Source organism: Thermobia domestica, chromosome 15, assembly GCF_964235325.1.
Source record: "Thermobia domestica chromosome 15, izTheDome1.hap1.1, whole genome shotgun sequence".
Lineage (NCBI taxonomy): Eukaryota > Metazoa > Arthropoda > Insecta > Zygentoma > Lepismatidae > Thermobia > Thermobia domestica.
Genome location: NC_137468.1, coordinates 50990889 through 51062977, shown reverse-complemented (window position 1 = coordinate 51062977; position 72089 = coordinate 50990889). Strand labels below are relative to the sequence as shown.

Sequence of the window (72089 nt, the reverse complement as noted above, 5' to 3'; positions counted from 1 at the left end):
AAGTTAGGCAGGTATGGTGATCAAATTAAAAAAAAATACATTTTAACTATTGGCAATTTTTAAACATTAACGGCAATTATCTTGTTGTCTATAGTTTTATGTGGATTGTGTGCTCAGTAGTTCGTGTTACATCCTGTTGTTTTATGCACTTAAATCTCCATCACGTGCCGGTGCTCTGCTATCAGTTGTAGATCAGAATAATCTCTGAAATACTCATAGAATAATGTAACAATAGGGGATGGAAATGTTGCAGAACACGGTACTTAACAACGAAATTATGATTGAATTTTAAATAAAATTCACATGTTTCTAATTTTGAAAATGACTAGTTGGGGAAAAGGTGAGAGAGAGAAATAGGTTATGATTAAACGATAAAGGATGAGCACTAACCTGATAGATCTAATAAAGCTGGCGTCGTGCTAGTCATCTGGAATAATGAATGTTTTCCCCTGGAAGAGCCTGGATAAGCTGGAGACAGTCAACACTTGGATCTCTATCCTGTTGATCTGCAAGGGTATGGTACAGAATGGTACTCTTGACTTAAGGAGCTGGTTATTCTCCAACGGTGCGATCCGCATCTCTCATCGATCCTGCACCTATCCTAATCGTGTGTCGAATACCCCTTGTTGTTGTGTTCCTCGTAGTTTTGTCCAGCTCAAGAATGATGACCTAAGAGTCCAATGAATCGGGAAGTATCAGGCTGTGCTTGAAGGTGTGCGGAAAGGAAAGAAGGAAGCTAGTCGAGTTTATTGACAAAAATGTGTTTACAACAGTTTCTAAAAATGTACAGTTCTAATCAAAGTTTCCTTTCAATGAGCTTTCAAAAGTTCATGTTTCTTTTGTTAATAATGTAATTTAATGAAATAATCGAATTCGGTGAATTAAATTAGAGTTTATACAATTATCTCATCGTCACTTCATATCAAATACACAGTTACTTCACGCTACTTAAGAACACGATTAGTAAGTATAGAGTCTTAAATATGAATTCGGTGTTTTGAAATTCAATACAATTCGTGGTTATTAGTATTATAAAGGAAAACTCTAATTAAATAACCCAAGTAAAATTCACTCGCTTTTACTTAAACAATTCAATGCGAAACTCGTATTTACGTCATGCAATTTCAGATCAACTTTAATTAAGGCATCCGTTCCCTCCTCCTATTTCAATACAAAACCAGGAAACGGAAATATCTTATGGTGAGAGAATAATAACAGTAGAAATAAAGATATTATTACTTTTTAATGAGAAAATTTTCAGGGAGCAAAGTAATGTACAGGAAGATCCAGAAGAAAAAGCAGGAAAATGAAAAGCGGAACTAGGTTGAAAAAGTGACGTATTCTACAGAAACTAGAGCTAATCAGTCTTAAGTGGCTATTGCTAGAGGAAGTGCGATCGGTGCTGAGAATTTGGAAGACAAATCGCTTGTTAGTCACTATATAGAATCTGAATTCCAAAGGGTTATTAATGACTCTCAATCATGTCTATCTCACAAGACATTACTCTTACCAAAGAATCCGAATTTGAGATAAGATGTCTCAGAAGGAGACGAACCTTAAAGGACCTATCCTTATTAAGGTTCGTCTTGACCTCCATTGAGGATAGAGAGCCTGAGCTCGAGTAATCCCCGGATAAAATATGACCATCTTTGCTTCCGTCTTTCTGTTTTTTCTTTTTCTACTCGAATGCGCAATTGTTACATGATGAAAAAATTTTATTTTTTCTTCCAAGAAGATTGGAACTCTTGTAGCCTCAAGTTTCTTTGAAGCATTTTGTAAAATTTGTTTTGTTCATTAAACTACGTGGAATGACAGAAGTCCTTTACCCTGCACATGTCTTCATCTTATTGCTTGTCCTGGCTTTTTCCCCTTACTTGCTACTTTTACACAATACATATCTTGTCATATATTAGCTATACTTTGTTGAGTCAATATTTTGATATTGACTAACAAGTCCGATTATGTTTTCTACAGAGTGAACTGATTTATATCCGCAAAAATAAATATTATTTTATTGTAGAATTCTTTTTCTACTTTATCAGCTATATTGGTGAATTTATTTTGGGTGATATCACCTAATGTGAGGTCCGTTGGGGGTAACGCTTGTGGTACTGAACTTTGGAGGTGTATGTCCAAAACCTTCTAGAACTTTTGATTTACGTCATGACAACGTGATTGTGGGTGTTCGCTAACATTTGAAGTTTGTTACATTTTATGGAGAACAGAAGATAGGGGGTTAGGTTTTTTATAACCAACATTTGAATAAAACCGTGAACCCCGAGTTTGTCAAGGAGGTGTGCATAAGATCTTGACGGACCTCATTACTTGAAGGTATTGTAATCAGTTGACATATTGAAGGGACAACACATAGCAAACCATTACATTTTACAGACCAAAGATTTTATTGTACCTATCCAAATTCTGCTGCATCTTTTTAAAACATGTATTTTGTGTATTTCGTTTATAATTACAATTTTAGCTCTGTTAAAGCAACATCCCGAATTGAGTATTCATGTGTTTCATGAAAGGATTGTACAATTTTATTATTCATGTTTCCAGCTTTAGATAAAGGTAGTGGTGTAGACAACATTCCCGATATGTTGGCCAACAATTTTCTTATATTTTCTATGCTGCCTTCAGCGCTTTGGCGACACTATTTATATTGGCGGAACACAAGCACAGCAGAAGAGCTAGGAATACCTTAATTAGTACGTGCTTTAGTTATCCACAATAATTGTGGACATATGTGATATTACCATTAACATCTTAATAATTCAGGTTGTAATCACAACCTTTATACTTGGCAATTCATTCTTCGTAAAACAAAATATAACTACCAAGTATCTGAAGCAGCTTGTGTTGGATTGAATGAAAAGATGAACATGTATCAGAATTTCGTAATGTGCCTTTTAATTATTATTATGAAGAGGAAACAAATGTTATTTTTGTTGTTTTGTATAAAAATTGCAAAAGACGAATATCTTTAGTTACATCAAGTCATGAGTACTCAAATGGGGCGTGAAAGTTTGTACTTCCAACCTCGTCCCAAATCCTTGTGTTGAGAATGTAATGTATGAACAATAAATTTACTATTTTCTTGTCCCGAAAATTCTTGCTTTCATATCTCGCTTGAAGAACACACATGCGCCCTTTCAGAAGATATGTATACATTAAGATCATTGTAAATGAGCAAAGAAATTAAGACATAATTTTAAATTTGGCAATGATTTGGAAACTTGAGATAAAAGAGGGAACGACCAATAAGCAGGAAAGAGTCAAAAGTTCACAAGGCATAACATAGTTTTCGTTTCAAAGTAAAACAACACTAAAGACAGAAAAATATTAAGTCATCCACTATTCGTTGTCTTGTCCAAATGTAAATTGCTTCTTATCATAACTTATGAGATTTGTTGCAAATTAATCAGGATGTTACAAATTTCCTAGAGTTTATTAGTCTTTTATATATTTCACCTCATATAATATCTTCTCGTGTCTCGACTCGACGGGTTCTCTCTCCACTCGTCTCGAATTTCAGAACTCCACTCGTCGACAAAAAGAAAGAGGAATATTTTTCGTGTCTAGACCGGACAGTCTTAAATCTCGCCTGGTCTTTTTTCTAGCACATCCCTAGTATGATCGGCCCAAACTTATTCTTTTTGTACGATATTATGCGATTGAATCACACAACGCATATGCCGGAGCTCTTCGAACGAGAGGATGTTCAACAAATGAACTGGTCTGTCTTTTCCTCGACTTGAATATTTCGAGCACATGTTGGATGCTACAGCTAAATGTCTTGAAACACGTCCAGTTGCAAGACCATTCTACAGTTGTCAACCATTCTCGCCAAATGGAGTAATGGAATTCAATACCACAATACGTTACCGATTTTGTGACCAACATGGAAGACGTTACAGAGCACACATCGCTGTCAGTAGTTATCATACAGCCTTCACTCTTTCTGTAAGTACCATTTCACTCTTTCTTTAATGTCAGGGAAGAACATTATGAGTCACAGTGACTTCAGTGTAAATTATTGTTTTGTATAAACGTGTCATTTCTTCTAAATATGTGTTTCTTTCTGTTGCTATATGTTAAACTTAGACCCTACTTTCTATGTATGGTTTAAGATTAAATAATCTATCAGTGGCACATGGTGCAATCAGCGTAGTAGTGCAACTGTATACTTTTTTAACAATAAAAATATTTGTAAATATTAAAATAGAATTAGAGTGAAAATAAACCTTTGATTTTCACTGCAATATAGCATTGATTTGCCACAAAAATCATTTAAAAAAACTCAATGAAAGAGTTAAGTTTAAACTTCCAGTTGCAAGGAGCGTTGCTTCTGAACAGTAATATTAAAACTATCACATACAGATTCCAGTTTTAACATAAGGGAGCGAATTTATACCTGCATCACAATTATCTTCTCGTATTGTCTACAGTTACTGCAGCGACATCTGTAACCTTTAGTTAGAATTCTTCCACTTATTGAGGCTTGACTCAGCTGGCAGAGTGGTTGAATTCGGTAGCTTGGAGAGAGCAAACTGAATCCTAAAACATGATGTTGATATTGCACCTGCTGCTAATCCAGATCACGAAACGGTACTGCAATTTATGCCACTTGGAAGCATGCCCTCCAACTACGTGGGTGCTCCTGGTCTCCGGTAACCACATAAATGAACTTGTGGGTCCGCTCACCCACAATAGTTTTAGTTTGGGCCCAGGTTTGAACCATTTTCAATTGCCTTCAAGTCAGCTGTTAGGCCTACCGATTGGCCTAAGGCAGCCCCAACTTATCCTTATAGTACCAGTATATTTTACTTTATCACAACACAGCCCTTTATGACAGTGTTCACAAAAGATTTTAACTAAAAAACCAATCAACTATCGAGACTTCCCTGAAAACATATAGGCTAACACTTCCTGCCATTGATATATACTCACATAAATTATCGAAAATCAGCGCCGTTGCTTGGAAGTGTCACAGCATACGAAGCTTACTTTCGTACTCAAATTTTTCACACGACTATATATACATTAAAGATAAAAATAAAACTGTTATTCTATTGATGAAGAACCTTGCTTCTTTTTCCAAGCAAGATCAAACATGATGCTCCTGCACACTACTATTTGAAAATAGAATAGCCTTGTCTAGGACTTTTAATTGTGTATCTCTTTCACACAATCAAAGACTCCACTACTGTTTGAAACTAAATTGTGTTTGGAAATAAAAAGGAAGTTAAATGTATTCATTGTAACAATATTCAAATATTTGGATTGATATATTGCTTGAATTTTTAGTAGGAGTATGATCAATCGTTTTCCTTCATTACACGACTAACCTAAAGTACACATACGCGTAGTACATGCTTCGGGGGTATATGCTGTTTACTCTTATGTACCCCCACATACGTACATACATCCAAGAACAGAACTTTAGTCTTTTTTTTCGTTTTGACATTGAATTTGATCACTAGATGACTCATGAAGAAGCAGTATAATCTGTGGAAATGTTTAGGTAATTCGTTGGAATGTAATGGGAAAAAAGTCATAAATAATTTTATAAGACCGTGTTTTTCAAATGAGGATTTGAACTTAAGATGAAGTTTAAAACATGTTTAAGTGTCTAAAGTGGTTTAATGTATTCTGGCAAAGTAGAAAGGTATATGGAGCAGTTACATTAATACTGGTTCGAAAATATGACTAAACCTGCCAAGTGCCAACCGTTGCGCGTAAATTTACAGAAGGGAGGAAAGAAAGTTATTTTTTCAAACGAATGTTGTTGTAATAAAATGATAAATACATTATTGATATCACGGAATGCTAACCAAAGTCATCTTCTAAATAATATTGCTGACGATTCGAGTCTACATCTTTGGACAGTGTGTACGTTACAAGAGTGATGAGGGGGGTTCCCCGTTTCTAACACTGGATGAATGCTACAGCCAAAGGGCATTTCCCCCTCACTCCCTTGTCATTTGCACACTATGCACAGATATAGACACGAAGCGTCAAGAACAGTTTCACACAACGATTGTGATAACCATAATATAAGTTGTGGTATCAATGCATTTACAGAATTGGTTACATTTTGTTACTAGTCAAGATGGAAAATTAGCAGTTCAACTGATTTGAACGTTTTTATTATTTCATGCATTATAAACAATTAGTGATCTAATATTTTACTTGAGTTACAAATGGCTAAACAAAAAACAAAAAAAATACAGTTGATTCGAGCGGGAATCTAACCCAGGATCCTTTGCACTAAGTCGTAGATAATGTCACTCTGCCACACCCTCACTTGATAACTTTAGGTCGAATTATCCTAAATTAGCTTCCCTTAACAGATAAATTGATAAACGATCGACCTTATTGCGTACCAGCATTTGTAAAAAGTTTCGGAACTAAAACGCAACACACAACGTCCAAATAATCAAATATAATTGCCATGTTTATTGTCGTAAACTAAAATGTAAAAGTAACGTAGTGGTCGCCATGGTTGCAAATTGGGAATTGCAACAAAACAGTTAAGCAAAATCTTAGCTCAACGTTGGCATAGTTAGGAATTAAAAAAGCAAAGTTCGAAAATTAGTTGGCACAACACAGTTTAAACTGAATGCTGGCCACCCAAAGCTTGGCCGTCATTCATCTTAAAGTTTCGACCTTTCACTACTGACAGTAACTTTATTTGTTTTGTAAGGGTTCAGCTGGTTAGTAAATGCTCAGTAAACGTTCAATCATAACGTAGAATCAACATTAGTATATGACTATCGTAACTTCTTCCATTGTTAGGTCAACTTTTTTGCTAGGGTTACGATAGAACAAAATAGAATATTAGCCCCATAAGCTAACAAGGAACATTGAAAGTATAGAATTGTTAACATTTAGTAATTCCATGTTCTTGGTTGAGTTGTGATTATGCTTAGGATTGGGAATTACATTTTTGGGCATTATTTATATGTACAGCCTTGTTAGTCTGTTATATTAGGAAAGACGTCCCTCGTCGATCACACTACACCGGGAAATGAGAATTTCAGATAAGAAGGGGGATCGAAGCAATCACCTGGTATTTTTATATTGGATATCATCACGGTACTTGCTCTTAGTAATAAGGATAACCTATGGATAATCACTTTTACATTATATCCCATCCAAAATGTAAATGAGATTACACTTACAAAACCCAAACTTGGCGTTCTAAATAACCTAGGCTGAACACGTTACAAAAGTTCCTATACGTACCAAAACATGAATTAAATTGATACTTGTATATTGAAAATAGGAGATTTGGCTCTAAACAAGAACACAAATAACATTTTCACTTAAACCCATTCTCTTCGAAATTTGATTGCAACTTTTCTATAAAATGTAGATATTTATTGCAACACCATAATACATAAAATCATTCAATCTAGAGATACACCATTATTAGTTAAAATTTCATTTGAAAATTTAGGGAGGGCGGTTCCCTTAGACCCCCTTGATACGGGCCTTGTGTGACGCTGAAAGTAGCCCCTGATTACCCTCACATTGAGTAGGCTGTGTCTTCAGACGGTATGCGGCTTACGGCTTAAGGCTTACGGGTGACATATTTAGCTCCCCTTCTTGCCGTTCTCTATATTTCAGATTAATAAAGACTATAGTGTACAAAAGCTCGGTCAAAATATATTTATTTGATTTATTAGAACAAAATGGGCAGCAGCACCATTTATGCCTCTGTCCTCTTTCAACCATCTTAGAAAACAAACTATAAGGCTCAACTCACTTCTATGTAACGTTCCTCTTTGAGCGTTACATTTTCTCAAAGAGATTATTTGTAGAGATAGTTAATCAGCTCTTAGTTAGTGTTATTTTTCTTTTATATTTTCTCAATTCTTGACCCTCATGAAGGATTCAAGATGGTCGACAATTGGACTAGTATGTGTAATCGAAATATGCTACTTTTCTTTGTACTTCTATGGCCTGCGCCGAGCGGATGTCTCTCAGTCTCGGTAGATAACGCTGACGTTTCGTTTGAAATTTTGTGTTTCGTTTAAATTGAGATATTTGTTATATATGGACGTACATATATAAATATTAACTTACGCAATTTTTATTTCCATTCAGTTATATATAATTTATTATTAAAATTGTCGCTTTAGTTTTACGCTCTGTTGCGTAGAAAGGAGCGACCAATCAGACAGCGAGCGGGATCTATAACTCGTTCTCCTTTGTCTTAGCTCTTTGTACTGAAAAATATGGTGGTGAGGAAGGAAGAGTAGTGTTTCGTCCTGTCTTTTAAACATGGAATTACTGCATACTATGCAGCAAAGTGATTGTTCTCTATCACAAATTCTTCGATGGGAGATGCCATAATAGGACAGTGATAAGAAAGCCAGTGTAACGTGTGATGAATTATAACAATTCACCTGCAAACATTCAGCTTGTGCTTAATCCGGGTACGATTGGGACTGGTTTGCTACTTATTAACAGTTCGTTGTGTCGTAGATGCAAACATGACAGTTACACCGAGAACTATCTCTTGGATTAAGTTTTGATCTGGTCTGCCGCCTCTTCCTTGGAGGTAGCGACTCCTCGTCTTCCTTTCCCTGATTGGAACTTGGTCCTTTATTTTGCCGACTGAGTCCACCTGCTAGTGTGGGACCCAAGCATATCACTTAGTGGAATCTCCATCCGTGGTCGTTGTTGTGGGCATAGGTGCTCCAACAACTTATACAGTAAAATTGTGTCTATCTGGTGAACGTTGATGAAGTGTTCCTAGTTGCTGTTAATTAAGAAGAAGGTCGCCATTTGGTCAACCTGTACCTGTGGCTAGAATTGTGATTACTACGTGTCGAGCTGCCTGAGAGGTCACTGGAGACTGGTCACCGCTCGAAGATGCTGCCCGAAGATGAGTTCTTTGAACTGGCTTGTGGTGCCGGTATTGACTACCAGTAAGCGTCAAAAGGTTGGGTGAGCTTTGGTCACCGTTTCAGGTAACTCTGTTTTCATTATTTCTATCTCGATGTATGGAAGGAGCAACGCTGTTCCAGGAATTGTAAAGGAACTTATTTACAACTTATATAATTCGTTTAAGTGTTGTTTCCGTTTATAATATACAGTGTAATATTATCTCTGTCGTGTGTCTATTCTATTGTCTCGAGTCGTTCTATAAAGTAAAGACAATATATGATTTATTAATCATTGTTACTCAGTGAATTCACATAATATACGTATATCGATTCTACAATGTCCATGATGTTGTTTCAAGTAAATTTTGTCCGTAACATGTTTGAGTACACAGAGGTGAGTCTCTATCCAGTAAGTCGAATCATACGCCGACGGGGTAGTCTGATGTCAACACCATTTCTCTCTTGCTTTAAATGGAATCATTTCCCGAGTTGCGTAGATATATAATGTATCACTCGCTACCATCTAGCTTATGTTCGTCCAGTAATGGGCACTCCGTATTGTCTATTTTATAAGTACTATGTTTGGTGAAGTTAAAGCTTGATTAGCGACAGCTAGCTCATGTCTATCCAGTAGTGGGCACTCCGTATTGGTTATTACAATAATCTAAGTATTAACTCGCCACGCAAGGGAAAATCTATGTAAATCCTCGAGTTCTCTTCATGTCTTATCTCTAGTTATAAAGCTACTTACTAGTTTATTTGGACGCGTCGAAGACGGGGGGCATAGCGATACCACTCACACTTAGAGGTGATGGTGTCAGGGGTAGAATCTAATTTATTGGTTGGTTTTTACTTCCTATAATGTTTCTGCAGTATGTATTATTATTACCGCCGCTGTTTAGTTGTAAGCTATGTTGCGGGAAAGCTCCTCTTAAGAGTTGGTTGCGGAAGAGTAGTGGAAACGTTATGATTTGAGGGAGGAAGGTTATTCCACACAGCCACACATGCTTACTCCCTCTGTTGTGAGATGTTTTGTAAACAGTAATGTAATTTGTAATCTCCCTTCACTCGCTGTGACGTAGCCTACTAAAGATTGTGTCTCAATATTTGGTCGAGGAATGTAAACTACTTCTCCACTGTCATTAAGGATAATGTTTAAACATTGTTGTTACTCATCTTTTACTTGTGTTGGCGCGAGAAGTTCTCTCGAATCTTTAAAGACTGAATAGATATGATTTTATTTTTTTCTGACAATTGAAATTAGCTGCCCATGATCGCTTATGTCGATGACATTTTCAATATTATACGCTGTTTGCAAGAGAGTTAAGTAAACCTGATTTGCAAGGTATATGGTGTTGTTCTGAAATGACTTTTTTTCTTTTCTTTCTTTCCCTCCTTCTCATGGTACCGACAATGCCATTAGTGTGCAAGAGTCTGGAGTTAAATAACTTTGTGCTCACTGGTCCATAATTGTAGCTTAAGAAAGGAATTATATCGGCGAACCATTTTTTGTTTTCTTTCCTTTCCCTTTAACGTTAGCTACGAATAAATGTGTAAGTAATTGGTGCAACTTGTACAACATAACGGTGGTTTTCCAGTCACGAGGTTCTAAGGTCGTTACGAGTTTAACTACCCAGCTAGAGAATCGAACTCGTATTCTTAAGTTGGTTTACGCAGCCAGGATCTAACTTCATGTCTCAAGTTGGCAACCCAGTTCAGGATTTTAAGGTAACGTAAAATTAATGACGTTTTAAGTTTAGCGATCCAGTCACTGGTACGTTTCAAGTTGGCGAACTCAGCGGTAGGATTATTTTATTGTGTAAAATGTCACACTATTTGGTTGTTGTCGTGTTTATGTGGGAAGAAATGAGTGATACAGACTGTCGCGTTGGTTTTGAAGAGATATACTGGATGGAGCTCACATATGTTTATGTTCATTAGACTTATTAATAAGTAAGTAAGATGTCGGCTGAGTCGAGGAATCTTCCTCCTAATGGAGATGATATCATTTGCGTTTGTTCTAGCGAGCCTCTTTCCGCCGCGGAACAAATTGGTTCTAATAAGAAATGTGCTATATATTGTGACAGGTGTCACGAATGGTCACATTTTGTTTGTGTCAAATTAAAGGATACTTCTAGTGTTTTCGAAGCTGTTAGCTCATATTCTTTCGTTTGGGTTTGTCCTAAATGTGACGCACATACTTCTCCTGAAGTGTCGGAGCGTGAGAATGAATCACCTCCCAAACATTTTTCTTCGCCCAAGTCCCCGCAAGGTAGCGAAAAAGGGACAGTGCAGGCGAATGCACTCGCTGAAATGTTCGCTCTTGTATTGAGCAAAATAGAAAAAAGTAATGCCAATAATAACAGTTAAATAGAAAGCGTTGAGCAGAGGGTTAAAGAAAGTAATGATAAAATAGAAGAAAGTAATGCTGATATCAATAATAAAATAAAGGAAAGTAACAAAGCTAACAATGCTAGATTCAAGAGTACATTGTTGAAAATGTACACAATTTTTCCACTATTATGCAGAAGATTGATGAAAGAATAGGTAGTGTAGAAAACCTTTGTAGTTCTGTAACTGTTAACCGAAAGGATTTGCAAGTGCAGGTAGACAATATTAAATTAGAAGTTGATCGTAATAAGTCATGTATTGAATCCGTGGAATCTCGTGTTGATTCTATAGAAAATGAGGCTGAATCTCATCATAAAGCATTAAAGGTTGTTTTTGATAGAATTAAAAAACTTGAAAATGAAAATGATGAAGTTAAGATTGAACTAGAAGGGTGTAATAATAGTCAATCTAAACTTTTCGCAGAAGTGTTAACTTTAACTAACAAAGTAGATAAATTACAGAAACCGAAAGTTTTGTCTGTTGAGTGTGGGAGCCCGAGAAAGGAAGGCATCCCTTGTAAACGCCCTTGCACTAGTCTAAACACTCTGGTATCGTTTTCTGAGTCAAGGGATAATTTGCCTGTTAATACTATTGTTAGTACGTCTGCTGAATGCAATGTGTTTGTTACTAGTTCTGTTAGTCATTCAAGTAAACCTGTGTTTGTGCAATCAGAACCTGATATTAGATATGAGTGGCCAGCTAGCCCTAGTGAAACTAAACTGGTTGCCAGTGCTTTAAATACTTTTTCAAATGTCAATTTTTCTGTTTATTATAATAGTAATGTAAGTAATAGTACTCGCACTACTGACACTGTCACATGGTCGGTGTCGAGAGGGACTAGTTCTCATGTTGGTAATAGTCCACCGGTGTTTAATACTAGCCATTTAAAGCCTAGTGTTGATCCTAGTGTTTTTCACACTACTATTGTACCGAATAGTCAAGTACCGCGTAACAGTGTTGCCACCTTCAGTGGTATAACACCAGGTTCATTGCATTTTGCGATTAAGCAGAAAGATTTACAATCTTTTCTTTCGTATTCTGGGGATATTAAACCTTGAGCCCCAAGAAAGTTATTGAGGGATCTTGAGAAATGTTTAAGTATGTATTCACTTACTGATGGAGACCGATTATGGGTCGTAGAACATTGTATGGTTCGAGCCGCGTTTGCTTGGTATAGCTCAGTAGCACCTGAAATCAAAACTTATCAAGACTTTGTGCGTCTTTTTAAGAATCAGTATTGTTCGCCTCAGATAGAGCGTGCACAGAAGAAGTCGTTGCAATCTTTGCGTTATGATAAGACAAAATTCGCTTCATTGTTAGACTACGTTTGGTTTGTAGTTGAAAGTTACTACAATATATGTGAAGCCCCGAGTACTTCGGAACTTGTGGAATTAATTTTGAATTGTTTACCGCCTAGGGATATGCGTTTGTTGTCTATTCAGCAATATAATAGGGTCGATGAATTAACGAGTAAAGTAGCTTTATTATCTGGGATTGAGGATACTTCCATGCATGAAGTTAGGCCTCCGACAAAGAAAGTATTCGCTAAGCAGGCTAAAATTATTAATCGTAATTGAGAACATGTTGACAGTAGCTGTCAAACTGAATTTTTAAGCTATGCTCAGAGTGAAGGTAGGAATAATAATAACAATAACAGTAATGGTAATAATTATTAGTATAATAGTAATCGATATCGAGGGAATGGTAGAAATCGTTATCGTGGAAGGAATCGAGGACGTAACGGAATATATCAAGACAATGAAAGGAGACGAGATGAGACATCTTCCAATCCAAGGGAAGATCAACCTTCATCTACTTCGGAAAACTAAGGTTGCAGTCTTTTCCGAATACGGGGGGAAACGACTGCTATATTTCTCCGTTCCCCCAGATAATGATTCTGAAACTAATGTCAAAACTTATAATGTCTTTATCGAGTCATTATCTGGAGACGTAAACAATAATGAGAGTAATAATGCTATATCATTTAACGTAAACTTTGTAGTTCAAGAGGATGAAGAAAAAGAAAAGCCTGACTACTATTTTTCTTCTTCCCCTGTTGTTAAAGGGAACATTGGAGGTGTTACAGTTAACTTGTACTATTGATTGTGGGATTGAGTTATGCCTTTTGGATTGGAATATTTGGAAACAGTTAAAACTTAAATTTTCATCTGCTAAATTGCGACCATATACTGGTTTGTCATTGGGTGCCTTTGCCGGTACAGAGAAGTTTTCAGTTCAGAGTGTCCAGATATTTACCTTAAATATTCAGGGTCATGTATTTTATATTCCGTTGTTTGTTATAAAATATCTTCGAACTGATCTCATTTTGGGTTGTCCATTTTTAGACAAATTTAAAGCTGTCGTTGACAGAGAGAGGAAAGAAATCATATTGTGTGATAATGCCGGTAGTCTTGTCGTGATTTTGACTGATCAACCTAGTATTCTTATGGTAGCTTTGTCTTCGAACAAGGTTGAGATCGGGAGCACCGAATGGCCATCCGATAAGTAGGAATTACTTCCTTCTGAACTTTTGTGTTCTGATGTTAATATTTTAAAGGTTCCTCCTCCAGTAAGAAATTCAGCTGTCCTATCTGTGTCTGATGTGCATACAGTTCCTGAATCCAATCTTTCAGAAGCTGAAATTCAGGACTACATCTCATCTCGAGAAGATTTAGATAACAATGTCAAGCAACGTCTATATGATTTGTTATTCCGATATAGTAATATTTTCTGCGAGTATCCCCGTAGGACACGAACGTCTTTGTACAAGATAGAATTAACCGACGAAGAACCTGTCGTAGGACCGTATTATTCTGTGCCAAAATTCATGGAGAGGGAATTTGAGGCAGAATTACAGAAATGGATCAAATTAGGCATAGCCCGTGAACAGACCTCACCTTACCGGAACCCCATGCATTGTGTTCGCAAGGCGTACGGTGGTGTCAGGCCTGTAATTGATTTTCGCCTACTGAACTTCCGCGTTCGGGCCCCTAAGGCTCAAGTGGAACCAATAGGTGATATATTGAACCGTGTAGCGAAAGCGCAATATTTTTCAAAATTCGACTGTTCGTCAGGATATTATTGCGTAGGTCTCCATCCTTCGTCATATCCCTGTACAAGTTTCGTTTATAAAGGACGCCAGTACGTGACGATTGTCTTACCTCAAGGAATCAAGAGTGCGCCCGCCATTTTTCAGAGCTTAATGCATAGTTACTTCGATCAAAGTAATAAAGACTTCGTCACTTTGTTTCTGGATGATATCTTAATCTCTAGCACTTCTCTAGACGAACACTTCGCCCATCTGGAGCATGTGTTCGAAATTTTTGAGCGTGGAAATTTTTCCCTTAATTTCCGGAAGTGTTGCTTCCTTCTGACGGAAGTGAACTTCCTGGGACATGTTATTAGTGGTCAGACTGTTAAAGTTGACCCACGTCATAATGAATCAATTCGTTGTTATCCTATCCCAAAAACCAAGAAGAAAATGCGTCAATTTCTAGGATTATTGGGATGGCGACAACGGTTTATTCCCAATTATTCGACTCTTACTTCTCCGTTGTACGATGTCATTAAGAAGGATGTTAAGTACAAACTCACTCCCAATGTTTTGGATCTCTTTTATAAATTGCGGGAAATTGTCAGTAATCCACCTACGTTGGGACAACCTGATTTCAATTTGCCGTTCCACATCCATTCGGATGCTTGTTCAGAGAATTTGGCTGGTTTTCTGACACAGTACCCTGACGGGTCTCATCATTCAAATGTCATTGCTTACGCTAGTCGTAGAGTTAAACCTCACGAACTTTCATTGTCTTCTTTTCAGTTGGAATTGCTCTCTGTTTTGTTTCTGTGTGAACGTTTTTCGCAATATATCCTCGGGAGAACTACGTATATTCATACAGATAATGCTGCCGTTACTCATTCTTTTTCTATGAAGAACTTAGATACAAGGACGACTCGTATGCTTCTCAAATTACAAAGGTTTAACCTTGTCTTCGAACATTGTCCTGGGAGTTTGAACTTCGTAGCGGATACATTGAGTAGGAATCCACCGGAAGTGCCTTCTAAGTTAGAAGAGTATCATGTCAATTTCTTATCTGTTCAAGACTTGTCCCTTTTCAACATGGAGAAAGTCAGGGGAAAGCAACAGTACGATGATTTTTGTATTAAGTTAAGGTCTTAAGTGGATAGTTCTCCAGAACATGTCACTTGTTATCAAGGTTTGTTATATTTCAAGCATAGGAATTCGAACCAATGGCTTTTGGTTTTTCCTCAAGAATTAGTATAGGAAATAATCGAAATAGTCCATTCGCGTGGTCATTTTGGACATAGGAAATGTACGTCTCTATGTCGTTCTTTATTTTACTGGAAGAAACAAAGGTTGTCAGTTCGACAGTCTATCAGAGATTGTCTTGATTGTGCTGAGACGAAGTTCGCCAATCAAGTAATACTTAAAGAAGAAATTCATATAGAAGCTAGTCGACCTCACGACCGTCTAGCGGTCGACCTCGTTGGGAAACTCCCAGTTAGTAATGGTTATTATTATATTATGTCTATTATCGATATTTATTCTAGGTTTGTTTGTTTCTTTCCTTTGAAGACTGCTCATGTCAAAGTTATAATTTCAGTGTTGGAAAATAATTATTTTTATTTGTTTCCCTATCCTAATGCTATTATCTCAGACAAAGGAGCACAGTTTGTCTCGCGTCCCTGGCAGGACTATTGTAAGGAGCATAATATGAAATCAATATTAACGTCCAATTATTCTCCTTCTTTGAATCGCTTGGCGGAGAGGAGCCGTAAAGAATTCAACCGAATTATTCGTTTAGAGTGTCATAGTAATCATTCTAAGTGGAGTACTGACTTAAGCGATGTCAGGAACTTCTTTATTATTCGTTATGTAGTAGTATTGATTGTACGCCTGCAGAGATATTTTTATCTTATTCTGCTATTAAAGCATTTAAAAAGAATTTTCGTTGGCCTGATGTTCTGGAAAGGACGCTTACCCAAGATCGTTATATTACGTTGTATCCTAAAGTTACTAATAAAACTAAGAAAATTTTGAAACGAACAGGAAAGGAGGTTAAGTTAGAAGAAGGAGACCTAGCAATGGTTAGACTTCACCATCTTTCCTCTTCAGTTAAAGGAGAATTTGCTAAATATATGAAATGTTTCTCGGGCCCTTTCTTGGCTAGAAATATTCTGAAAAACTCAGCGATTTTGCATACCCTCACTGGAGGAAGTGTGGGAACGCAAAATTTTCATAATTTGAAGAAATTCAACTGCTCCAAACAGCGGAGACATGAACTTCTTCGGAATTACCCACATAAATAATTCATATCTTTAAATAGTGATATATATGGGGTGTTCAAAAATAACTTATCTTTTTGATCATTTATTTTTCCTGTCCCCTGGGTGGATGTAACGTTCCTCTTTGAGCGTTACATTTTCTCAAAGAGATTATTTGTAGAGATAGTTAATCAGCTATTAGTTAGTGTTATTTTTCTTTTATATTTTCTCAATTCTCGACCCTCATGAAGGATTCAAGATGGTCGACAATTGGACTAGTATGTGTAATCGAAATATGCTACTTTTCTTTGTACGTCTATGGCCGATGTCTCTCAGTCTCGGTAGATAACGCTGACTGCTTGAAATAATTTGAAATTTTGTGTTTCGTTTAAATTGAGTAATTTGTTATGAACGTACATATATAAACATTAACTTACGTAATTTTTATTTCCATTCAATTATATATAATTTACTATTAAAATTGTCGTTTTAGTTTTACGCTCTGTTGCGTAGAAAGGAGCGACCAATCAGAGAGCGAGCGGGATCTATAAGCGCGTTCTCCTTTGTCTTAGCTCTTTGTACTGAAAAATATGGTGGTGAGGAAGGAGGAGTAGTGTTTCGTCCTGTCTTTTAAACATGGAATGACTGTATATTATGCAGCAAAGTGATTGTTCTCTATCACAAATTCTTCGATGGGAGATGCCATAATAGGACAGTGATAAGAAAGTCAGTGTAACGTGTGATAAATTATAACAATTCACCTGCAAACATTGCTCCGGATACTTTTGAGATTGGTTTGCTACTTGTTAACAGTTCGTTGTGACGTAGGTGGAAACATGACAGTTACACCGAGAACTATCTCTTGGATTAACTTTTGATCTGGTCTGTTGCCTCTTCCTTGGAAGTAGCGACTCCTCGTCTTCCTTTCCCTGATTGAGACTTGGTCCTTTATTTTGCCTATTGACTCCACCTGCTCTTGTGGAACCTAAGCATATCACTTAGTGCAATCTTCATCCGTGGTCGTTGTTGTGGGCATAGGTGCTCCAACAACTTATATGGTGAAATTGTGTCTATGTGGTGAACGTTGATGAAGTGTTCCTAGTTGCTGTTGACTAAGAAGAAGGTCGCCATTTAGTCAACTTGTGTCTGTGGCTAAAATTGTGATTACTACGTGTCGAGCTGCCTGAGAGGTCACTGGAGACTGGTCACCGCTCGAAGATGCTGCCCGAAGATGAGTTCTTTGAACTGGCTTGTGGTGCCGGTATTGACTACCAGTAAGCGTCAAAAGGTTGGGTGAGCTTTGGTCACCGTTTCAGGTAACTCTGTTTTCATTATTTCTATCTCGATGTATGGAAGGAGCAACGCTGTTCCAGGAATTGTAAAGGAACTTATTTACAACTTATATAATTCGTTTAAGTGTTGTTTCCGTTTATTATATCCAGTGCAATATTATCTCTGTCGTGTGTCTATTCTATTGTCTCGAGTCGTTCTATAAAGTAAAGACAATATATGATTTATTAATCATTGTTACTCAGTGAATTCACATAATATACGTATATCGATTCTACAATGTCCATAATGTTGTTTCAAGTAAATTTTGTCCGTAACATATTTGAGTAGACAAAAGTGAGTCTCTATCCAGTAAGTTGAATCATAGTCTGATGTCAACACCATTTCTCTCTTGCTTTAAATGGAATCATTTCCCGAGTTGCGTAGATATATAATGTATCACTCGCTACCATCTAGCTTATGTTCGTCCAGTAATGGGCACTCCGTATTGTCTATTTTATAAGTACTATGTTTGGTGAAGTTAAAGCTTGATTAGCGACAGCTAGCTCATGTCTGTCCAGTAGTTGGCACTCCGTATTGGTTATTACAGTATATAATTCATAATCTAAGTACTAAGTCGCCACGCAAGGAAAAATCTATGTACGTCCTCTAGTTCTCTTCATGTCTTATCTCTAGTTATAAAGCTACTTACTAGTTTAGTTGGACGCGTCGGAGACGGTGGGCATAGCGATAGCACTCACACCTAGACGTGATGGTGTCAGGGGTAAAATCTAATTTATTGCTTGGTCTTGTACTTCCTATAATGTTTCTACAGTATGTATTATTATTACCGTCGCTGTTTAGTTGTAAGCTATGTTGAGGGAAAGCTCCCTCTTAACAGTTGGTTGCGGAAGAGTAGTGGAAACGTTATGGTTTGAGGGAGGAAGGTTATTCGACACAGCCACACATGCTTACTCTCTCTGTGGTGAGATGTTTTGTAAACAGTAATGTAATTCCTAATCTCCCTTCACTCGCTGTGACGTAGCCTACTAAAGATTGTGTCTCAATATTTGGTCGATGAATGTAAATAACTTCTCCACTGTCATTAAGGATAATGTTTATACATTGTTATTACTCATCTTTTAGTTGTGTTGGCACGAGAAGTTCTCCCGAATCTTTAAACACTGAATACATATGATTTTATTTTTTTCTCAGAAATCAGTTTAGCTGTCCATGATCGCTTATGTCGATGCCATTTTCAATATTATAAGCTGTTTGCAAGAGAGTTAAATAAACCTGATTTGCAAGGTATGTGGTGTTGTTCTGAAATGATTTGTTTTTTTCTTTTCTTTCTTTCCCTCCTTCTCATGGTACCGACAATGCCATTAGTGTGCAAGAGTCTGGAGTTAAATATCGTTGTGCTCACTGGTCCATAATTGTAGCTTAAGAAAGGAATTATATCGGCGACCCATTTCTTTTTCTATTCTTTCCTTTCCCCTTAACGTTAGCTACGAATAAAGGTGTAAGTAATTGGCGCAACTTGTACAACATAACGGTGGTTTTCCAGCCACGAGATTCTAAGGTCGTTACGAGTTTAACTACCCAGCTACAGAATCGAACTCGTACTCTTAAGTTGGTTTTCGCAGCCAGGATCTAACTTCATGTCTCAAGTTGGCACCCCAGTTCAGGATTTTAAGGTAACATAAAATTAATGACGTTTTAAGTTTAGCGATCCAGTTACTGGTACGTTTCATCTATTCCATTAGAAATCATTCTACATTTAGATATTCAAAAATGACTGACATCCTCACATTGTATCTGTGTTGACATGTCACTTCTCTGGGGATGGATCATAGAGGGTACTTAAGATTGAAAGCTGCTTTTTCAAACTCAAATAGAATCAGTTAACCAGCGGCTGCCGATTACTATTTGATACTAAACTGTATTGATCACTAATATGGATTCTGTGTGACTTATTGTTCCCGTGAAATCGCTCCAAAAATCTCCCGAAATAGGAGCGTTTTGGGCCAATACCTTGGGGACAGTAAGAGCGAGTCAAAACTTCCATCACTTTATCAGATAGTTTTTATATCAATAGTTTTTTGTATCAATTTAAAACAAATATCAATTAAAAGGCACACACAGAATAAAGAATTCAGTAACAAACCTTTTAAGTTCGTTGATCAAGAAGGAATCAAATTAAACATTTGCCGTAAGTGCAGAAATACTAATATTAGCAAATCAGATTACATTCAATTGAATTAAACAACCCATTAAACTTTCTTTCTCATTTATAAAGACATATAAACTTTATTATAATACAAGTTTTAATTTCTCTTCGGAAAACTGCAAAGAATACTACTTTTTATCAAGACTAAACATGTTGTCGAAGATTTTTTAGTTTGGAAAACATAATGGTGTAATATTCTAGGGCTATTATTCAAATATTTGTTTGCAAGATATGAACGAGTGCCTGAGCAATTTTAGGGAAAATCGTGTGAAAACGAGCCCATGCCTAGCTTAAACCAATATTTGTGGACGTTTTCATGAGAAGCACCTTAAACCACATAAGATTTGTTAATGAAATATTTGTTTTGAAAAACCAAGCCTTAACAAATTACCAGAAAAGTGTTTTTGAGTCTTTCAGGAAAAACTCAAAAGAAGCTCAACTCCTTTTGGAAATGTTCACAAGTGAAGTGTCCAAATGGATGAATCGAGTTGTGGGATGAGACACAATGCCCTTGATACAGGATGTAAAAAATTGTATATGTGCAAAATTAGAGCGGCTGAACGCCGAAAGAAACGTAGGGGAAAGGGGTCAAAGTTGATGGGAGAAGGACTATGCGTTGTTAAGAAATACATCAAATAAACTGTTGATTCTTAAAAGTAGTGAAAGATAGGCAATGCTAACGGTGATAATTTAACATATTGGGAAACAAATGATGGACAGAGTAGATCACGAATCTCCTCAGTCATATTGAAATCCAACATTTTGAAATATGTGATTCTTTTTTTAAATGGAACTGTAGTCACGTGATATATCAATTAGGGCCGACATGGTTTCCAAAATGTCATTTCTTAATTTTAGTGATTATTATCTTTACTCTTATGCTAGATTTAAAATCAACTTTACAGTTTTTACGAAAATATAGGAGACTGATATTCGTATTTTCAAAGTTTGGATTATCATGAAAAAACGTATATTAAACATGTCTACAAGCCCAGAAAACTAACACTTTATCACAATCACCATATTTTTTCTTTGCTGCTCTACTTTAATTACTGCACAATATCTTCCTACATCAGTATAGCATAAGCAATCGATACTGTCATTTGATCGGGATGGTGTTGGCAGACAAAGGTTAAGATACTAATGCCAATTTAAGCTTAAATATGAAATTAGGATGCTGCTTCAGAAGGAAATACGTTGCATTTACTCAAATATAATATAATATATTATAATATATACTCAATTATCCCATTTGTGCCCATTGTCGACATTTGTTGACGTGACGTTTTGGGACCCCTAGAGCTGAAATGAAAATCGGGGTAAACGAGACAACTTTTTTTCTAGTGTTGGCTGGTATCACTGTATACGATAAGGACAGCGACATCCCGCGTCGTGTCACGTGGTGTGCATTGTGTATGGAGATTTTGAAGCGAGCAGAGGATACAATGTCTCTCTCTAACAAGTAAGTATATTACTGTATATTATTACATCACTTTTCTTTAGTAGCTCCGTAATTTTATTCTCAGAACATGTCGTGTTAATAATGTTTATTAAATTTCCTGTTATTCATTGCAGAACATTGTATTATCTTGACATTGATTTTGGTGTCGACATTTGTCGACAGGGGTCACAGAAGGGCCCATGAACTCCACACTGCCGGGTATTCACTTTCCCTCTCTCGTGAATGGACAATAATATTGTTTTCACGTCGGAAGCGTAAACTTTAGATTAAAATATGCCATTTGCCGACTTATGTTTCCAACTGGGAGGGGGAAGGCAAACCAAGTATTTTACCGTCACTTTCTGGCAGAAAACAATGTATTTCTATTCTCTTATATGTAAGAAACACTATAGTTTAACTTTTCTTTCATCAACATTGTGTCCCCGTGGATGAATGGTCACGCTCGTCGCCTTGTAATCCCACGTTAAACTGTAGGTCTCGTCCTTTGGACGTTATCATCATCATCATCATTCCATGGAAGGCAATGTCAAACCACCATGGGTTCACCTTGCCCAGGGACCTTCGGGTCAAAGACCTGCCTTCAGGCAAAACACCCATCATCATCATCATCAATATAGCACTATATACAGAATCCGTTGTATCTAGATATCCTTGAGTTGCAATAAATAAAGAAATATATAAATAAATAAATAATAATAAGAAGAACGAAATTTCTTACTTGAATCGATGCCGTGCAACAATTCGTATATTTTCAATATTCACTGAAACAGAGATATATATAATTGTTGTTATTTATAATTCAACGCTAGCAATAATAATAATAATAATAATAATAATAATAATAATAATAATAATAATAATAATAATAATAATATCTTTTCATCTCATTTCAGTTTGACGGTGGAGGAGATAGCTTCCATTCTAGAAGAGTATGAGCAGACTGAAGACTTCCTGGAGGATAAAGTGTTCATCGAGCCACCAGAAAACGGAATGGTGAGTGATGGAGACAGTGATGATGATGATCCCTCAGGTGATCTTAACAAGTTATCAGGAAATCAGCTTCGAGCGGGAGCAGAGCTGGTGTTTAGGAAAGTAACAGAAGAGGGAATGGTGCAGGATAGATGTGATGATGGTGAAACCTGGGCTCAATAGCTATGTGATTCTGATTCTCAATCAGAGGGTCAAAATTTGTGTTCCGTGAGTGTCTCTGATACAGAAAAACAACCAAGTGTTCATGAAATTCAAAACTCATTTCACGCCAAGAAGAAAAGGAACATTTCTGCAGAAATGCGTGATTGGAAGAAATGTGATATTCCAAACAGTTCTCAAAAGGAATTTCAACGCCCAACATTTCTAGAAAGAGATTTTACACCTGTAGACTTGTTTCAGATATTTTTGACGATGATGTTATAAAATTCATCGTTGACTGTACTTGCAATACGCCAAAGAAAAGGGGGAACATGTCTTTCAATTTGTCGGGTGATGAACTCCGTTTGTTTATTGCTATCACTTTTTTATCGGGTTAAAACATTCTTCCCCAAACCAGAATGTACTGGGAAATATCTGACTACGTCCACAATGTTGCTGTGGCGAAAGCTATGTCAAGAAACCGGTTTGAGGAAATTTTGAGGAATATGTACTTTTGCTACAATTCGTAAATAGATGCAAATAACAGATTTGGTAAGATAAGACCAGTGTGGTGTATATTAAATGGTGTGTATGGCGTAACTACTAGCCTGGGGATCCATACCTTTCCGTGGACGAATCCATGGTTTCATATTTCGGGCGGCATGGTGCTAAACAGCACATACATGGTAAGCCGATATCATTCGGTTACAAAGTGTGGGCACTAGCTACCAGAGTTGGCTACCTCATGCAGGGATTACCTTACCAAGGTGCATTAACGGGTAATACGATGCCTGAACTTGGTGTTGGTGGATCAGTGGTTATGGACGTCATATCGGAACTACCACAGGAAAGACAGTTGACACTGTACTATTGACAATTTCTTTTCCTCGGTTCCATTGGTACATTATCTCAAAGGGAAATACCATCAGGTACCTGGAACAATAAGGAATAACAGGGTGGAAGGGGCACCGCTACCAGACCCAAAACAATTTAAAAAGAGTCCTCGAGTTAGCCACTCTCAAGTAACAGATGAGGAAAATGGCATTTCATTAGTTCGGTACAATGATAACAGTGTGGTAACAGTCATTTCTACAGCTTGTGCTACGCATCCAAGTTCTGAAGTGAAAAGATTCTGCAGTCAAGTGCACAGAAATAAAATATATTTGTCCCTCAACCAGTTTGTATCGTCACGTACAATACATACGTGGGGGGAGTGGATCGACTTGATGAAAATATTGCAACGTATCGCATTAATATTAGAAATAAGAAATGGTACTGGCCAATGATTTCCTACGTTCTTAACGTGACTATGAACAATGCATGGCAGTTATATCGCTTAACGCCTAAAGATGCTTCAGAGAACCAGGACTTGCTGGGATTTACTAGATATGTTGTTCGGCCATACTTAGGAATGTTCACCAGACTACTTCCTACAGCTGGTAAACCAACCATGAAAGTTAACAAACGGGTACCTGATGAAGTGCGCTTGTCGGGCAATACACACCACCTTGAAACATCTGAAACGCAAGTGAGGTGTGGGTTATGCGGAAAAGCTACACGAAAGAAGCGTATCATATGTCGAGTTGGTTGCCATATGAATTGCAGTGCGAAGTTTCAGAGAAGTCTCATTATTGGAGTATTTATAACACTAAAATCATACATTTTAATTAGAAAGCTAATGTGTTAACATTAATGTCTAGAAAAAAAATGCATTTACTGTAATAATATTGTTTCCATTAGATAATATAATATTGTATTACAGTATAGTTGAAGAAAGTGTGTCTGTAGAAATTTTGCCTTTTTAGGAAATAATATCATAATTATTTTTTTACATAAAATGAAAAAGTTGTAAGAACATGGTATATAATCTTGTCATTAGCTCATGAGTATAAATAACAAAATATGTAAATATTTTCTGCTCTTATTTCATGGTGCCTTTCATGCCCATTGTCGACATTTATCGACAAGAAAACTAGAATTCATACTGGGGCCATTTGTGATCATTGTCGACAAATGTCGACAGCCGGTATCTCAAAACCTATGCACTGAAAATGAAAAATTGCATTTCAGGCATTTACTTACGTCGAAAGTAAAGATTTATCAACAATAGAAACAAATATTCAAAGAAAAAATAATTTGTGCACAAATGGGCTATAATATCACTGAATGGTGTTCATAATTGTTAGTGAGAAACAATTTTTTCTAATTATTCTTTTTCGTACAACTAATGAAAATCTTTGAACGTTTTCCAGTTTTATTCCCATATTTGTTTGTTAGAAAACGGAGGAAATTGTTTTAGAGAAAAGATATAACATGTAACGTAAAACAGATCAGAAAAATGTAAGATATGGCAACCCTACCTTCCACTAACCAAGTGAATACATCACTTCATTTTGGAATTCGACTATGATTAAAACTGAAAACCAAATTACATACTTCCGTTTATGTAATTCTTTGCATTAAAAAAGTACAAAAGGATTTGTCACTCCATGATTTTTATCAAGGGCACGAAGAACACAAAACTGACACACAAGCTCAGTTGTGAACACACGTTGATGCTCGCGTGCACATAATACATGACATAACAGAATAATAATTTACGCACATATTACTTGTATTAACTACAATAAACAACTTATGGTAGTACCTACTTGACGTCACTGAATTCGTTTTGTGGAGTCACTGTTGTGTGATTGTATGTTGTTTTAATTGAACGAGTTGAAGAAATGGAAAGTATGATAAATTTTCTCCATTACTTTATAAAGTGCACAGAATATATGAGCAATAATGGTCAGAACATTCTTGTCTTCTATTCTTACTCAAGTAATTGTTATGATTAGTGGTAGGAAAAGTAAACGGATAAACAAGTCGATGAACAAAGTAATACAGTCTGATATTTGGAGGATAAAATACACAAAGTGTTAAAACTGAAGAAAAGAAAGAAAATGGTTGACTGACGTTGCATATAATAAATCAACGAACACAGTTGCCTCTACGGTAGACAGATGTGTCAGAACTGTTATTGAAAATGGTATATTTTATTCAGCCATACTATACGAAATATATACATAAATCAAGTGGCGTAGGGAAGATGGTGACGTGCTTAAGTCTACTACTTGCTATCATTATACTGGCATCAGAAACTGTTTTAGCCAATAAGGAGTGCATTCCATTTGTTATAATTTTCCACAATTTGTTAACGTACTAAATTATTCTTCTTTTATGAAAAGGGGCTCTTACTGTCAGCTTAACCCTTTAATTGGCAAGCATTAATAGCATTACCATTAACATATTATTTTTGCTTTTATGGTTGAACAATGTCTTCTGACCCCTATTTAATACTATTTAAAGTATTTTTATACTTTGGTTACAAAATATAGGGTGTTTATTTCAAAGCAATATTGCTATAAAATGGAGCTTATCTGTAGATACTGAGCAGGATTGCCCTATTATGGTACAATAACATAAGAATTCTCTCGGTAATTACACACAGTTTCGTTGAAATATTTTCCTACAGAACAAGAAACAACAATTACAAGAACTTAGCCGAACTGTTACAATAATGCCATATTGACTTGATCTCTAGTTTTCCGTTGCAAGCGCTGCTATTCGGACCCAAAAATGAAGGGGGAAAGAATGATGAAACAAAAAGAAACGAGAAAAAGATGAATCAACGTGAAAAGTATAAAGCTACAGCAAGCGTTTGGTTACTCTTTCTTATGAGGAGCTTTGTGTGGAGGAATCGGAGGGGGGGGGAGATGAAGTTGAAAATGGATATTATTGTAACGAAGCATTCCGAATTCCACCTATCTCCAAGCTAATCCTATGGACTAGAAATGACGATCGATAAACTAGTTCGATAAGATAGACTCTCAGGTAGAACTTAACAAATGCCCAGAATCATCAATAATATGAGTCATTTTGAATTTCGCGGCAATACTAATCTATTCTACAGGATGTCTTTATTCCCGATAGAGATCTCGTTGCTATCCTTGACGGCATTAAACGAAGATAAGAAGCAGGAAGACAAGTAGAACCGAGTTGGAATGACCTCGGAAGACTATACTGTTTTATATTCTTTTACTCAAGATTTCTTCATAGTTTTTTATTAAAATACTTACTAAAATATCCACATTTTATTGTCCTAACAAACTAATATCGATATGTTGCCAGTAAAATAATTTAAATTAATCGATCATCATTTGTGTAACCACAGTATTTCATGTCAACCCCCCCCCCCCATTACGAAATCCCGGCTAAACGAACGAATATATGTTGCCATTTAAATAGTTTAGAATGATGAGCACCTGGTGTGATACACACAGTATTTCGTCACGGACCCCACCTATTGCGAAATCCTGGCTACGTGCCTGTCAGTGCTCACAGTTTGCTAGCAAAGTGCAGAAATTTACGTCGATTATTTTTCAACGGGAAGGGATGTGTGGGTTCAGACACGGTGGAAATCCCACGCTGATGCGCAACTGATATAGGACAATGGATTTCTTTAACGTTGCGTAGTTCAGAGTACGCTCTCAAGATGGTAAGTCAAACGGTGAGATAAGAACTTGTACAATGTAAGTAAATTACAGGTATAAACAAACGATTTAAAGAATTTTATAAGCATTTATATCTTCCATTTAAACCCTATACTACAAGATTAACTAGAATATGAATTTTAACCCTGATTGTACTTTAGTAAACTCTACCACGTAAAGAACGTTGTATAGCAAAAATATAGTATCTAAGTTTGGAAACTACGAAACTACGTAAGCAAAAATTTAAATAGAACTTTATATTTTTTTGCTCTCCTAGTTTCTGTTGCTGTAATGCGACGGAAACTGGGCGACTCATAGTTGGTACATAATTTCATATTGGATACATGATTAAACCTATCCTTCTTATTTTAAAAACAAGTTTTTTTTTTACATATTTTTAGGTGATTTTTAGCGAGTAATTATTGGTGCATTTCCCGTTTTCTGAAGGAGACTGCATCTAGTATTTATAATGACAAATTTTTGCCTCTTGCTTTTCGTTGCAGTGAGTTACTTTCTCACCTGCTCAGTTTGAGTGAAAGGACTTGTCATATGTCTTAACGTTTAGAAAAAAACACTGGTCACAATCAGAAAATAAGATGGATAACGTGTTGGAAGATTTTGTTCGCATGCTACTCGTGGATGAATGACTACATATGCACTGCAAATACTCTCTCCAACAGCACCTATCCTCTCATTTCCTCATTCTGTCCCCTCTGCTTTTATCTGGTTACAAGACTTACCCTCTGCGCCATATACCGGCCAGCTGGAAATGACTGTTGTTTAGGAATAAACAGCGTAAAGAGGGTTTAGTATTTAGAGGCAATTATAAAATAACTTTGTCTCATTTAAGCACCATTACATAAGTAACCTTTAGTTTAATCTTAGAGACACGATGGATAAGTAATAGAGAGCTCTATTATCTATTGCAAACGATCCATGATTCGATTTCATTCTACGTAAGTTCATGGTTTACAACATCGCGTATCTTCATGGACCATTTCCTCGAAATTGTATTGTTTGCTCTCACATTGCTATACCACGAGTTCTTTCATAATAAAACTTGAATTAGCTACTCGTGTCGTTTAACCTACATACTTTGAATGCTGAACGTAAAGTTGAAAGATTTAATTTTTCTCAGCTCAGTTAAACTAATCTAAAATTATTGAACCTTCATTGAGTCACGTTAAAATAAATTAAGAAACGCTGAATTAAGCTACAGTAACATAAATCGGGAGACCTTTACTAAAAAAAAGACGGATGTGAACGTGTAAAATCACATTTAATTTTTAAACAAATGCTATACTTCTTTACAGAACTGATTGAAAATTGTGAACCATGGCGTTTTTATTCTTAAATATACTGTATATGCAAATATTTTGTTACTGTTTCGGCAGAACTAATTGTATTTGCCCAACTAACTTACTACACCTGATTTGGGAGGATTATGGGTTCAAGTATCCTCCACTTATATTTATATATAAGAAGCTATCTTGGTTGAGATCTTTGTTGACTCCCCAAGTGAAACCTCAAATAGCGCCTCTGTAGGTTAGTATTTCGTGCTGGACAAGTAGCTTTGATGAAGATGTTCCTGGCAAACGTCGAATGCGTACCTCATCAATATAATAGTGCGCAAGGAACTATCCAAAACAGTAATTCTCAGATTTTCCCTCGACCGAATTCCCAGATACGCAGAAAGTTATAGGTGGGTGGAAATTAGATAGAAGGTAAACCTTGACCTCAGTAACCACGGAATTCGTCGCCAGGAAGGCAGAAGGGTCAGGAATAACAATTTCCGCAGTTCCTCGTGTTCGGTATAACGCCTTAGCGGTGCTTTGAACGGACCTACTTCCTAAACTATGCTACTTTTCCCACGAATGTATGAAGTTTTATACCTTATTTTGGTAAGAGGAATCACCTGTTAAAATTTGTCGGCGTAGTTCAGTAACACCCAGTATGTTCAGAAGGTCTGTCCGCAAAGAAATATTATACAGCAATTGGCTACATTGTAACTCGGTTCATATATGTAATTATCGTATAGCAGAGTATACGTCTCTTTTGAGTTAAAAGTTAAAGTTTAGCAACATCCGTATGTACACAAGAATCTAAGTGATAGTTTTAATATTTTTCCAACAACAACAATTGATATTTTTGCCCGGCGACTGCTACATTGTGTTCCATTGAACTCCACATCGACGACACAGTTCTGGTGGTGTCAAGAATATTAAAACTGGATCCAAGAGAAGCGGAGTCACGTTCTCTTCCCCAATTAAAGCATATTTATTCTGAGTAATTATTCTACACATGAACTCACGCGATGTGAGTATTTTGGTGGTCCGGTGTTCTGGTGAGTGAAACATTATGATACATGAGGACACTGACCTCCCCGTATTTGAACGCGATAGGTTCGTCGGTGAACGTTATTTAGCAACTTTACTACTTCTCCACAACGCATATCTTTTCAGAGATGCAGTTGTCTCCAACTTCTCCTTTATGGCTGATAATGCGCAATCGAAACGAAAAGCAAAGTTATCGGAACTCTTGGTACAAGAGGACATTTGGCAAATGAACTGGTTTGTCTGCTCCAGCGACTTGAATGCATCGAGCACGTGAGAAATGCTATGGCAAAATGCCCTAAACAGGCCCAGTTGAACCAAGACTGTTTTGCAGTTGTCAACGGCAACAAGTGGAGTAATAGTATCCGGCACCACAGCAACTCATTACCAAATTAGTGAGCAACATGGGAGACTTTGCAGAGCAATAGTTGCTGTCCGTGGTGATCACGCACCTTGTAATGGCCAGTTTCTGTAGTTTCAAAAGTGGAATATACTCAGAAGCAATGATTTCAATGTAAATTATGATTTCTCTAAAAAAATCACTTTGTAATTCTAATCACATGTTTCTTTCTGATACTACATACATTATACTGTAGCACTATTATCTTTACATGGTTCTAGTTTCATTAATCTATCAGAGGCTGCTGGGGCTATGGCTGCAGAGTTATGCGACAAAATATATATATTTTAGACAATAAACAATGTTCATAAATATGAAAGTGGTGCTTCTGCGAACATAAATCTTTGTTTTTTTTTTACCGCAAATTAGTATTCGTAAACCACTACAAAAATTACTCTATGGCCTATGGAATCCTGATATTCAATACTGCGTTGACAAAAGCTCTCCATTCATTTTTGTCAGTCCAATCATAATTACAGCAATCGTCCTGCTGCTCAAATCTACACTGAAAACTCGACGCCATTCTGATACTTTTGTCACACGTTATCACTGTTGCCATTACCACGCAAAAAATCTCAGCTGTAGTACTCCGCATGAGAAATACTGCTCCAAGATTCAATGTCATCACATATTGACCCATTAGATCTGGCCTTTTTCACTTCCCCATCATCTTCCACTTATATACAAGTTCATACTTTGCACAGGTTTCTTTCACACTGAATGGAAGAGTTCGCAAACTCTCATGTTTCTCAAACCTAAAAAAGCATCATCTGATGTATCGTTCTGTAGACCTAATCAACTCACTTCCACTTTCAGCAAGATCTTCGAACGGAACCTAGACAAACCATTACACCCATACTTAAACGATACTATATCATTCGCCATCAAATTGTCTTTTGATCCGTCTACTCTATTAACGATCAGTTGTTTCGTCCTCTTTCACTTGCTACCAACAACTGTAACTCTATTCAGCCACCTTGTCTTATACATTTCGATGTCGTAAAGGTATTTGACGAAGTCTGGCACCTTGGATTCATTTATAAGATTACAAAATTAAGACACCCTATTTCATACATCCGCCGTCTTTTTCATTCGCTAACCTACCGTCTTGCTTATGTTGATGTAAATGATCAACTGTCTCAACTGAAATTTTTGTTATCAGGCATGGCACAAGTTTGAGCATTATCGCCATTCTTCCATCGGTGATTTGTTGCCGACTTACCCGAATTACATTCTACAGTCTCCTTATTTTAGCACACTGAATTTCTCGCCCTCTGTTGCCAAATGTCACAAATCAATCTTGTTCTACAGGAAGCAATCAATCGTTTTACACTTTAGTTTCTGCCGTGACAACTGACGGTCAACGCCGCAAAGACGCAACATATTATTTTTATTCCACACTTTAAACGTTCAAGTGCTTAACGTAGTCCTTCGAAGATCTAAATATAAGTGAATGAGGGAGCGTTACATCCGAATAAAATTGTAACCCGCCTTGAAATCACTGTTCATCACAATTTCACTTGTAAATCTCGCCTTCATTCTATCAAGACAAAAAGTTTATAATTTTATGAAACATTTAAACGGTACAACATGGGGTCTCTCTTTCCGTCTCGTAAATACTTACAAAGTTTTCATTCGTCTTGTACTCACGTATTGACTTCCTGCCTCGATCTCTGTACCACTTTTCTATTACCCAAAACTTGCATTATCGAACATCATGCATTTAGAATAGCCTTTTGCATTTCGCTGCCTAGCCCTAACCATAGCATCTATTATTTTATCTTTTTCCTATTCTAAAGTATCACGTAGAAGAAATACGCTACTAGTGTATTATCGATAGCAATAATCAATGACAGCCTCTTCCCTTTGATACTATTCAATATCTTACATCCAACCCGTACCGGATCCGCTATACTTATACTCCCCTACACCTGTATTTTATGCTGCATTATTGCACATTACCATGTAACTACCCAGCTTTAATAGGGGTTTTGCGTATGCTCCTCTTCCTCAAGTATTCAATGTTGGGCAGAAGATAACAACATTCGTTATCTTAACAGATTCCTCATTTCTGATGTGTCTGTATCTCATCGCATTCATCATATAGAAAACACACACTTTCCTTCATTTCAATTGAATATTTTCTTCACGCTTTCCCTTTATTTCCAACCTCATTTTGCTTTTATTTCATTGCATTTCATCCTTTTCCATCACCATGCATCTATTTCAAACGATGGTCATGTTTCATCTTTGTTCTATTGTATTATTTGTTATGTAGTAATATGTGTTGAAAAATTTATTCCCACCACCCACGTACCAATGATTATAATCGTAAAGATCATAATTTCAATTTTGGTTCGAATTGTGAATAGATAGACATAATAAACGATATGACCCAGTATTCTTATTTCCCTTAAACAAACCAAAAATAATCTCTAAACATACTTCATATAAATTCTCTTTCCTGAAAGAGGCTGTACAAATCTCAGTGATAACTACCGATCAGTTAGCATTAATAAAATCAACCGTGAAAACAGGAGACTGCAATAAGAAAAAGCAGGAGCTGTGCCTACAAGAAACTGAAAGTGTAAATGCAGTTAGCTGTACGGGAAACTTAAACAGATTAACATTTATTATACTCCTCCAAATTCCACTCATTTAGTGATGTATAGTTAATTTGTTATGAATATTCTTCATTGCCATATACGTAACCATAAGAAATGAAATATTTTTGTTTTACATCCCATGGTGATGATCTGTATTCAAAGGGAGACGTTAAGAATTAAAGTGAATGGAATTATGAAATGGAAAGGGTGGGAGGAAACTTGAGAACCATGAGAAAATCCACTGTGTTCATCGAACACACATCCATTTGGCAGGAGCTGGAATCGAATTAAAGACCCAATGCACCAGAGGTGAGCTCTCTCGTACTGTGGTACCGATATTTACCTCCTAATAAACAACATCGGTACAGAAATTTCATATATAAATAACGTTTGAACGTATATTTATAATGAATGATTATTTTGTTTAAGACTAAGGAAAGATGTATTAAATCAATCTGAGTGCACTTAAATCAATAAATATAAAAATTAACATAAAGGGACTTTTTTGCTAATATTTAGTAAATATTGTTTGTATAAGACTCAAGAACACCGGATGAATGTAAATTTGCATATGCACACATAATATATCTTTATTACTGCAATCGATGATTCTGGAGATTTCTACCGGGTACTGGAATCTATGCCTCTCGGAGGTATCACACTACGCGAAATGTATTTTCGTCCTTAACTTTTGCACACCATTCTATTTAGTAAGCCTCTAATGGAAAACGGAGAGTTCTTCTAATATTTGTGAGGAACCTTGTTTCCTTTCTAAAGCAAAAACTAAACGACACTCTAGCAAACTAATTGGAAAGGAAAACAACCTCGCCCAATACGTCCCATTGTAAATCGTACCTCCACAATCAAAGAATCCATTATTGTTTGAAACTGAAATATAGAAATAAAAACATCACGTATTTTCATTTTCACAATCTTTAAATATACGCTGTGACATATTGTTAGAATTAATTTTAGGAATAGGCACAATCTTTTTGAACAACTTAGTGTATACCCTCCTTTATATCATCCATTGCACCGGAGATTTAAAGTATCCATACGCTGACTATAGCAGTTTCTTGTGGGTATATGCTCTTTACTCTTGTATACCCGCATTACATACCTGAATATACGTAAAGTTACAAACTGAACTTTTAATTTTCTTCCAAAGGTTTAATTTGCTCACTAGATGGCCAACTAGGTAGTGGTGTAATTTCCGGTAACGTTTAGTTAGACTGAAACATTATGCCCTCCCAAAAAAAACACAAATTTATAAGACTTTGAGTATCTCATTTAAATCCTTTAATATGAGACAGAGTGCAACACATATTTTGGTTTATAAAGTGGTTTGGTGATTTCTGGCGAGGTAGAAATAAGATTACAATATTACTTTTATGCGGGTTCGATATGATCGGTTAATGTTGCAAGTTATGTTGGTGTACATATACTTTTTGAACTTTGTTTTTGCTTTATAGTGAAGGGAACTCAGAGAATGACAGACCAAATTTTTTGTAAGCTTATTGTATTATAACAAATATAATACCAAAATCGTATACTTCATGGATAAACAATGAAGATAAATAAATGAAGTAATTAGGTAATAGCAAACTTTGTTATTGAAATTATATTGTTGCGAAGTCTGAAAAAATTAAAGAATATAAACTATAGAAGGAAGGAGGTGACAGACTCACCTTTTCTACTCGGGGATCTTGGTTCAATCCCAGCATCCGCAATGGGTTTTGTGCTGCACAAACACCGTGTACGTGGGATTTCTTGGACTTCTGTCGTTTTTCCACCTTTTTCCCATTTCATTCATTTCTCAATTTCTCATCATCATCGTGGGCCTACAAAGCATTTTCGCGAGACTTAAAACTGCAAGATTTCATTCATTGCATCATCTAAAAATGCAACAAAATGTCTAATATAGACGTACGAACTCTAGTTATTTTTTGTAATACTGTATATTTTTGTAAACATTGTACTGAGACATGAAACTTTGAGACTGTACATGAAACTTTGTAAACATTGTTCCTTAAGATTCTTAAATACGTACGAGAATACAAGTATAGTGAAGGTGGAAAGGAAATTGATGAAAATCTAATTATGTCGAATTATCGCTAATTACGTTCCTTAGAAGATCATTTGGAGATCATACATAGATCTTATTCTGTATCAGGCTTCGTAAAAATTGACTCAGAAAATGTAAAAGAAACTATTATAACTGTTAGGGGCTATTATTACAAACTAAAATACAAATGCAAAGTAGTGGTTGGCATGATTGGAAATTGGTAAATGTGAGAAATACGTTAAACAAAATGTTGGTCCAACGTTGGCTAATTGTATTCATAATTGAAAATTCACAAACAATGTAGAAAAAAAAAGGTTAGCTCATCGTGTGCTAATGTTCTCTACTATTTGTGATAATTTCAAGAACAAAATTGAAGAATAGTCTTGCTCAATGTAGTTTAAAGTGAATATTGGCCACTCAAGAATTGGCCATACCTTATTCAAAAATTTTACCTGTCACTTCCATCCGCAATTTTATTTCTTTTGTAGGAGTTTAGTTGGTTGGCAAATTGCTGAGGAAAGTGGTCATTTACAACGTAAAACCAACGTTGAGATCAGACTATCCTACTTCTTCCAACTGATGGGTGTACGGTTTATGTTGCTAGGGTTATCACGGAGTAAACGGAATGTTAGGCCGAGAAGTTAACAACATAACACAGAGAAAATGTCATTATCATTATCAAGTAGTGTTCAACTTCTTGGTTGATATTCGACTACAATGAGGACTGAAAATAATATTTCTAGGCATTATCGGAGTAAATAGCCATATAAACGCGTTATATAATGGGTAAGTTTCTCGTCGAGGGATGAAGGAAATGAGTTGGTATTTTTATGAAATATACCATTCGGCATTTGACTGGGGGTGAATGAGAAAATCCTTCCTCTGCGTGGAGATATTGGCTCCAGCACAGCTCACGACATGTAGGCTTTGTGGTGGGCAAAGTCTCACTCAGAATGACTATTCTGAAAAGCCTATTACAATTTCAAAATATAATGGACATTCAACTCATAAAATCGAAACTTTGAGTTCTAAATAATATATTCACAACTTATATGATGAAAGTGCCTAAAGATATCAAATTATGAACCAAATTGTGATTCCTATATTGCAATCACGACTTTTGTCACTCATCAGAATATTACTACCGAAACCCATTAGCTATGAAAATTAAGAACAACTTTTCAACAAGACGTAACAATTTATGTCAATACCACAACAATTAAAACAATTACATTTATACAAACAACATTACTAAGGTTATTATAAAATTTGAGAATGGTTAATCCACATATGCAATGGCTGATGGAAACTACTAGCCTAAACCACAATCATTGGAGATCGGGGAGTTTTGGATTAAGTTAAGCTACAGACCAGACATTTAAAAAAAATGTAAATGCTATCTGATTTATCTTATAACTAAAACCTCAATATATAATACAACATAATACTGTAGTTACAAATATAGTGATTTCATACGAAACACCTCAAGTTCCTTCGATGGACATATTCTAGTAGCAGATTTCTAGTTTGGTAGGTATGATTGCACGAAGAGATTCGTCTCGCAATATTGTGAGATTTGAGTGAGTCTGAGCAAGAGCTAGAGAGTAAAGGGAGTTGTGTATTGCGAGTAGTGTATTGCATGAAATGCATTGCTGTTGTTAGGCAAAGGGTTGACTTCTAGACTCACAAGGGAACATACCGATTTGGTGACAAATGCTGAAAATGGTTGCTAACATTGGATTCAGCACCAAAAGAAATAGAGAAAAAGAGAGTGTTTATTGGCAGACCGTATAGAGGGTGGAAGAGAAATGAGGGCAAAGTGAGAAGATAGAATGTAGAAAATATCAAGGAATGCTATGTTAATTTTGAAACTAGTAGAAGGATTAAGGTAAAATGTTGGATATGAGGAATGCATATAGAGCTGCACTGAATAGGCGTAATGTGAATTATGGGAGATATTTGACAAACCGCAATTAACGCAAGAGAAAATATACGGGAAAGGGGTCATGTGACATGGCATACGTTTCAGCCAAGAAACGTCCCGATCTACCCAATATTCATTCATATGCTAAACAAAACTGCAAATGTGACGAAGGACAACCTGAAAGATTTTATGAGTGACATTTTCTGGCCTTCTATATAGCAGGCAAAACTTCTGTTCCTTTTTGTCTCGTGGAGAACCAATACAAATGACGAGTTGAGGCAGAAACCGGACAATGTTGAACTTACCTGACTCCTTACTCCTGATGGTTGCACGTCACTTATACAACCGTTGGATGTGTTCTTCCGTCTGTATACGAATACCGTAAACTATGTAACAAAGTACTTCTCTGATCTGACTTCAAAGTATGACAAAGGAACAATTTCACTAATTTGCAATCACTCATCCACTTCCAGTTTACAGTACTAAAGTTCCAAGCTGTAATAAGATATGCTTTTTACAAAACTGGATATTCGGAAACAGCACCCGGTGCATTCATGACACCCATCGACGATGCCTCAATTTCAATACCCGGGACTGCTCTGACGAGCCCGATTGTTCATCATATGAATTTTAATAGAATACTTACTTATTCAATATGAATAGAGTGATTGACCACATAATTTCGAGAAAATCATCCGAAAAGAACTTACCCCGAAAAGCAAACAACCACTTCTGGATGTTTCCTATACAACGACTTATACCAGGTATTACAAGTTGAAACAAAGGATGAATCAATCATGTAGGACAGTAGTTCTCATACGTTTTTAAAAAGGAAGCAATTAGAAATTAAACCTACGTTTGAAAATTTAAATTACAAATCCCCTTTTCCTTTTTACAAAATTTCTACCCTGAATGAGGTCAACCGTTACATAGGACTACTTCCAGTAAGAGGAATTCCTTCTTTCTTATGACACTTTTTCAAAAGCAGTTGTTGATTAAATTCCATCTATTTATTTTTCTATATATAAATATAGAATTAAATGTTGTTCATTCCTATGATTATAAACATCACAACTTACTACCCTAACTCTGGGATTTCTAAAAATAACGATGAGAAACCCAACTCAAAATATGTTCCTAGACCCGCCCCTGCGAGTAGCTCTTGACTTAAATTGGGTGTAATTAGTGTAAAATTTTCTTGAAGATAGATCACAACACAAAAATAACAAATTATTTTGTTTCAATCAATTTCCGAAAAACTATGAAACAATATCAACATGACATACACACCCGCTACATTGCAATCCTGAAAAGCTATCAGAGATTAACGAGATAAACACCTAACGCAAAAGGTATTTTCAAGGTAGATATGACTTACCCTGAAAAAAAAATCAACTCAGTTTAAAGCGTTACGCAAGACATACATTTTCAATAACGGGTTGTGCCGTAGTTATCTTTACTTTTGTGTATTTATTGGTATTAAAGAGTAAAATGAATGCAAAAGGGATCTAATTTAAAATTAGAAACAGAGATGTTTCCTTCTACAGATTTTTTCCCGGTAACCTATTCACCTTCCTTTTTCTTCCCTGTATTCCACTGCAGTATATTTATTGGGATATAGAGTTTGGTGTTTTTTAATTTAAGTGATCTGGTATTATGGTTAGTCTTTTGTCAATATGTCATGTGACTGCTATACTTGAATTTGATTGGTTGTTTATCGTTCCGTTGAAAGAGCCTTGAAAATAAGTGATTGGCCCCATCACTTGTTCTCTTAGCGAGGTATGTGTAATACAACATTTAATATTGTGTATAGTATATTTTATTTGTGTATTTAAAATCATATTCTGGGTTTTCCGTGAGTATATATATAATATGTAGATAGAAAATTGTTAAATATTCTGATTGAACCATCAGTTCAAATATTGCTATTGAATTCTTGTGATATAAATAATTATATTTCAAATATGATTCGCGATGAATATGACTTATTGTAAGGCAGGAGCCATTTTGGAATTTCACTTCAAACAACATGTGCCTGATGATGTTTTCCGTAATCGTAAATTTCTTATGATTTTTGCACGAATCGAATTTATTTAAATCTACTAGTGGTTGAAAATATTTTTCAAAATCGGACAAAACTTTTTCGAATTTCACAAATTCGTTGTTCTATTCAACATTATGTATATTTTTTGTTTTATTAAAAATAAAATTTGTTAATGTTATCTGAATTCTTTTTGTGTTGTTTATCAAGTAGTGTTATTATGTTCCCTCAACCTTTGAAGACATATTATTTGTGGAGCTTTAGCATAACAATATTTTTTAGTAGCCTATATTTTTACGTGCACTAAGAGGCGTTGTGAACCACGTACCTGGCCGGCAAACTCTTCTCGGAGGGGCTACTTGTTTGAGTAGATGGAAGGGAACGTAAAACTTTCTTTTCTGATTTTCAAAGATTTAGTTTTTCTGGGATGGAACGGTAATGGTAACATTACCCACCTTGTCTGTTACAGGGTCAGACCGTATGGTCCAAGTGGTTCAGTGGATCAGGAGCGACTTAAAGACTTTTACACACAGCTAACCAATATCACAGTATAAAGTTGTCTTACGGATATTGGATTTTGAAATAGAAATAAAACCTGGAGACACAATTTCGTTAAAATTACAAATTTGGAATTTCACCCTTCTGTAAACTACTGTTATATTTAGCTTAGAAATCAAATTCATAACTTAGAGAATATCTTAAAACTATTAAAGACTTGGTACTACATTTATTGAAAGATGGGTCCCTAGACGAGTGTACATACATCAGGATACAACGAATAAAGGACTCCATTCCCAGGCCATGTAAAATCCATGAAACACGAAAATGTATTGAGGTTTCGGCTTTTGATACTTTGTCACAATCACTACAATTCCCCTTGTATGCTGTTGTTTAATTATCCACAGTAGCTTCCTCTATCAGTATACCACAATCAATCGAAACTACAATATCATGGAGACGGTGTTAAAAGACAACTATTAAAATGATAAATCCAAATTATTATTACATATTACAATATTTGCATCATTATTGATTACAGAGAGTTCGAAAATAGGAAAAGCATAGACAAGAAAAGAAGAAGAAGGAAAGAATGGAGGAGAAGAAGAGGATTCAAAGGTAGAAGAAGAAAACTAGAGAAAGATGAGAATCACAAAGAATAAAAAGTACTTTTATATCTTGACACAAAATGAGAAATGAAACTGGGGAAGAAACCATTTGAAAAAAAAATAAATGAATTTTTAAGTTCTACATCCCACGGACCGTGCTAAGAGCATAAAGAAAATAAAATATCAAACTTAGGATGAAACCCCAATGTAATCCGACACATGTTAACTGATCGTTAGCAGGAGAAAATAAAAAAAACTCATTTTAGATTTATTGCAGATAACTAATCTATCGGAAATGAAGAACTATATCATCTACTCCTTGTGTCTTTTTACAAGGAGATTTAGTAGAAAAATTTTGTAGTTCCATTGCTGCTACGTAGCTACCTTCATCAGTCACTTCCAATAAATTATTACTTGCTATCTTAGAGATCGAAGATTTCAGCTAGCGAAACAAATATTACCTACGTTGCTTTCCCATGTATAACTAAATTGTACTCTTAACCTAATATGACATTTACACACCACTCTCACTCACGACATAGACCAAAGCTTATATGGTACATCAAACACAATGAAACAAATTATATCTACAGGGTAACAAATGTTCTATCACAATAAAGGAACGAGTTGAATCGTGATTCTATGCTCATACAGGTAAAAACACTTTTCCGTCAATTTATCCATACGTCCATCAGTGTTACTTGCAACCGAGCAACTTATACTTAGGAGACGAAATAATCCTCTCTCAGCGTGGGGTACAACAAGGCAACTCTCTTAGCCCTGGTTTGTTCGAACTAACTTTAAAATCCATCGTTAACAGTATCAATACAGAACTAAACATATGGTATTTGGATGACGGCACTGTAGCTGGAGACAAGGATACAGTACTAGAGACATTACAAATTATCCGAAGATAGGCTAAGGAGATCGGATTGCAAATGAATGTCTCCAAATGTGAGGTCAGCTTTCTCGGAGTCTGCAATGAGCAGGCTAATAACCTCTCCAAGCTGTTTAACGAAGCCGCGCCTGGGATTCAAAGAATTTCGACAGATAACGCCAGCTTACAAGAAGCAGCATTATCTAATGAGGCAAAATGATATTAAAAGAAAAATCTAAATTAAAATTCTTCTTTACACGTCTTTCATTTTACCTAGTACGCTGCTATGCTTTCTTCGGTGTGCTCCATCTTGGCGGGATGCTGTTATTCTGGAATGCTATGACAACACCTTAAAAACCGGTCTAGAATCTATCCTGAATTGCTCACTTAATAATAACTCTTGGTTGCAGGCGTCCCTCCCTGTTAACCACGGAGATTTCAGCATTCGCCGCGCCATGGACCTGACTATTTCATCCTTTCTGTCTTCATTCTATGGCACTAAGCCATTGATCGAGACCATCCTCCAACAAGATCTTAACCTTGTAACGGATTCGGATGTCATCGACAGCACTTCTAAATGGTCATTTATCGTGGGATTAGATCCCCCTGATCTTGATAAGAGAGGTTTACAATCCTCTTGCGATGATTTCATTATAAATCATCACTTCTCTTCTCTATTTCAGTTATCCGATAACCCAGAAGACAAGTCCAGACGCCTAGCTATATCATCTCTTGAAGCAGGCGCTTGGCTCCATGCAATCCCATCACCTTCTTTAGGACTGCACCTTCCCAATGACAGTTTTTGAATTGCCAGTGCACTGCGTTTGGGAGCAGATGTTTGCGAGCAACACAGTTGTCCTGCCTGTAGAAGTGTCATAAACAAGAAGGGCCTTCACGGACTCTCCTGTGGCAATAGTGTGGGCAGACATTCATGCCACTCCAGTGTGAACGACATTATCATGAGAGCACTAATATATGCAGGTATTTCTTCTATACGCGAACCGTTGGGATGCACTCGTGAAGACGATAAGAGGCCAGATGGTATGACCCTAATACCGTGGAAGAAAGGAAAAACACTTTTACGGGATTTTACTTGTTCCGATACCTTCGCCTCATCAAATCTACATTCTTCTTAAGCACAAGCTGGCAACGTGGCTGCTCGCCGTGAAAAGGAAAAACTCAGAAAAGTACAGTAATTTACTTGACAAATACTATTTTGTCACTATAGCTATCGAATCAAGTGGTTCGTGGGATCCCGAAGGTCTTAACTTTATAAAAGAAGTCGGTCACCGCATTTATTTATCGTCAGGAGACGCTAGGACAACCTCTGTTGTACAGGAACGCATCAAATGGCAGTACAAAGAGGGAACGTTGTATCAGTTTTCGGAACACTAGCCTATAGTAAAGAACTGGATGAGATCTTTTTTTCTGTAATCAACTCAGCGAAAGTTTGAAATCGCTGTTGTTTTAAAGTTTCTTGGCAATTATTACTTATTTTAAATTAACCTATATAATGTTTTTCTTGTAATTATGTCCATTTCTTATTCTTTTATATATCGCAGCAATTGTTCCTCTGGTAAAATAAAAAAATCCCATACGACATTGTTTAGCATGATGCAATTTTTCAATAGTATATTACTGTACTATTCATTAATAAATGTACAATTTTATTAATAAATAATATTGGATACTATTGACAAATTGTCGTCCCCTTTATCTTGAGGATATGGTTGAGGATACAAACCATGTAGAATATATCCATTTAGACTCTATATAATTCTTTGAGTAGAGTTAGGAACATAACAATATGCAATATTTTTGTAAGTATAGTTTAGGGATTTCAACTTGGCGGTCAGGACCCCTAGGGAGTCGCTAGAAGAACACATGGGTATCGAGATGTGAGGTGAAAAATGTAATTTACGATCTAGCAGCGGAAGGGAATATTTCTTGAAGAATATTCTGAATTTCTAATGGGTATATTTGATATTTTGTTTCCAAGCTTACTCTGTTAACTACAACAAAGAATATATTGTTTTAAATTTAACACATAAAGATCGTTTAAAACGCAATTGCAATAAGAGACAAATGGAACTGGTGGAAAACTACTGATTGAAATACAAAAAAACACAAATACAAAAAAAAGATATTGCGAAACATTTCGAAACGAAAGCTAATGTGGAACCTATGTCTAGTGTTCTTTTAATAGAGTTTACAAACGATTAGAACGTGGGCGTCATTTGGAGTGAGCAAGAATAGTTGTCGCCGATCACCCTCCCGCACATGTTTGAGATTACCATACTTTGTAATCGATTGAATAATAATATAATCATAGAAAACCGTGAAGCTCTTATATCGATGGAGAGTTTAGGAACCCCCTCTGCCAAAATCTGAAATGATGCTACTGGATTGAAAAATTACTCTAAAGCGTATTACAAACAGGAAATCATTTATAAAAATCTTTGGTGAGATATGATAAAAGTAAGGTATGAAAATGTTAAAAAATGTAAATGAGTTAAAAGTGCGTTCAATAGATGGGCAGTCAAGCAGTAAGTAAAAACGTTACACATTTAGATGTACTGCAAAGTTAAATAGGTAGTGAAAAGGTGGAAAATAGATTTTGTAATTCTTTATTTCTGTTGTTTATGAAATTGAATATACGGCGGTTATAAAATATATTTATGATTCTAATTTTGTTTTAGTGCTCGCTGACGAAATAGAGAAAGATGCAGTAACATTACAACATCGATACTTCGAGAATTGAATCTTGGTTTGAAAGTAACTTCGTGTTGAGAATTTTTTACATTCTAATTTCTGTTACTTAATAGTGACGGAAACTAGATTTCGTATCGCTTGAAAATCAAAATAATAGAACAGAAGCTTTATTTGAACTGCATTTACAGACAGTTCCAACGAAACTTACATCCATTATCAATTGAAATCATGTTAGTCATGCAGTGCAGGTAAACAAAAAAGTCCTACAGTATTAACTATTACTACCGTTCAACGGAACAAAATACCCAAATATAACATATACCAATAAAAACAGCTTATTACCTTAAAAACATATGCAGGAGATTGTGAAACCCCATGTATAGTTTTCAAGAAAATCAAGAGAAATGGACTTCTTTGTTAACCTTAAAATTTGTGCTGTACGAGAACCATGTCAGTTGCTGACGTTAAAGTAATGTTGAAATATACCCTCATCACGCTCTTTATTACATCTTCTTTACGGAAATAATAAACACTTCTGACCAGAGTATATACACTTGTTTATTAAAAACTAAATTCCAGTGTAACAGTTTCATACGTTGTTGAAACTGTTACACTGGAATTTAGTTTTTAATAAACAAGTGTATATACTCCGGTCAGAAGTGTTTATTATTTCTTTAGTGAGCTCCAGAGTCGTGATGGATAGAGTTGCATCTTCATTACGCAATAGAGTAACATTAATAAGATATACTTATAGCCAGTGGCGTATTTACGATTTTGTTGCGGGAGGGGCTTTGTTAACTTTCGGGGGGGGGGGCTTTGCCTGGAAATGTGAAAATTCTGCAAAGATATTTCATTTACTTCACTATACTAAGTAAGATTTCGGGGGAGGCTTAAGCCCGGAAGCCACCCCCTAAATACGCCACTGCTTATAGGCAACAAACTCAGATAAACTTAAAATTTCATGTTGTTTAGCTTTATTATTGTAAAAATATAAGCCATGTATGTTAATTGTTAGATCACATAAGACAACGGCCTATAAGGAAATTCATATTTTTAAGCAGTTATACTTTAATTATGCCTAAATTAAAGTACCAGTACATAAGTAAACCTTAACTCGGTTGATTAATTAGAGTATATCGTCCTGTGCAGCATCAGGCCTATATGAGACGTGGACTTACTTTATCGGAACTATATCAGTTTCCAACGGAAATTAAATTACGGTCTACCGTGCACAAAAACTGTACGCTAACTATGTAACCAAGAAATAGCTTTTTATCTCACTTCAGACTGCAGGGTAATTATTTGATTGAGAATTCTTCATTGACACTAAAGTGTCCTAGATGAGTTCCCAGGCTGTTCCAGCTTGTAATAGACAACATCATGTATGTGAGTTTAACTCGGGTTTCTCCTATTTCCTCACACATTTCTATTCTGTCATTCCTTTAATGTTCACTTTCATTATTTATCAGTCCCCTTTTTTCATACACCCGTATTTGTAGATAAAGTAAAATTCAATGATTTAATTTTACTTAATTCACTTTAACCAAGCTAAGAAAGGTTAACTGCGTGAATTTACTCTAAAATAAATTAAGTAGCTCTAAAGTAAACTATGATGATATAAATCGCATAACAACGCATAAGATCAATGCATATTATGTCAAATACTGCTTTTGTAAAAAATATAAACGTATTTGAACTGTGATAGATAATTTATTTTCTAACCTACAAAATTGAATTTATGAAATTTTCTTCATAAATTTTCCTTGGAAAAGGTGCAAGATATAGGGGAGTGTATTATAAACGGGTGTTATTCTACAGTCAAGAAAGGTACATTTTTTTAATTACTGAGACCTACAGTCTCATGAAGAATGGTAAAAACTAGATTGTTTTTCTCAGAAAAGAAATAAAAAGATTATAAGTAAGATCAAATCTTTGGTTTATATTAAGTATTTATCTGCTAAAAGGTAGAGTTTTATGAACAAATTTTACAAATGTGTGTCGAGTTACGAAGTTTTTGAGAGGACTCTTGACCTCATTGTTTATGCGTTCTTACCCCTGCTTCTATTTAGATTACAACTGTGGTTCGGGATAGAAATCAAATTACGTACTACATTGTGTTTTTTTATAATTTGTCGAATATGAATCGCGTACAAGACAATGCATTTTATTTGGCATAGTATAGTTACAAATGTGATTAATGGATAGCTCCTGAGGCAAGTGGAAACCCTTGTAAACAGTAAAATTTATAACGGAGTTGTAGGATATAGACTTTAGGCAGTTAGATTCTAAAATTTGGGATACGCACGGACCATGTACTGAAGTTGTTTTCCATTGAAAAATGTACCCAATTAAATTAAATTAATCCCGTCTCGTCTTTACTCTTTAATGTAAACTTTATCAAGTTTCGTCTCGTTCGGATATATATGTAAAATTATGTTTTTTTCTCAAATATGTTCCCTTGTCTGCTTTAGAATTGAAGCATTCATCAGCAATTGAACATTGAACAGCTCATTTTAAATACATGATTTTAACAAGTTCCATATTTGTAGTTTGACGGGATGTCAGATTATTCACAATAAGTTTGATCCAATCCTGATTTCCTTTTATTGAACGCATTTTAATCAAAGGAAGTAATAATATTAGAAAGCTTGAAATGGCCCTTCCATCATATACGAAAAATCGATAAAATTTATACAGCATCTAGGAGGAGTTGCGAATAAACAACGTTATATTCATTTATATGTATAATTGAAATTGAACTTTAGACTTATATACATTAAAAAATTAAATATATCTTTACATCTGTTTGTGGGTCAAATGATATAGGAACACCAAGATATTTTGAATTCCATTAAAAACTAATGGCTGTGCGCATCAGCCCTTTAGTGTTCCTAGCGTTAATGTCAGAATTTCCACTATTACGTTAAGCTGTGCCAAAGTTAGTGGATAGAGTGAACACTTTATAGTGTGGGCATAACGTAACTTCACATTCCTTAAGTAGAGAAGAACCAAATTATGTAAACTGTAATTATGAATTAGAATGTATTCCTTTATTATTACAGGCAGAAAACCATTGGCTGATAAGAGGGATTATACCACTATAGAACGCATTGTTAGAAGAGGCCCACAACATGGAAATCTATTGAACAGATAGTATTCTGAACGGCATTATGTTATGTAATTAATATTTTATTATATTTAGAGAATATGCATAAATGTATGTGCACTTACAATATGTTCTATGCAAGTAAATATGTGGAAAAATGGTATAGTAAGTCCACATACTTTTACACCGCTGAACAGTTTAAATTTATATATAAGTGGATTTTCTAAACTTGACTCTACTATTGATATTAAAAACATATTAAATTTTTATATGTTATAAACAAATTAGGTTGGGTAACTGTCAGAAGACATATGTCTCACCATGTCTCAGAAGACACATTTGCGCATACATATTTATGTTTACAATATTTGCAAGATACTGATCTAGTTTTATAATTTAGTACGTGACATTGTAACACGCGACCTTTCTTACTACCTATTTCTCGAAATTTCATGTGTTAATTCACATATAAGAGAAGTCCGAGCACCTTTCCAGAAATTTCAATCAGAGCCAGGAGAGAGACCGACGTCTATTATTAAAGGTTGTTTGGGGTGCTTTTATAGTACTTCATCTCTATTTCTGCATAATTTCTACATTCCTTTACAAACTGGTTCCTTTCCATCATATTTACATTAATACTTTGGTACCTTTACGGCGGGAACTCATGTGGTTCGGATTCCACGTTCAGCAGTAGGTCCACGTCTCATATAGCCTCGCTGCTGAACGGGACGTAAAACTCAAAATCAACTCAATCAACTCAACTTTGGTACCTTTTAGTGCAAATGGAAATTCAACTTTAAATATCATATTATTAGTTATTAAATTACTGTCAAAGAATTTTATTTTTTTAATCTGCAAATTATTTCAAACTTTGAACTAAATAAAAATAAATGAAAATTAGACCCATGATTCTTATAATTTGGAAGATTAATTAAATAAATGGAAATAAATTCCTTCTCAGGAATATATATGACAGGGAAAAAACCGGGGAATATTCCCATTTTTTTTATTTTCCGTCGAACCTGGAATATTCCCACTGCCCATCACTAGCTGTATCCCACGTTATGTTAAGTATCTTAGGAGGAAAGTATAAATGCATATACACTTTTCTACATCCATCTCTTATAACTGTAGAATTTAGATAAACATTTCATAAAGTTTTGCTTACAACTCAGCAAGCTATTTAATGAGCAAATTTGTAGCTACGCAATGTTAAAAGAAGTATATTATTCTGTTTTTTTTGTGGGAAATTTTACAAATTGAAAAAATAAACAAATTATGTTTTGTTTATGAAATCTCCAACACGTTTGAAATTCCAACAGAAACAGGGTTTTTGATTAATCAATTTAACTGTATAATAGGAACATCGGCGATTAAATTTTTCCTGTGAAAAAAGTTGCGTTTAGTTAGATCAGGAGCGCATGTAGCCTGGGCCTTTGGGTTGGGGAATGACAAAAAGGAGTTTATTATTTATATATTTTTGAAACTTTTTATAGAAAACTCATGATATATCTATGATAATAAGAGTTCTGGTTCCCAGTTTTTGCCTTCTACATATGCCATTGTGTATGGTAGAATAATCGAAGAATTGCAAGTTAGTTGGATATTACAGTTTTTCTGTGAGTATCCGAAAAATTTGAAGACAATTTTACTATTTATTTATTTATTTATTATTTTGTAATCGTCGTAATGGAATATATAGCTTTTATCACAATTAAATACTTTCTATTACATACTGCTCTTATGATTTTATTACATCAATTTTTATTTTCAGATCTTGTTTCCACTTTAACGTATTTTATAGTAAATTAGGTAGCGCAGTTTAGGATCGGAGGGTAGATAAACGGGCCTCGTATTTTCCGTTCAAGTTCAATCACGACGTATTTTTAAGGTCCCAAATAGTATTAGCAGAAAATTTCAGCCAGGTGAAACTTCAAAAAGTTGGCCAAAATTACGGTAGAAAATGCGGGCAGGGTAGATTAGAAGGCTCCGCAGCTCAAATTTGATAACAATGAGTTCTTGAGGTCCCAAATTGTGTTTCCAGAAAATTTCAAACCACGGAAACATCACAAAGGTATCCAAAATTAGGATGGGACGTATCATCTATGGGCAGGGTAGATAAGGCCTGCGGAATTTTTATTTTAAATTTGATCACAATTTATTCCTGAAGTTCCAAATAGTATTTTGAAAAACTTTCAGATCGCGTAAACGATAAAAAGTTGACCAAAATTACTAAAGTATTTACCATCTAAGAGCAGACTACATAACAAGGTTAGCGCAATTTCAGTTAAATGTGATCAGAAAATGTAAATCAGGCTTGAATTAATGTTTTTGGAAGCATTTAAGTGAATAGGTTTAAAATTTTCCTACGTTCTTCCAAATGACAGTTTCAGTTTTTGAGATTGCACAAAGTTTAACGTGCCGTACTACGAGGGTAAGTCGGTAAGTATCTGCAGTCAGTTTTTAATAATTATTAGAAGAATAAATTGTTCTTATTTATATTATAGATATTTCAACATAGTCGCCATGTTTTCCAATGCACCTGGTCTACCGTTGCATAAGGTTTCCGATACCCACTGGAAGAAAGGATTTTGGTGGCGCAGGAAGCGCGGGTGTCAATTTCGTGTCAAGACTCGAATCCTGAGAATTGAAACGTAACAGAAAGATGCGTACAGCGTACAGAACGCGGAATTCGCCAAGATGCAACAGAACATTTTGTCTTCTTTGAACGAATCACCTCCCGAAGTATGTTCACATCTGTCTTTTCCCTTCCGATTGTCAGGATTCGAGTTTCGATCCTGATGACACCCCTGGCAGGAAGCCACAAATGCAACACTTCCTTCATCTGTTGATCGGAGCTCAATCGACAGCACCTGAAATCATCTTTAAATGGATCAAGCAGATGGTAATCCTGCGAACCGAAATATAGACTGTATGCAGGAGACGCCTACACCATAATACGCAGCGTCTGAAGGGTTTGAGCAGTGTGGACAACAAACGGTGTGTGGATGCACATTGTCATGCAACAGATGAATGCATTCCAACAATAGATCTCTGCATTTATTTTGAATTCCAGGCTTTGACTTGCTTAACAGCATGTCATTATAACGTTTATTGTTTATCGTTGACCCTTTTCGCAGGTAATGCTTCAGGATTGGACCTTGTGAATCCCAAAACACTCTGAGAATCACTTTCCCTGCAGAAGGCTAACTCTTCAATTTCTTCTTGATGGGAGATCCGGTGTGCGTCCATTCCATACTGTAGCGTTTGCCCACTTGTCAGTAATCCACTGTTCATCCAATGATGATTCGTAAAATAAAGATGCACCTACTTTCTCCCCAAATGGTTAACATTCATCGAAAAAATGAATTGAAATTCCTTTAGTTTAACGTCCCATGATTATGTTATTTTTGCTAAAGGGGGCAGATGATTAATGAAAGGGAAAGATTGTAAAATTAATTTTTGAGCTTTCACTGGGATTTCAACCCAGAAGCACGTACAACAAAGGCACATGCCCTAGCATTCAGACCAACGGAGATGATACCACAGTTCTCGAGTGGAAAGGTATCGGAATTCTTCCTCGGCTAATACTCGAGAAAATAATGTATTTGCCAATTGATAACCATACATTTAAAACAAACACAAGCATTGCAAGCAACTTTTAAAAATTGTTGGATACACTGCAGAGTGACGCTCTCCGCTCCCCTGTCCTAGCGCTTACCAAGAAACTGATTTAAACACAAGAGCAGCGCCCTCCTCGAAAAACTGCAGTAATATCCTGGTCAGGTAATAGTACACGTTTTGTGTATTTTTAATAAAGGTTTAATATACTGATTTTCAGCACCTTCACTTTAACGACTTGCAAGGCACTCAATTTTTTAGCAAACATCCGGATCCCTATTACCCCTTAGAATATACATTATAATGAAAGCGATATAATATCATCCCAATTTGGATTAAGACCTAACTATGTACCAAAAGTCATTCCATTTGACTTTGCAATTTAGCCGTGATGATCACGCACAAATAGTTACGCCCATTTTTATATATACTGATTTATATATTACAGTGATTAAAAATGTATTTTTTAGTATTTAGCTCCTATAAAAACTGATAAGTTGAAAGTCTCGAAAGCCAAGTAGTAGTATAAATTATATTGCTATTATGAAAATTACAAATACTAATATCCAAAAGTACCTGAAGTTCTTTCTTTACTTACACGGGATGCCCTTGAGCCTTAACCCACAAATGGGGAGGTGTGTATATATTTCCTGAAAGCTTGAGTCAAGGTAAAATCGAAACCGGTTACCAAAATTAGGGAAGTCTCATGGATTTCGCTCGAGGGCAGCACTTAACTCATTTTTCTTGAAATCTTTAAGCGTGCCCATGAAGTCCGTTGCAATCCCAAAAAATCTGAAACAGTAAGACAGATATGAATACAGAAAAAACATATCTTTCATCATTTCAAACGTATAAGGTATCAAAGTAAAATAAATTGTCCATTGTTTCTACACGGGGTCCAATTCGAAATTTTTAAATGGAATCGGGGAAGTCAACATGAACATAGTATGAATGTTGGTTTTAAAGGAAATAAGATAAATCAAGTTTCGACTATCCACGATAAGCCTGTGCAAAATACCTTGACTCAAAATATCAACACAATCTTCATTGCATAGTCTATGGCTACTCGTCTGAATCTGAAACGGTGGGATAGGCGTAAAAGATACAGATATGATATTATTTCAAACGTATAACAATTCAAAGTAAAAGAACATGTTTTGGATCCCTCTCAGGGTCCCAGACAGGATCCAACTCCAAATATCGAAATGGGAAAGGGGCTCAAGTTGAGTATCATATGTAAAGTGAAAGAAGATGAAACAAGTGTAGACTCTTGATGATAAGCCTGTGCTAAATTGTGGTGGGTTAAAATGTCAACAGAAGCGCCATTGAAAAGTCTGCCAACTCATATTAATCTGAAACGCTGAGACAGGTGTGAAAACAAATAAACAATCAAAAACTAGAATATATCAAAGTTAAAAACAAATGTCCCAGGATCACCCGCACGATCCAACACGGGGTCGAACTCAAAAATTTCAAATGTTAAGGACGGCAAATAAGCACATCATATGAAAGCCAGTGTTAACTAGTACAGAATTGGAAATTGGACAAGTCTACACTGTCGATAAGCATTCAAAATAGAAATTCAAAATATATTCATCGAAAAGTCTATAGCCACCCCTATACATCTGAAACGGTGAGAGAGACGTGAAAACAGGGTAACGTGTGTTCCATTACTTCATTAGTAGAACACACTGAAGCATTCTGTTTTATCAGATAGCCAGATTAGGTCCATTTAAAATGTATAAGTAGGAAGGGAATTTGTTAGGCATATCGTTTAAAAAGCGTTGTTAAACAAGAGATGAAGGCCATATACTTTTCAATGACGCTTGTGGTGACATTTTGACTCACCATCATTTTGCACATGTTTATCGTCAAAAGTCGATACTTGTTTCATCTTCTTTCACTTACCATCAGCTCTCATACGATACTCACCTTGAACCTCTTTTCCAATTCAACCTTTTAAGTTGGACCCCATGTGGGACCCTGCGAGGAACCCTGAAACATTTTTTTACTTTAAATCATTACGCATTTGAAAAAATGAGGTATCTGTGTTTTTGTTTTTATACCTATCCCACCGTTTCAGATTCATACCAGTGGCAATAAACTTTGTAATAAAGATTGTGTTGATATTTTGACCCACCGCTATTTTGCACAGGCTTATCATGGAGAGTTGAGAGATGATTTGTCTCTTTTTATTTGACACCAACTTTGATAGGGTGGGCAAATGGATCTCTCTTTCCATTTAAGCGAATTGAGTTGGACCCCATGTGGGACTCTGCGGAGGACCTTGGGACAATTTATTTTACTTGGATACGTTGTACGCTTGAAATGATGAAAGACATGTTTTTTTGTTTGTTTGTTTTCATATCTGTCTCACTGTTTCAGCTTGTTTGGGATTGCTACGGCCTTTATTGACAAGCTTAAAGATATTAATACAAGTGAGTAAAGTGCTGCCTCCAAGTAGAAAGCATGATAGCTCCCCAATTTTGGTCACCGGCTTGCATCTTACATTGACCCAACATTTTTAGGAAACATATACATCACCCCCACTTTGAGGGTTTAAGTTTAAGTACATCCAAGGTTAAATATTCTCATCTCAGGTAAGTAAAAAGAATCAAATTAAAAAAGGGCTAGTGTTCAGAAGATGCTCTCTACAATCCACTGAGCAGAGTTAGTTGGTAGTTTACAGTGGGTAATGGTGGGTGGGTAGGTCAGAGTGTGTCGCAATGAGCCATGGTGGGTGGTGGCGCGCAGTGAGTCACATGCTGACAAACGACCGCTCTGAAAACTTGAACTACTTGAACCACTTGAACCAATCCCCACTCCATCTCTGGTTATAACACATGTCGAAGAGCATTACCACATTATTTTAACATTTTCTGACATAATTATTCTGTAACACAATGCAAAACCTCATTCTTCCAGTTTCAGTCACTATAGAAGAACAAAAACCAGCATTTAGAAATATATACGTCTATCGTAAAATCCCGCGGAACGACACTTGAATCCAAAATAATATAACATTTCTATGTATTTATATACCTCCTTCGCTAGAGAGAAGTAATAGCAGAAATATACATATATGTTGTATCAAATCTTATTTTAAGTATCTTAGCAGGAAAATTTAAACGCTTATAATCGACTTGATACTCTTTTCTTATAATTTTAAAATTTACATTAACAATTCATAAATATTTGCTTACTACTCTGCGAGCCATCTATTTGGAACATTTGTAACTAAAAGAGTTAAAGTTATATATTAATCTATTTGTTATTTGCGAATATTTTTACGGGAGAGTTGTGAAAATAAAACATGGAGGCCTAGGTTCTTTTAAAAGAAATTTCCAATCACATGTAAGAAAATTATTGTAGTGACAACTTAGAAGTAATAGCTAATTTAAGACTGAAATAATACTCTGCCATCGGTATATCAATAGAAGAAACAAAGTAAGTACATTAATTGCTAAATTTAAAATTTTATATGCATTTATTGTAATGATTATTCATTATCGGACTTAGGAAGATAAAACTGATTAAACTTATTGACTGCGCAAATGGCCACGACTTCTTACATTGTTAATTAAAATAAAGAAAGTTTGAAAGAGAGAGAAAGAAGAGTCAAGGAGAAGGTAAAAGAATGAGAGGAGGAAGAGAAGAAGAAGGAGAGGAAAGAGTTAGGAAGGTCTTCTGACCGCTACATTGAAATATTCAAACAAACCAAAATTCACTTGTCCCAATAAGAACGACACCCTATGTTTACACTCTGCAGCTTGCTAAAGTATATATGCAAACACGATTTGGTGTTATTTACTTATTTACATTTCTAACATGCACATTGCTATGTAAAACGATGCATATGTCTCTACTGTACTCATTTATAAATGTATATATTCTGAAATCAACAAATAGAGTATTCGAAAAAAACAAAGGAAAAAGAAAAGTTTAAAGTTGTGAACTATCAACAATTCGTTCTCGACGACGGATTTAGCGTTCTGCATAACAGAATATAGTTAAGATTTTACGCAGAGTTAACTGTATTTATCTTTTGTTTATCTGACAACAGACAATATAAGAAATTCTAGCTAAATCATTAATAGTTCTCTCTAAATATTTAGCTACTCGCTGAAATTGTAACCGTCAAATTGTCCTGAATATATGCTTAAAACAGTCGTTTTTAAGATCGCCCGGCTTCTTAACTATTTCAGTCAAAAAAGACTCGCATTGTGCGATTATTTCCTCGCGTCAGATGGCAATATAAGCTGAAAATAAAATTTGCACAAAGAAAATGTAATGTTTTTACTATTAAGAACAAAAATTGCACATTCCACATCACGAAACAAATATTTAGATTGAAGCCGGATTTGATTTATAGATGAACTAGGTGAAGGAGATGAAGAATTTGAAAGTCAACATTATATTGTGTGTTTAGTTTAATTCTTTTAGATGTAATAAGAGTATATTGAAATACTTGATTTATCCTATCACGATAATCCTTTAATCAGGCATCTTATTATTTAATAATTATTTATAGTGGTATGTGGGAGTTTGAATAAACTGGTATTGTGTTATAGTAATTAAATTTAGAAGTATAATATATTAATAATAATTAAAACTTGAAAATCTATTAAATCCTCTTAATTAACCTGAGATACCGGCTAAAGGTATATTAATAGGCTTAACGTATCCAATATATGCTAGTTTTTACAGCATATGTGTGAGGAGAAAATAAATATACTTGTATAGGATACAATTTTGTTTGAGGGGGGAAAAAAACAAAATTGTATCCTAGACAAGGGGGAGAATTGTTTTATTTAATACCAATTTTTATCAATTGAATTAAATCAACAGTTAATATTTATTAATTTTTGACGTTATAAATTAACGATAAAGTATTATCCTGGCTTTTCTTCTCTTGTTTATCTAGTTGTACATGTAACCTTTTGGGCAAGGAATGGTTATTATTTATCTTGAAGGTGGGTAATGAAGTTTTGGTTAATCGCAGTACTTGTTTTTGTTTATTGATTAATGTCTGAAACAGTTAAGGTTTATGAAGGCCCGGCGAAATTCGTGCCAGCTGCCGCGGTGAGACGAGGGGGCTGAAGGGAAGAGCAGTGACGGTTAAGGTGTAGTTATAATTTGAATTAAAGGATCTTGTCTTTTTATTTTTAGGTGAAATTATTATTTAAAATTAGTGTGTTCTATATTTGAAGCTATGAAATTATTTGTTAGACTAGGATTAGATACCCTATTATTTTTAATGTGAAATGTAATACCTGGGTAATAGTAGTTATGTTCTTGAAACTCAAAGGATTTGACGGTATTTTAGGCTGTTCAGAGGAATCTGTCCCGTAATCGACAATCCACGATATATTTTACTTACTGTTGTTAGCAGTTTGTATACCGCCGTAGTTGAAGGTATTAAGGAGAGGTTAGAAACCTTCATTATCTTTATTGAGAGAGACTTCAGGTCAAGGTGCAGCTTATCAGTAAGAGGAGATGGGTTACAATGGAATGTTTATACGGATTTTATTATGAAATCATTTAAATGAAGGTGGATTTGAATGTAATATTAGTTATGTTGCTAGTATGAGTAGGGCTCTAGAATATGTACACATCGCCCGTCGCTCTCATTTGCTTAGATGAGATAAGTCGTAACATAGTGGGTGTACCGGAAGGTGTGCCTAGATTGAATTAATAGCAAAATAGAGCTTATTAGTTGAGCTATTCGTTTACATCGAGGAGGTTTCTGTGCAAATCAGATTATTTTGATTGGAGATGTACTTATATATGTGCATAATTTTATTTAGGACTAAGTGAATCAACTTTAATTAATGTTATTGTATTGGGTATAGAATTAATTCGTTGATATTATAGTTAATTAGTACCGTGAGGGAATGTTTAAATAGGTGAAATTTTGTTTTAGGGAAAGAAGACGTAGAATGTCGTACCTTTTGTATCAGGGAGCATTAAATAATATTATTATATAATTATTTCCCGAAATGGAAAGAGCTAAAATATTATGATATTATAGGTAGCATACTATTTATGAATTTTATTTTAGAGGTGAGATGCCTTTCGGTTTCCATTATATCTGGTTGTGCAGGAATTGAATTTAATTCAGCTATGGCTAGACTTGTTGTAAACTTAATTTTTATAGTTTTTCCATAAGTAATAGTAAGGGGGATTTGCTCTTTACTTTTATAATTTATAATGTGATTTTGTGTTAAATGAAAGATGTGGGCTTAGAGGTAGCCATCATTTGTGATTTTGTTATAACTTATTTGAGTTGTTTATCATATTTTATTACATTTAATTTATTACTGTACTTTTACCTTGAATTAGTTAAGGTAACTTATAATGGTGCTATGAGTATATTAGAGAGAATGATTAAAGGAATTCGGCAAAAGTTCCTCCGCCTGTTTATCAAAAACATGTCCTTTTGTTAAAATAGAAGGTCTGACCTGCCCAGTGAGGCTTTAAACGGCCGCGGTATCTTGACCGTGCGAAGGTAGCATAATCATTAGTCCTTTAATTGTGGGCTTGTATGAAAGGTTGGACGAGTGGGAGACTGTCTTTATTCATAATGTTGAATTTTACTTTTGAGTGAAAAGGCTTAAATAACTTAAGAGGACGATAAGACCCTGTAGATCTTTATATTTAAGTAGTAATTTTTATATTTGGTAATAGATGAATTTGTTATTTAATTGTTACGTTGGGGTGACGAGAAGATAAAATAAACTCTTCTTAATGTAGTTACTTTTAAGTATTTTTATGATCCTTTATTGATGATTATTAGACTAAGTTACCTCAGGGATAACAGCGTAATTTTTTTTGAGAGTTCATATCGACAAGAGAGATTGCGACCTCGATGTTGGATTAAGATTTTATCTAGGTGCAGAAGCTTAGTGTATGGGTCTGTTCGACCTTTGAAATCTTACATGATCTGAGTTCAGATCGGCGTGAGCCAGATCGGTTTCTATCCTTTATTCAGAAATAGTACTTTAGTACGAAAGGACCAAGTACTAATAATATTTATTATTAGGGAATAAAAATAATGAATAATTACTTTGGCAGATAAGTGCATTAGATTTAGGATCTAATAATGGATGAGTTGGTCCAGGTAATAATGTATTATGATTATATTATAGGTGTGGTTTCTTATTTGATTTTGATTATTTGTGTTTTAATTGGGGTTGCGTTTTTAACTTTATTAGAGCGGAAGGTTTTAGGATATATTCAAATTCGTCGGGGCCCTAATAAGGTAGGTATTTGTGGGTTGCCTCAGCCTTTTGCGGATGCAATTAAATTATTTACTAAGGAACAAGTTTTTCCTACTATGTCTAATTATTATCCTTATTACTTGGCTCCTGTTTTTAGATTATTTTTATCTTTGTTGGTATGATTAAGTATTCCTTATTTAAGTATTATATTAACTTTTTCTTTAGGTTTATTATTTTTTTTATGTTGTACAAGTATGGGAGTGGATACTGTAATAATTGCTGGTTGGTCATCTAATTCTTCATATTCTTTGTTAGGAGGCCTTCGAGCAGTAGCACAAACTATTTCTTACGAGGTTAGTTTAGCTTTAATTTTGTTGTCTTTTGTATTTTTAGCTGAGAGATATAGATTGTTGAATTTTGGTTATTATCAGGAAGAGCTATGATTTTTATTGATCACGTTTCCTTTAGCATTAGTTTGGTTTGCTTCTTGTTTAGCTGAAACTAATCGTACTCCTTTTGATTTTGCAGAAGGGGAGTCAGAGCTTGTTTCTGGTTTTAATATTGAATATAGAGCAGGGGGGTTAGCTCTCATTTTTATGGCTGAATATGCTAGTATTTTGTTTATAAGAGCCTTATTTAGAATTTTGTTTTTAGGACATGATATTTTTTCTGTTTTGTTTTTTTGTAAGGTAGTATTTATTTCTTTTGGCTTTATTTGAATACGAGGAACGCTACCGCGATTTCGTTATGATAAGTTAATATATCTTGCTTGAAAGTGTTTTTTGCCTTTATCTCTTAATTATCTTTTATTTTTTGGGGGTATGAAGCTCCTTTTTATTTCTTTTTTAATTTAAGTGTATTAAATTAAGAATAAGTTCTTAGAGCTTTGCTCTGTTGTATGTTTTCAAAACATATGCTTATTCTCAGCCAAAGAACTAGATTTTATTTAGTAGGAAATCTCATAGGGAGGAGATATATGGTACAAATAGGAAATAAGCAAAGTAAATAACTGTGAGAATTTGGCCCGTTAGAATATAGGGATCTTCAACTGGCCGAGCGCCGATTCAGGTTAAAAGGATTACTGTGCTAACTATGATTCAGAATATAATTTGGTTGATAGGGTAAAACTGTAAGCCTCGTATCTTTCTAGTATGAAAGAATGGCATAATTATTAAAATGAGGATTGATATTACTAAGGCAATGACTCCTCCAAGTTTATTAGGAATGGAACGAAGGATAGCATAGGCGAATAAGAAGTATCATTCTGGTTGAATGTGAACTGGAGTAACTAAGGGGTTCGCGGGAGTGAAATTTTCAGGATCTCCTAGTATATAAGGATTTCAGAGGGTGAGTAGTATTAAGGCTGTCATTATTGTTAAGAATCCGATAGTGTCCTTAGTTGAGAAGTAGGGATGAAAGGGAATTTTATCTTGATTTCTGTTAAGGCCGAGGGGGTTGTTAGATCCTGTTTGGTGGAGGAATAAAAGGTGTACTATTGATATGGCAGCTACAATGAAAGGTAAGAGAAAATGAAAAGCAAAGAATCGGTTTAAGGTGGCGTTATCTACAGCAAATCCTCCCCAAATTCATTGTACTAGTATTGTTCCCAGGTAGGGGATAGCTGATAGTAGATTTGTAATGACTGTTGCCCCTCAGAACGATATTTGACCTCAGGGGAGAACGTATCCTACGAAAGCAGTTGCTATAACTAGGAGTAGGATAGCGACTCCTACTCTTCAAGTATGGAGATAAAGGTAAGAACCATAGTATATTCCTCGGCCGACATGCAAGTAAAGGCAAATGAAGAAAAAGGATGCCCCGTTGGCGTGTAAGGTAAGTAGCAGTCACCCAAAATTTACATCCCGGCAGATGTGGATTACTCTATTGAAGGCTAATTCAATTCTTGATACATAATGTATTGCCAGAAATAGGCCAGTGGCGATTTGAATAATTAAGCATAAACCGAGAAGAGAGCCAAAGTTTCATCAATATGAGATGTTGATAGGAGCTGGAAGATCTACTAAGGCGTTATTAGCAATTTTAAAAAGAGGGTGATGCAAGCGAATTGGTGTTGACATATGATTTAGAGGGCCGAAGGGGACCTTGATATAAAGAAGTAATCTTTACTACTGCAATTAATGTAATAAATAAATATTTTGCTAGTATAATAGTATTTATTAAGATTGATGTTATATAAAATTTTATGCCGGGAATTTCTTGATAATTGGTTAAATAGTGATGTGGGTCTGGCAGTGAAATTATATTTGGGAGTAGAAGAGGGTCAATAATTATTATAGTAATTAAGAGGGGCGGGGCTAGGAAAGTTAGTAAGAAAAGACTAGGCGCTAAGGAAAATATTTCATTTGATGCTAGTCTTGTGACATAAATAAATAAAACCAATATGCCCCCTAGAAAAACTAGGAAGAGAATATAAGAGAATCAAGGGGATTCTCTTATAGTTGAAATAGTTAAACAGGTAGTGATAGTGTTTACAATAAGTATTAGTCCTATTGATAGGGGATGAGATATTTGGATTAAGATGAATCTTAGAACTACTAAAATTATAAGTAATGTTCAGGTTATTTTGATTTCAAGAGGTAGTTTATTAAAAATATTAGTTTTGGGGACTAAAGATAAGTTTTTTACTTTCTCTTGATGCTTTTAGAATTCTATTCATTAATGGTTTACAAGACCAACGTTTTAATTAAACTATAAAAGCTTATGAAAATATTATTTATTTTGTTTTCTTGTTTTCTAGTTATTTTAGGAATAGCTTGTTTTGTTATTCAACGTAAGCATTTATTGATGGTTTTATTAAGACTTGAGTTTATTGTGTTGATAAGTTTTTTACTTTTATCTTATTCCTTAGGTAGTTTATATGTTGAAAATTATTTTTGTTTATTATTTCTAACATTTAGTGTTTGTGAAGGTAGTTTGGGCTTGTCAATTTTAGTGTCTATTGTCCGAACACATGGGGGCGATTATTTGAATTCTTTAGTTGTACTACGATGTTAAAGTATTTAATATTTATGTTGTTTTTAATACCTTTAGGTTTTAATTTTAAATTATGGTGAGTTGTTCAGTTTTGTCTTATTGGGGTTTGTTTCTTATTTATAATAAGAAATAGTATAGGACTGGTCCCTTGGGAAGTAGGTTATTATTTGTGAAGAGATAGTTTGAGATATTCATTAATTTTGTTAAGTATTTGAATTGTTATTCTTATAATTATGGCTAGAGAAGGTGTGCTAAGAAGTTCATTTTATAGTACGAGTTTTATTAGTTTAGTTTTATTATTACTTGTCTTACTTTATTTGAGATTTTCTTCTTCTAGATTATTTATGTTTTATTTTTTTTTTGAAGGGTCATTAATTCCTACATTATTTTTGATTTTGGGTTGAGGATATCAGCCCGAGCGAGTGCAAGCAGGGATATATCTGCTTTTTTATACCTTGTTTGCTTCATTACCTCTTTTAATTGGTATTTTTTATTTGGAATATATTAAGGGGAGTTTATTGATGGTTAGTATAATAAGTGTAATAGATTTAGGAATTACGTATTATATATGATATTTTGCTTTAGTTGTTGCTTTTTTAATTAAAATACCTATATTTCTAGTTCATCTTTGATTACCTAAAGCGCATGTTGAAGCACCTGTAAGTGGTTCGATAATTTTAGCGGGGGTTTTACTGAAGCTAGGGGGTTATGGATTATTACGTATTATATATTTTATAGAAAATGTAGCTGTAAGTATAAATTTAATTTGATTTGGTATTAGAGTTGTAGGTATTTGATCAGTTAGACTAGTGTGTTTACGACAGGTTGACGTGAAGTCTCTAATTGCTTACTCTTCTGTTGCTCATATAGGGTTAGTGTTGATGGGATTACTTACAATGGGATTATGAGGATTTAGAGGGGCTCTTACACTTATGATTGCCCATGGTCTGTGCTCCTCGGGATTATTTTGTCTTGCAAATATTTCTTATGAGCGTTTGGGAAGTCGAAGACTGTTGATTAATCGAGGAATATTATCTTTTATACCAAGTTTAGGATTGTGATGATTTTTATTAAGAATTGCTAATATGGCCGCGCCACCGACGTTAAATTTATTAGGAGAAATTAGCTTGTTAAATAGAATCGTTGGTTGATCTTGGCTGAGTATGTTAGGCTTGGCTTTGCTTTCTTTTTTTAGAGCTGCTTACAGACTATACTTATACTCGTATACTCAGCATGGAATGCCTTATTCTAATTTATATTCTTGTTGGGGAGGAAGAGTGCGAGAATATCTGCTATTGATATTGCATTGATTACCTTTAAATTTATTGATCTTTTTTGCGGGGCCGAGATTTTTATGATTGTAGTTGCTTGAGTAGTTTAGAATAAAATTTTAGTTTGTGGAACTAGAGAAGGTTTATTGCCCTTAGGCCATGGTTTGACCTTTTTCAATTTGTGTAACTAGATTTGCCTTTTTAAATAGAATAAGTATTTTTTTATTCGTAATAGGCTTGAGTTTTTTAATTGAGTGGGAAGTAATTTCTTTTAATAGAAATAAAATTATTATAACTTTTCTATTTGATTGAATATCATTTATATTTATAAGATTTGTACTTTATATTTCTAGAATGGTAATTTATTACAGTGAACAATATATAGGGTCTGAACGATATCTTAATCGATTTATTATACTCGTATTAATATTCGTTCTTTCTATAGTTTTATTGATTATTTCTCCTAATTTAATTAGAATCCTACTTGGATGGGATGGATTAGGCCTAGTATCATATTGTTTAGTTATTTATTATGAAAATGTGCGATCTTATAATGCTGGTATATTGACTGCCCTTTCCAATCGTATTGGAGATGTAGCAATTTTGTTAGCTATTGCTTGAATATTGAATTATGGAAGTTGAAATTATGTCTTTTATTTACATAGAGTTTTAAGTAATAGTGAGATAGTAATTATTTCTAGCTTGATTATTTTGGCAGCAATAACGAAAAGTGCACAGATTCCTTTTTCTGCATGATTGCCGGCGGCAATGGCTGCTCCTACGCCAGTATCGGCATTAGTGCACTCTTCTACACTTGTGACTGCTGGAGTTTACTTATTAATTCGTTTTAGAGATGTTTTATTGAGTGTTTATATAGGAGACGTGTTGCTTTTGTTATCAGGATTGACAATATTTATAGCTGGTATTGGTGCCAATTATGAATATGATTTAAAGAAGATTATTGCTTTATCAACTTTAAGTCAGCTTGGCCTTATAATAATAATTTTGTCTATAGGGTTTCCTGTATTAGCTTTTTTTCATCTATTAACACATGCTTTATTTAAGGCATTACTTTTCTTATGTGCGGGGGCAATTATTCATGGTGTAGGGGACACACAAGATATTCGTAGAATAGGAGCACTTGTAAGTCAAATGCCTCTTACTTTGTCTTGTTTAAATGTAGCTAACTTGGCTTTGTGTGGTATACCATTTTTAGCCGGGTTTTATTCTAAGGACTTAATTTTAGAAGTTTCTTCTTTATCTTTAATTAATATAATTAGCTTTTTCTTATTATTTTTTTCTACGGGCCTAACTGTATGTTATTCAGTACGTTTAAGATTTTATTTAACGGGAAGGGGCTTTGGGGGCACTAATATTCATTCTATTAGTGATAATGAAGGTTGAATTATATGTAAGGGAATATTAGGATTAGTAGTGATGGCAGTTTTGGGAGGTGCAACCTTGAGTTGATTGATTTTTCCTGCTGTTAATTGTATTGTTTTACCTTTACACCTGAAAATAGGGGCCCTGCTTGTAAGTGTAGTAGGCTTGTGGGTTGGTATTTTACTATCAAGTTATTCTATTGGGCAGTCTTTAGTGTGTATAAAGTTTTATTTTAGTTCTACAATAATAGGAAGTATATGATTTTTACCTTATCTATCAACAAATTATATTATTAAATTGCCTTTGTACGTAGGTGGGGCATATTATAATAATATCGATCAGGGGTGGAGCGAATGTCTTGGTGCTCAAGGCATATATAGTAGTTTTAAGGACGGTTCAATATTGATCCAACAATCACAAGACAATTTATTTAAGATGTATTTATTAATTTTTTTAATTTTTACAATTCTCCTTTGTTTCTTTATGTTTGTATATTTAGGTAGCTTATATTGAAAGCATAGTATTGAAGATTCTAAGAAGAATATGTATTCCCTAAATAATACTCCCTGAGAGTACTCTCTTTTTTACCTCGAAAAGGTAATGTAATATTTATACTAAGGGGGTTAGCTATTATAGTAAGAGATGTTAACGGTCTAATCCGCTAAAGATAAAAGTTAGCAGCTTCTTCTTGATTATTCACATCTCCTTAGTTGGGGCATAAATCCCAATAGTATCATTAACAGTGAAATGCCTCTTTTTGGCTTCAACTAACAAGTAGGGGCTAAGAGGCCAAGGGTCAGGTCGAAACTGAATGCAATTGTTTGCTTCCTACTTATGAGATAAGTTGACAGCAACACCTTTTGGATGCAAACCAAATATTATATTTAACTATTATCCCACTAATTAGTCAGCTCATGTTAGGGAGCCTTGGTTTCATTCGTGATAAAGGCCTATTAATAGGATGACTAAGAATGTTAGTCTGATGAGAGATCAGGATAGTATATTGGTGCTGTTAATGGTAATTGTTATCGGGAGTAGAAGAGCAATTTCTACATCGAAGATGAGAAAAATTACAGCAATGAGGAAGAATCGAAGAGAGAAAGGAATTCGGGCGGATGACTTAGGGTCAAATCCACACTCAAAGGGGGAATTTTTTTCTCGGTCATTAATAACTTTTTTAGAAAGGAGTGTTGAAATAGCTATAACAATTAAGGAAATAGTGATAGTTAATAAGCTGGTTGTTAAGACTGTATTAATTGCCTATTTCATTTAAGTGATCCTTTTGATTGGAAGTCAAATATACTATATATATTAAATAGGCTAGCCTCCTCATCAATAAATAGAAATATAAACATCAACAAAATGTCAGTACCAAGCGGCGGCCTCAAATCCAAAATGGTGGGTAGGAGAAAAGTGTGAGAGAAGGTGACGTAATAAGCAAGTGGCTAGAAATGTGGAACCAATAATAACATGAAGGCCGTGAAATCCTGTTGCTATAAAGAATGTTGAGCCATATACAGCATCTGCAATAGTGAATGGGGCTTCATAATATTCATATGCTTGTAAAGCAGTAAAGTATAGACCTAGTAGGATTGTAAGTAGTAGGCCCTGTGTAGCTTGAGTGTGATTGCCTTCTATTAGTCTATGATGAGCTCATGTTACAGTAACGCCTGAGGCGAGTAGAATTGCAGTGTTGAGGAGGGGAATATGTATTGGATTAAATGGGACAATACCCGCTGGAGGCCAGAAAGACCCAATTCCTACTGTGGGTGCTAATCTGCTGTGGAAGAAAGCCCAGAAAAATGAAACAAAAAAGAATACTTCAGAGATAATGAATAAGATTATACCTCAGCGAAGACCTAATGTAACTTGTATTGTGTGTAATCCTTGGTATGTTCCTTCTCGAGTGACATCTCGTCATCATTGAATTATAGTTAACAATGTGATTAATATACCTAGGAAAAATAAGGAAGGATCATATTGCTGGAACCATTTAGTAAGCCCTGTGGTTGTGATTAAGGCGCCTAGTGCTCCGGTAAGTGGTCAAGGGCTTTGGTCAACAAGGTGGTAGGGATGATTTTGTGGTGCTGACATAAGTAACTTCTCTTGAATATAGTGTAACTAGGACTGCAAATACATATGATTGAATTACTGCAACAGCGGATTCTAGTATTAGAAGGGTAATTTGTCCAATTATTAACAATGAAAGTATAGAGAGAGATAAGGAAGGGCCTGTGTTACCTAATAAGGTTAAGAGGAGATGACCTGCAATTATGTTTGCTATTAATCGAACGGCTAGAGTTCCAGGGCGAATGATGTTACTAATTATTTCAATGCATACTATAAATGGTATAAGAGGGGCAGGAGTTCCGGAGGGAACTAGATGAGCGAATATATGTTGGGTGTGGTTGATTCAGCCATAGATTATAAAACTTAGCCAGAGAGGGAGGGCGAGGGTTAATGTAAAGGTTAAGTGACTAGAGCTGGTAAATACATAAGGGAATAGGCCCATAAAATTATTAAATAAGATAAAGGAGAATAAGGAGATAAATAGGAAGGTTCTTCCTTGATGACTAGTAGGACCAAGAATAGTTTTGAATTCCTTATGAAGAGTTAAGGTAATTTTATTTCATAGAATGTTTGATCGTCCTGGCAGAAATCAGAATGGAATTGGAATAATTAGAAGTCCAATTACTGTTCTAAGTCAGTTAAATGATATGTTTATAATTGAAGTAGAGGGGTCAAAGGTTGAAAAGAGGTTTGTTATCATTTTCAATTTATGGTTGTTTTCTTAATATTGGTGCTGTTTGAGTAGGGATGAGGTGTGTTTGAATTAAAATATATAATGGATGCAAATAAAAGATAACATAAGGAAAATATAGTGAATAACACGAGTCATTTTAGGGGAGATATTTGTGGGATAGAAAAATACTATTAAATAGTAATTTAAGCTTGACATGCTTATGTTATAGTTTAACTAATTTTTCCATTGGGAGTAATTGTTAATTTACTATTTTTTGGTTTAAGAGACCATTGCTTACTTTCAGCCACCCAATGAGAGTTCTTGTATTATTTTTGTTATTCAGTTGATAAATACTGAATGAGGACAGACCTCAACGACGATTGGCATAAAACTGTGATTTGCACCACAGATTTCTGAGCATTGACCGAAGAATAGGCCTGTGCGTGTGATATTGGCTGCTACTTGGTTTAAGCGCCCTGGAGTAGCATCTGCTTTAATACCAAAGGCGGGCATAGCTCATGAATGGAGAACATCAGCAGCGGTAATTAAGATGCGAATATCAATATTGATAGGTAATACAATGCGATTGTCTACATCTAGTAGGCGAAATGAATTGGGATTTATTTCATTAATGGGAATTATATAAGAATCAAATTCTGTTAAGGAAAAGTCAGAATATTCATAACTTCAGTATCATTGATGTCCAATTGTTTTAAGGGTAATTGCTGGTTGATGAATTTCGTCTAGTAAGTACAGGAGTCGTAAGGATGGAAGGGCAATAAAGACTAATGTGATAGCAGGCAGAATTGTTCAGATAGTTTCTAAGGTTTGCCCTTCTAACAAGTTGCGATTAATATATGTATTTGGTAGGAGGGAAGCTAATAAATAACCTACGAGGACTGTAATTATAGTTACAATGAGTATTGTATGATCATGAAAAAATACTATTTGTTCTATTACCGGGGATGCTGCATCTTGAAGACCTAGCTGATTTCAAATGGCCATTTCTAAGGAAGAATAGTATTCTTATGTTTGGGGCTTAGGCCCAATGCACTTATCTGCAACCTTAGAAATTTGTTAGTAAAGGAAGTTCTGCATAACTATGTTCTGCTGGTGGTAGGTTTTGAAATCACTCTAAAGATGTTGTTTGTTGATCTGAAAAGACTACTGGCCGAGCGCTTGCGAAAGCTTCTCATATAATAATTACGAGTACTAGGACGGCGACGAAGGAGAGGAATGACCCGATACTTGATACTATATTTCATGTAGTGTAGGCGTCCGGATAATCTGAGTATCGCCGAGGTATTCCTCTTAGACCTAAGAAGTGTTGAGGGAAGAATGTGATATTTACTCCTATAAATATTACTAAGAATTGAATTTTTAGTCATGTGGGGTTTATCGTTGTTCCTCTAAATAAAGGGAATCAGTGAATAAGTCCCGCTATGATAGCAAAGACGGCACCTATAGATAGTACGTAGTGAAAGTGTGCTACTACGTAATAAGTGTCGTGGAGAACAATATCTAGGGATGAATTTGCTAGTACGACTCCTGTGAGACCTCCTACAGTGAATAAGAAAATGAAACCCAAAGTTCATAGGATTGAAGGTGAATAAGTTATATGTGCTCCGTGAAGTGTAGCAATTCATCTGAATACCTTAATTCCTGTAGGCACAGCAATGATTATTGTGGCTGCAGTAAAGTAAGCACGAGTATCAACGTCTATACCGACAGTAAATATATGGTGGGCCCATACAATAAATCCTAAGAATCCAATTGCCAGTATTGCATAAATTATCCCTAAAACTCCAAAAGTTTCCTTTTTACCACTTTCTTGGGTTACAATATGTGAAATTATACCAAATCCGGGGAGGATTAAAATGTAAACTTCAGGATGACCAAAAAATCAGAATAGGTGTTGGTATAAAATTGGGTCTCCTCCCCCTGAAGGATCAAAGAAAGAAGTATTGAGATTTCGGTCAGTTAGGAGTATTGTGATGGCTCCGGCTAATACAGGAAGGGATAAGAGTAGTAATACAGCGGTGATTACTACAGATCAAACAAATAGTGGCATTCGTTCTAAGGTTATTCCAGGAGTTCGTATGTTAATTACAGTTGTAATGAAATTTACTGCCCCGAGAATTGAAGATACGCCGGCGAGGTGAAGCGAGAAAATAGAAAGATCAACAGAAGCTCCAGCATGAGCAATAGCTCTGGAAAGAGGAGGATATACAGTTCATCCAGTTCCTGCCCCACTTTCTACAATTCTTCCTGTTAATAGGAGAGTTAGTGAGGGTGGGAGTAACCAGAATCTTATGTTGTTTAGGCGGGGGAATGCTATATCAGGGGCACCTAATATTAAGGGAACTAATCAATTACCAAAGCCCCCAATTATAATTGGCATAACTATGAAGAAAATTATAATGAAAGCATGGGCAGTAACAATTACGTTGTAGATTTGGTCATCACCAATTAAGCTACCTGGTCGACCAAGTTCTGCCCGAATGAGGAGACTTAATGATGTTCCAACTATTCCTGCTCAAGCCCCAAAAATTAAGTATATTGTACCAATATCTTTATGATTTGTAGAAAATAATCATCGTTGCAAATAAGTTAATAAGGTGGCCGAAGTATTAGGTGATAGATTGTAAATCTATTTATGGTTAAAAGACCTCTTATTAGGTTTTATAGTCAATATTTATGATATCGGACTGCAATTCCGGAGTAGTAGTTAATATACTAAGACCTAAAAGATCGCCTTTTATTTATAGCTTTGAAGGCCATTAGTTTTTTTTAACTTAAAGTCTTGTTTAAATAATGTTGACAGATAAAGGGAGAATAATTATGCCTCTTAATGAAATAATAATGAATATTGATCTAATTGACGTTTCTTGGTTTTTTTTCATTAGGGATGTTCATGTTTGGTTATGGTGGTTGATAATGAAGGCGGCGTAAGCAATTCGCATGTAATAGAAAAGAGTAATTAGTGCTGTTATTACTATTAAGGTAAGAATGATAAATGACATTTGTTCGGCAGTTTTTATAATGATAATTCATTTAGGTAAAAATCCTAAGAATGGTGGAAGACCCCCTAAAGATAGGAGACTGGTAAAAATAGCTAGCTTTGTTGTTACAATAATTTTGTTGGAAAAACTTTGATTGATGTGGAATATCTTGTTTATTGCAAAAAGTGTGACTGCTATTGTTGAAAGTAGGGCATAAAATAGGAAGTAGAGGGATCATGCTGTATCACTTAATAGAAGGGCTATAAGTATTCAGCCAGTATGGTTAATAGATGAGAATGCTATAATTTTACGTAGTGATGTTTGATTTAAACCTCCGATTGAGCCTACCACTAAAGATAGAATTAGGGTTAAGTAGATTAGATTTGTAGGCTTTAATCTGTAAGAAAGTAAGCCGAGAGGTGCTAATTTTTGCCATGTTATTAAAATGATGCAGTCCATTCAGAGTATGGCTTCTATTACTTCGGGCATTCAGAAATGGAGAGGTGCTGCTCCTATTTTAAAAAGTAAGGAAATAGTAATTAAGTAATATCTAGCTTGCAGTCCTATATAGAGTAAAATGATTGCTATTAGAAGCAAGGATCTTGCAATGGCTTGTACTAGGAAGTATTTTAAAGCAGATTCGGTGTGACGTTGATTGTTGGTCTTTGAAATCAGGGGGATGAACGATAGGAGGTTAATTTCAAGACCAATTCAAGTACCAAATCATGATGAGGAAGTTAGGGAAATAAGAGTTCCTAACACGAGTGTTCTAGAAAATAAAAGAGTTTTAGGGTTAGTGAGCATTAGAAAAAGAAGAGGAATCTTCATATGCGGGGTATGAGCCCACTAGCTTATCTTAGCTTATCTTTCTACATTTTAGTGTACGACGCACGTTGATTTTTGATATCAAAGGTGAAAGTTTAATTCTTTTAGATGTAATAAGAGTATATTGAAATACTTGATTTATCCTATCACGATAATCCTTTAATCAGGCATCTTATTATTTAATAATTATTTATAGTGGTATGTGGGAGTTTGAATAAACTGGTATTGTGTTATAGTAATTAAATTTAGAAGTATAATATATTAATAATAATTAAAACTTGAAAATCTATTAAATCCTCTTAATTAACCTGAGATACCGGCTAAAGGTATATTAATAGGCTTAACGTATCCAATATATGCTAGTTTTTACAGCATATGTGTGAGGAGAAAATAAATATACTTGTATAGGATACAATTTTGTTTGAGGGGGGAAAAAAACAAAATTGTATCCTAGACAAGGGGGAGAATTGTTTTATTTAATACTAATTTTTATCAATTGAATTAAATCAACAGTTAATATTTATTAATTTTTGACGTTATAAATTAACGATAAAGTATTATCCTGGCTTTTCTTCTCTTGTTTATCTAGTTGTACATGTAACCTTTTGGGCAAGGAATGGTTATTATTTATCTTGAAGGTGGGTAATGAAGTTTTGGTTAATCGCAGTACTTGTTTTTGTTTATTGATTAATGTCTGAAACAGTTAAGGTTTATGAAGGCCCGGCGAAATTCGTGCCAGCTGCCGCGGTGAGACGAGGGGGCTGAAGGGAAGAGCAGTGACGGTTAAGGTGTAGTTATAATTTGAATTAAAGGATCTTGTCTTTTTATTTTTAGGTGAAATTATTATTTAAAATTAGTGTGTTCTATATTTGAAGCTATGAAATTATTTGTTAGACTAGGATTAGATACCCTATTATTTTTAATGTGAAATGTAATACCTGGGTAATAGTAGTTATGTTCTTGAAACTCAAAGGATTTGACGGTATTTTAGGCTGTTCAGAGGAATCTGTCCCGTAATCGACAATCCACGATATATTTTACTTACTGTTGTTAGCAGTTTGTATACCGCCGTAGTTGAAGGTATTAAGGAGAGGTTAGAAACCTTCATTATCTTTATTGAGAGAGACTTCAGGTCAAGGTGCAGCTTATCAGTAAGAGGAGATGGGTTACAATGGAATGTTTATACGGATTTTATTATGAAATCATTTAAATGAAGGTGGATTTGAATGTAATATTAGTTATGTTGCTAGTATGAGTAGGGCTCTAGAATATGTACACATCGCCCGTCGCTCTCATTTGCTTAGATGAGATAAGTCGTAACATAGTGGGTGTACCGGAAGGTGTGCCTAGATTGAATTAATAGCAAAATAGAGCTTATTAGTTGAGCTATTCGTTTACATCGAGGAGGTTTCTGTGCAAATCAGATTATTTTGATTGGAGATGTACTTATATATGTGCATAATTTTATTTAGGACTAAGTGAATCAACTTTAATTAATGTTATTGTATTGGGTATAGAATTAATTCGTTGATATTATAGTTAATTAGTACCGTGAGGGAATGTTTAAATAGGTGAAATTTTGTTTTAGGGAAAGAAGACGTAGAATGTCGTACCTTTTGTATCAGGGAGCATTAAATAATATTATTATATAATTATTTCCCGAAATGGAAAGAGCTAAAATATTATGATATTATAGGTAGCATACTATTTATGAAAATGTAATGTTTTTACTATTAAGAACAAATTGCACATTCCACATCACGAAACAAATATTTAGATTGAAGCCGGATTTGATTTATAGATGAACTAGGTGAAGGAGATGAAGAATTTGAAAGTCAACATTATATTGCCATTATCAAACACTCTCGCACATATATATTACATCTACTCACAACACACATATTACTACACACATATAAATACATACTACACGAAATAAAAATCTATATATCTACAATGAATACGATTACACTTCTGAAAACGAACACATCTTTCAATCGACTCTAATGTGAAAATGGAGAGACTAATTAGGACCAGGTGGTCCTTGTAACAATACTAACCATTTTCTAAATTGTAGTATTGATCGCAAAGAAATCGATTAAGAAAGATTACCTTCTGAAAAGGAAGAAATCTTCATGTTACTATTCAGCACATACCAAATTTTGGAAGCTATTCCAAATAAGAGTAAGTAGGAGTCCCTACAATTTACTCAGACAATTTAAAATTCAAGTTAAGCGATACAAAATCCACGTAGAATGCCATGTCTTATCTAAACTCCAAATATACCACACAAACAAAACTTTACCTAGTCAGTTTACCGTACCTAACTCAAATGTGGTGGGTAAAGGACATATCTTTAATGAAAAGGAAAAGTTAATCTACAAAATTTTAAGTTCGCAAAGCCGGAAAACCAATCCACTATCGTTTCACACCTGTCCTGGACTTTTACTATTTCAAACATGACGATCACGGCACGAGATTTCATATCTTCCTATTAGTTCAGATGAAAAATCTCGATACTTTAGGACACCTTTTGATGCTGAGTTGTTTATTTAACTGTTTAACTTGGCATTCCCTCGTTTCAGTAGCTCTTCCTCAATGTTTGTCAAACTTTCTACAGCGGCGATGAGTGTGGTGTTCACTCTACGATGGCTGTAAAGCA

The 72089-nt window shown here is 35.1% G+C and overlaps 2 pseudogenes; both read left to right on the top strand.

The window, feature by feature from the left end:
* The first annotated feature begins 60217 nt into the window (after nt 1–60217).
* Nucleotides 60218–61561, top strand: LOC145671483 (NADH-ubiquinone oxidoreductase chain 4 pseudogene; annotated as a pseudogene).
* Nucleotides 61562–61690: 129 nt separating this feature from the next.
* LOC145671482 (NADH-ubiquinone oxidoreductase chain 5 pseudogene) lies at nt 61691–63370 on the top strand (annotated as a pseudogene).
* The last annotated feature ends 8719 nt before the right edge of the window (nt 63371–72089 follow it).